At 38.9% G+C, this 72,089-nt stretch overlaps 1 pseudogene; it reads right to left on the bottom strand.

Annotated features, from left to right (window-relative positions):
• Positions 1–17,108: 17,108 nt before the first annotated feature.
• Positions 17,109–42,183, bottom strand: LOC111142415 (annotated as a pseudogene).
• Positions 42,184–72,089: the final 29,906 nt, after the last annotated feature.

Here is a 72,089-nt window from a genome sequence, read left to right as displayed (position 1 = left end):
CCTGCTCCGTGGGGAGCCTGCTTCTCCCTCTGCTTCTGTCTCTCTCTGCCTTTCATGAATAACTAAATAAATCTTTAAAAAATGGGCTACATATGCAATAATGGTAAAATGCATAAATGTATAAAGTGTATAAAAATAAAAGGAAGTAAAGCTCTGCAATAAATTCAAGCCAATGGGCTTCTTGACTGAGGGTCGAGGTTAAGGGGTTTAAGAAGTAGTAATGGTTCCTTTCACAGAGCCTGAGTTCTGCTGCCTCACTGCATGACTAAGGGAACCAAGCTCATACCTGTGTCTATATCAGAACTTAGGAAGCAGTTCAATGTAATTTCAGGAGTCCAGTATCTTTTGTCTAAGAACTGTTCTTAAAAAGTCATCTTCCAAAGCAAAGCAGACAGAAACAATAACCATCTGATAGCAACTCCTTGTTTCAACTTTAGGAATTTAAATAAAAATACAGAACACTACACTGATATTTTTTCCTCTATAAATAATTATACAAGTGGTTTATGAATTTTAATTCTTTTCAAAGAGAAAAATTAGAATGGTAAAATAAAGTTTCTTTGCCCACCCGGTCCTTTTCAATTTTCAGTTCTGGTCCTTTGTCCTCCTTATCATGTGGAACCACTATTGTGAATTTGATGTGTGCATCCTCAGCTCATTTTAAAAAGAATTTGTTTGTACGTCTTTAACATCCACATAAATAGCAAGCAGTATATATTGTTCTATGATTTTTTTTTTCATTTGCTGATACATTTTTGATTTCTAGTCAGTGGAAATAAAAATAGTTAGCTAATTTTCTTAAACTAGATAATAACCTAATAAAAATGTTTTTTAAAACTGTGTCTGATTTTTGACTCCCCCCCCCCCCCCCCCCCACAATGGGCTCATTGCATTTAAGAAAAGAACACTTTTAGCAGAGCTCCAGGACATATTGTATCCTATTTCCAATAGGACAGGCAGAGCCTGACCAAAAAGGTGAAGAACTACTAAGGATGATTCGTAATCAATATCACGAAACGGAATTCAAACAATGGCCTGCTTCTGAGAGCCACTGTTCAGTTGACCTGAAAATACTCTCTCTGCCACTCCAAGCCTGGCTCTGTTCTCTGCCCATCCATCCCCTCCCCAGAGACTTTGTGTGCTGAATCCAAATGAGCTGAGTTTGAGCTCTAACTGCCCTCTCAAGAGTATTATTATTTTTCCCCCTTTAAACTTAAGGGTGTTAATTAATGTTGGAGAAGTTATATGCCAAGTTTGCTTTGCCTGTGGTTTCCTTAGATTAAAGGCTACTGGCAACTCCAGCTCTGTCAGAAGGGCCGGTGCTGTATTCTTATCCCCTGAAGGAGGCTTCAGCTCTGCTGACTCAAGAAGACTTCAGCTTTTGATTTGGAGTTATTGGATATTGACCCATCACTCACAGCAGAGTTATGGGCCTACTGCCCTGGATCCAGGGAACTGGGCTCTGGCTTAGCCTACAGCATCCTCCACCCCTCGCTTTTCGGGTTCTGTTGAACCTAAGCCTGCAAATGTCAATTTCATTTTGTAAAGGCCAGGCAGTTGTCAGTTCTTCCAGGGGATTCAGGGAGAAGGAACTCAGGACGATGTCCTCAGCAACATTTTACAGCAGCTTCCAACTATTGCCTCTCTCTCCTTCCTTCCCTGCCATAGCCTCACCCAACCCACCATCATATTCCCTCACTTGGAGACCATCAGTGAACCAGCTTTTCATTTGACCTGACTGCGGGTATAACCAGTTTCAAACTACTCTAATGTCTGGCAGATCTATTGTCATACAATTTCAACACAAAGCAAGTTTTAATACAAAGAATGTGAAGCTTAGAAACAACTTGCTCTTTACAAGAGACTGCTCTTGATTTATTAAAAAAAAAAAAAAAAATCCTAGTTGACCAAACAATGAGATTCATCAAGGATGGTAATTCTAATCATCTCAAATAAAAGAAGATCCTTTTAAGTTAAATTTTAGCTTCACAACTAATCCACAGACATTTCTTTTTAATTATGATCCTGGTAAGATCCCAGTTCAAGATGAGATTTTTACATGTCTATGCCTATTAAACAACTGGATTTGAGGATATGCCAGCATGAATTTTGTGAAAGCTAAGCAGTCTCTTAGCAGAAAACTCATATTAAGGGATGAAGAAACTAGGCATATTGGCAAAGCCTTGTGTTTGGAATGATGCTGAAGGTCATAAATAAAGGAAAGAGTGGTTCCATCTAAATCTCAGTAACACAGGTAATATGAAACCCCACTAACAGACTTTGACACAAGAATGAAATAGAAGTCTAGAAGCCTTTCTTTTTCTAGTCCCCTTCTCTCTATCAACCTCCCACTGCCACCACCCCCCCCCCCACACACACAAGTGTTTTTGCTCTTTAAATAATCCCTGTACCAGTAAAGATACCTGGTGGGAAGTACAGGTAATAGAAGGGCAGCTGTAGGGACAATGGCCTCTGAACAATGGCCCAACCTTGTGGAAAGTACTTCTTAGACTTGTCCATAATGTACAACAAATGTGGGCACTATAGCTGGAGCAATGGAACCCAGCCAAAGCTGCCTCAGTGCCTACTGGATGTGGTGAGACCTTGCAGAAGGGCTATGCCTTCTAGTGGGGCTAGGGAGGCATAGCAGAAGTAGCAGCATTGCCCAGTGTAGGCAGATACCAGAGGGAACTCAGTATCAAACACCACATGCAACTGTCTTCTATGGCAAGCAAAGCCATGGGAAGAGGCCATACCACTGGCATGGGCGGGTGGTGGGGTTTAGGCTTTGGAGGGCTCAGTGGAAGGTATCACTTAATGGGGCTGGAATAGGAGTAGAGGCCAATGCTGAAGACCACCGTTCCATGTTTAAGTGGACACTTTTGGAGTATCCAGCTCACAGTGACCTGCTATTCCCTAAATTTTGATCAACAAATGACTCCCCCCTTTTTTATTGTTGTTTAAATCAGTGGTGAGCCCATGACCTAGGTCAGACTAATTAGTCTTCATTATCTCTCAATTTGCAGTTGGGCTCCAGGAGTGATTTATTCTTTCCTGGTAGCTTGATTTGTGTATTACACTCTCCAAGGCTGTCAGTTCTCACATGAACTGAGGAAACAAAGAGCCCACTGTGGAGAAACCAAGCAATGAGGAAGAGGCATGGGTGGAGAGGAGCCCAGCATGATTCAAGCCCTGGGTTCTGTGGTCCTTCTGTGTTCTTCTAGAGTATTCCACTAATGTTATTTCACAAGGTAGACTGAGATGGTTTATGTTATTTGCAAACAGAAGAGTCTTAAATCATGGAAGATCTGAGGTCAAGTAGGGAGTAATGAGGAGTCCTGAGAATGGAGAAGAAAGCTCTGTGGACACAAGTGAAAAAGGGCTAGGGAACCAAGAACAAAGCAGAATCTTCCAGAACCTTAGCCAGAAGCTGGGAACTTATGCCAGGGGAAGATTAGCAGCAAGGACTGAATGCTGAAGTGCTTGGTTAATTGCCTTTCTCAAGTCCAGATAGTCCTGGGAACGGAGGGGGAGGAGGGGCAGAATGTATGGGAAGGAAGGGTGGAGAGGGTCAAGACGCCAGCAGTAGGAGTGAGGAGAAAGTCCAACACTGACTGGCATACCATGAACTGCTGAAATCTGATAGTTAGTGAATGTCTGTTATGTGCTTCATGGGTTTACTTGCAAGGCTTTCACCTAATTATGAGACAATAAAATGTCCCAGTTCTTACTCATTTTATTTAGAGACCAAGCCACCAGGAATCTCTTGTCCCAGCTCTGAGAGCAAACCTATTCTCAAGACACAAGATTATGTCAGCTCTTCTACCATCAGAGCATTGTGGCTTGTATCTATATGTGATTAAAAGATATCATTCTATTTTTAGATGGGTCTAGTTAATTGTGGATGATATTTTAAAACATACAATTCCTAGAACTTAAAGATAATAAAAGTAAGCATGAGTATAATAATAACACCTTATTTCTTGGCCACATTTCTTTTTACATTGTAGAAATTTCTGTTTTAATGAATATTTCATTTAATTTCATTTATATTTCATTTCATTATTATTATTATTATAATCCTGCAGGGAAGGCAGTATAGAAGTTTTTCTCTTCCTCATTTTGAAGATGAACTCACAGAGAATTTGAATGACTTGCCAGAAGTTACTTAGCAAGTTAGTGTTAGAGGCAGACTAGATTGCAGTCCCCTGAGAGAAGGGAGACGTGATCCAACTTCTGTCCTCTGTGGACCACATATCTACATGTGACTTTACTTGGTCCCTGCAACAGTGCTGCAAGGCAAGATTTATTATTCCTTTTTACAGGTGAGGAAACTGACTGTCAATGAGATAAAGCAATTTATGATTACCCAGCTACTTAAGGTGCAGAGATGAGTTAAGCCTGGATTGATCTTTCTAGCTTAAAAACTGCCCTCTTTCTCCTGTCCTCTTGGTTTTCAGCTGTCCCCAAAGCTGAGGGAGGAAACACTCATGTATTATAGCTCTAACACTGTAGGGATTCCCTTCAAGGGTCTGGGATGCTGGTGAAGCAGAACTGGAATTCAGTGGAGCAGAGCTGTGTATAAAAAATACCAACAGGTTTAAGTTTGTAGGAGAAGCTGGCAGGAGCAGGGATGTAAAGCATTGTTTGTGAACAAATTTAGGAGCTGAGGGGATGTGGGGGCACCCCTGAGATGGTGACCTCAGACCATGCCTGGATGGGGACAGAAGGGTTGTTAGCACTAAGCACTTACCCAGTTGTACAATTCGGAGCCTGGAAAAGTTCCCTACTGATCCAGGATCGGCTTAAGCCCCGAAGCATGAAATGTGAATACCTTTTGCTCAGCATCCATTAAATAAATGTTATTCTTCTTCCTGGCAGAAAACACAAATTTCTCTGTTCAGAGCCACTGTGTAGCAGAAGGAACAGAATTTACAATATCCCTCTTTACGATAATGGCTCTCACCTTCCAAGGAAATGAGCTTGGAGGAAAGGAGAACTATTGAGTGGCCAGTGACAAGTTGGCTGGGCTCGCTGCTGCTGCTAATTATCTGGCAGGGAGGAAAGGCTGTGTCCCTGGAATACGGAGAAGGGTCTGTGAACTTTGGAGAATGGGCAAGGTACTTTGGTGTCTGTGTCATGCAAACTGGAGAATGGCCCCCACTGGGTTGTGTCTGACCTTTACCTCTGTTTCACTACCGAGCAGACATTTTTGCCAATTATGATCCCAAACAGACTGAAAAGTACCTTTGGCCACTGACAGTTTGCAAGGGAGAAGCAATGCCTCTAGAATAATACCATGCCCAGGACAAAGAGGAAGGGTAAACAAAGCATTACTTTGTGTTGCAAATAGATGGCTTTGTTAAATACTGGAGAAATCCCCTCGGTGTCCACCTTATACAGCTCTGATAAAAATGCATTTGCAATACGCTCAGTGTCAAGAAATCACATCTTACTGGGCCAGGGAGGTTAAGAGCATCTCCCCATCTACAGAATAAAACTCATTAAAAGAGTCTTTCCAGCAGGGGAAGACCCAGTTTGCTGCCTTCTCTACACCCTCCCCTTTTTTCTTTTCAACTAATGTATTGCAGAAATAGAGACATGGTCAAAACAGCACAAACCACATTTGTATTAAAAAAATAAGCTTGATAACAATGGGAAAAAATAATGGTAAACAGCATCAGAAAACAGAGGTGAGGCAGAAGTTAACTTAACAGAACATACTTGACCGGCAGGTAACACATTAAAATGCTATTTCAGCAGATGAATTGATAGCAGACTTGGTGAAAGAAAATCTGCTCGGAAAAGTCGACAAATACAATCCTAATCCCCCTTTTTCCTGCCACATGCTGCAGATGAGTGAAGCCCAGGGGGGAAATTCTTATTACAGCAAATAGGTGTGAGTCCAGAGGAAAAATTAAGTCAAGTTGACAATTTACAAATTTCCTTTCGAGCATGAAGGGGAACTGAAAAACAGGTTTTTATTTATTTATTTTTAAATCCCAACCCTGGAGTTTAGTACCTGTTAATATGGCTAACTGAGATTTAGGGATATAGGAAAAGGGTCATTACCAACTCAGGAGTCATCTCCCAGAAATAAAGCCAGAGTGAAATAACCTTTGTTAGACGAGCGATATTAGAAAATCTAATATTGGAAAGAGACATTTTTCCTGCTGCCTGGTGGGTATTGACAGATTGACTGCTTGGGTTCAGTTAAGGCACCGCTGATGGGAATCAGAGGGACAAAGCTCAAAGTCTCTGGGCAGTTAATACACAACTGTCAAAGTGATGCAACCGCCTCAAGAACATTTGTTTTCAGATGGGGATATTTCTCAGGATCTGGGTAGAGTCCCAATATTCACAGGTGCTTCTGCCGATCTTGCGTAGCAGGTATCTTTGCTTATCTAAAGGAGAGCACCTTCGACTCTTAGTGAATTCTCTGTCAATAGAATGTCACAGATGTGTTGGAGTCCAAGCCCCAAAATGGGCCAACTGGAATATAGAGATAGGAAAGACGTAGAAGAGAAAGGTATATATTCTTAGCTTTTTTCTGAGAAATAAGCGTGAACATGGACCCAAAGTGAAATAAATTTGAATCACATAGGTTGTGACATGGGTCAGTGAAGAAGTCTGGAGGCTGAAGTTCTAGTCCCATTTTTTGGTATTTGTAGTCTCTCTCTCTCAAATGTTATCTTCTTTGTTATGTAGACAATTCCTTTTAACTACAGGGAACATATATTTGTGTATGCCCTGGTTTATGTCTAATGTGACTATCAGTAATCCCCCTTTTACTCTCATTTTGGATGAAAATTATATGATCATTCTACTTATAAGCTCTCTGGGGCTCAGTTACCATATTTGAAAATAAAGATATTTAGAAAATTCTACCATCACATACATACCGGCATTTGTTGTGTTCCACTATGTTAAATATGCTCTTAATCAGTTAGTATAGTTGACAAGGGTCAACAAATAAACTGCACTGAATTAGGATATTGCCTCTAGCAAGAATATTTACCTTTTAATAAAGGTTTTGTAACTCAAAAAACAGAATCTTTAATGGTGAAATTATAGGCAACTTTAGCTCCCATCAGCTGGTTTTTTTTTTTTTTTTTAAGATCTATTTATTTGAGAGAGACAGAGATAGTGAGAGAGAACATGAGTGGGGAGGAGAGAGAGAAGCAGGTTCCCTGCTGAGCTGAGAGCCCTACACGGGGCTCAATCCCAGGACCCTAAGCTCAGGATCTGAGCCAAAGGCAGGTGGTTAACTGACTAAGCCAACCAGGTGCCCTTGTTTTGTCTTGAGAATCACAAAACACTGAGCTGGTGGCCTTCATTAGATAGTCCAGGAGATCCAAAAACCAGTTCTGGGCAGGTTGCATTCAAATAACTGGTGAATTAAAACAAAAACATGTTCTTGGGCTCTAATGCTCAAGATTTTAGTGAGGCCCCCAAATAAGATTTTTTTTTAAAAGCTCCCTAGGTATTTCAGATACGCAGCTGGCTTGGGGGGACATAGTTCTATCTTCATTTTACAGATTGAAGGATTGAGACCTGGAAGGCAGAGCAAAAGCAATGGCTATTGGTTTGGCTTCTTTTGTTTATCAATTTAATCAGTGAACAATATTTCATTTAATCCTCATGGGGTTTGAAATATTAGCCCCATTTTATAAGGACAAAATAAAAGAATGTGCTCAAATTTACATAGCTAGTTAGTTGGCAGAATCAGAATTAGTGTTCATGTCTCCCAATTCCTATTCTGGGTCTATTTCTGTTATCCCATAACAACTCAGGTTGTTTGGGAGAAGCTTGCCTTTCCTTAACTAAAGTGCTCTGTTCATTTTCTTTCCTTGTTTTCCAGAGAGATACACATTTAGGAGGTTGTTGTTTTCTTCCTGGTCTTTTTTTCCTCTTTTTTTTTGATGAACATTTAATTCTGCTCCCCTGTCCCTATGTGTGTACTGGGCTGGCTGGCAGAGATGGCAGGAGATGTTTTCATGGGCAATCAAGGGCGTAGATGCATTGGCTGCCAGCCTCAGGCAGGGACACAGACTTGTTTCCCACCAGCAGAGCGATGATGCGTTTCCCCAAAATGTTCCAAGAATGGCCTGGAATGTGACTAGACAAGGTCCATGCGGTCCCATGAATGGCTTCACACTGCACCAGCTAGAAAACAAACACAACAGTAATTCTTGGATTAGCATGAAAACACTTCCAAAGGGGGCTCAAAGACAGCCTTTTGTCCCTTTCATAAAAGAGAAGAGATGAGGTGTGACAAATGGCCTGTTGGATGGCTTTCTGTGCCAGGCAGAGGTCATCTTCGAAGGGCACCACAGACACAATCAGTTTAATAGGGAAGAAAGGGAAGCAAAGATAAAAGACAAAGAACATTTCAGAAGAGACAAAGTGGTGTCTGCAGAAGACAATTTAAATTAAAATAAGAAAAGGAGATAGCATGACTCATATATTTAAAAAACAACAACAACAACCCACTGTCTTTTGTGTTGAGACATGGTGCATGTAGTGTTAACAATGTGGGAGTTTGTAGTGAGGAGCCGTAGGTATTCCAACCTTAGTCTAGATAGCTAAAATAATCTGAAGTTCTGGGCTTTCATTTTGCATCTATATAATAAGGTTAATATTACCTACTTTGCCTGATTGCTGTGAGGATGAAATGAGATTAGAGGTAGGAAGTCAGGAGGATGTGGATTCCTGACAAGAACAGTGCTGGGACATGGATGACTTGGGCTGGGATCCTTATTTTGCCGGGACTATGTAATATGGGCCAAGTCATTTTGTCTGAATGGCTCTCAAATTCTTCAAAGCTTTTTTGGTGTGTCTTTGGAACCAGAGATTAGCATAATAATTCTTAAGCAAAATCCCAGCATATAAAACAGATGGGGAGCTGGCCCATTTGAAGCACTGGTGGGTTGGGAGGAGATGTCTAGTCCTCACACCCCCATCTCCTCCTATCTCTTCCCATGACCATGCGTAAAACAGCTCTTCCATTCCCCTGCTCTAGGAATTGGCTGCAGCTAGTCTCTGCTGCCTTTCTGGATCTTTCCAGCATGAATTGGGAAGTAATTCAAAACCTTTCACTAAGTCTTCTGAAACTTCAGTGGAGTGGCCAAATTTCCTCATCACTAATGATTGTAAAAATAAATGGAAAAAGCAGATCCAGGTAAATGAATATCTGGATGACAGAGTAAAACACCTCTGATCGACTCAGCGCTGCTTCTCAGATCATGGGATTTAATAAGCGTCTCCAGATTCACAGACAAAAGATCATTGTTATTGTTCAAAATGCTTATTCATTTTTAGCAGAAAGAGGAGTAAGAGGCAATGTAAATATCCTAGCTTAGAAATCACTTAGAACGTCAGCTGACCTAAGTGGCTATGTAAATGATGAATCCCAATCTGAAGTCAATAGTACCATTAAAAAATAAGTGCAATTTTCAGTCTTTCACTTTCATAGCATGGTCTATCACATGTTGCCTTTCTGTTATCTTACATTGATATGTGCATGTGCATACATGTGTTTGCATGCACGCACATGCACATACACACACGTTGCCGCAGCAAGCCCTCTAGCACAATCAGGAACACCAAGCCAGAGTTTCATGAAATTTGAATGAATCTGTCAGAAGTTCTCAATGACGTCATGCTACTTCAAAAGCATTTTCTTTGTGTCTGCTTTAGGATCTATCTATGCCTTTATGAAGATTTGATAAACTTTCAAAGCTTTGAAGATAGAGAAGGAGAATTACATATTTTGAGCCATTGCAAGAAAAATAAAGGACACTTACTCTTTGCATTGTATTCAGTAAATGCGTGTTTTTCTTTTTTAGAGAGTAACTTACTTATTGAAAGTCTAGTAACTTAAATGTTAACTTAATCCTATTTCATGAGTCCTGGTTCCACCATTCTTTTACTATTACTGGATAGTCACTTTGAGCCAGTGTGGATCAGTTATCCTCATCTATAAAATGCGAATAAATTATACCTGTGAGGATCAAATGAGATGACATATAAAAGGGTTTTTTTTTTTTTTAAACTGAAGTGTAGTAGGCATACAATATTAGTTTTAGGTGTACAGTGATTCAATATTTAGATACATTAGGAACTGATCACATTATAAATCTAGCTGCCATGTGCCACCATACAAACTTGTTATGATGTTATTGGCTATATTCCCCATGCTGTACATTGCATCCCTGTGCTTTATTTATTTTATAACTGGAAGTTTGTACCTTTTAATCCCTTTCCCCACTTTTACCCATTTCTTCATGCCCCACCCCCCCAACCCCCTTCTTGCAACCATCATATTGTTTTCTGTTATCTAGAAGTCTATTTGTTTTGTTTTGTTTGTTCATGTGTTTTGCTTTTCAGATTCCACATATACGTGAAATCATATGGTATTTATCTTTTTCAGTTATGTTAGGTTTTGGAAAGTATAAAAATGCTAGTCAAATATGATCCTTAGGTTAAAAAATATAAAATATAATTGTTCTTATTACTTGGATAATATTTTTTAAAAATAAAGATATAAAGGGAGGCCTGTTCCTCCTCCTGGTAATAACCTGAGCAGCATAAACTCATAACTAGTAATAAACGGAGTCATTGATTTTCAGCACATGTGGGATTTCATTTAAGATTAGAGTGTTTACCTGAAGTGGCTTGGAATATAAGCACAATGTTCTGTTGTTTGGTGGAGTAGTCTGAGACCTCTCTTGTTAATTCCTGGTTGGATCCAGGGGACTTTGACTTGGTCAGCTGGAGTTATATTCCACAGCAGTTGCCCGTGATATCTGGTGGAAAGTCTTGGGCTTTTCTAGTTGTAAGCTCTCATAAGCCTCTTGGGTGATATAATAGTAAAACTTCTTAGCATCAGCTTCAAACAAAAGAAAGGTGTATATTTGGGGCCCCCAGTTCCAATCCTACCTTCAATGTGCCTGCCTTCCTGATGGTCCTATTTCTCTTTACTGGAAGGAAAGCAATCTGATAAATTCATCTAGTGCGCAGGGTTTACAGCTAAATGTGAATCTAAAAGGAGGATGCATGGGGCTGAGAGTGAGGCCAAATCCACCCAAACCACATGGCTGAGAATAGGAGACACTCAGATGACTCAAAGGGAATTGGGGCGGTACTAGGAAGCAGAATGGCTGCTGGGCAGTTTCATAAAACCAAACACTATCTCTGATTTGTTGAGTTATGAGAACTCACAATTTTTTTTTTTTTCCTTCTGGTACCATTGTGAGCTGGGTTTTCAGAGCATTCCAGAGTCAGAAAACACAGCTCTGGTTCTCACAGGTCACTGATGAGCCGAATGGCCTTGGGCAGTGTCATTTTACCTCTCTAGCTCTGGCTTTCCCTTTCTGTTAAATGAGTTTGGAAATAGAGATGTTTCAAGGTGCCTTCCAGCTCTAAATACTGTAATTACTTCATTTTCTATCTATTGAGTTGCTTGAATGGTGTGCAGCTTAATTGTGATATGTAGGTTACTACTCAAAATAATGGGGAGAGGAGAAGCGCTGCAAGGGAAGTTGACCACTGTGTGAGTAAGTGTCCTTCCTCTGGTTTCTTTTCACCCCCAACATGGGAGGGCAGGAGTGATAGATTCTGTGTGTTGCACAGATGAGTATCTAATATCTGATTTTTGATCATTTTAAGTGATGTTCAGATCAGAAGCACTAAAGGGAGCACAGGATATCACTGGGAGAGGAATGTTATTGTTCTGGGATCTTTCTCCCCTCTTTTAATTACGTGAAATGTGAAAACAACTCCTCTCTGGAAATGTAAATTGAGGGAGTTGACTACTTTCCCTCTTAAATGTCTTAGGTGGCAGCCTCAACCAGAGGCTGGAAGGGTTGACATCTGGGAGTCCTGTTTTAGTCCCGCCATTCTCCAAAATGCTGGCCTTGAAGGAAAAGTGTCACATATCCTCTCACATGTCCTGTCTCACACTGAGTAATGTTGCCCCTCTGCCCCCAGCGGAGCATTTTAATGATAACGGCTGTCTTCAAGGACAGATTGTGACTTGTCTTTTAAAGGAAGATGAAATCTATTAAGACAGTGAGGACAGAAAGGAAAAGCGATGTCCCTGAGAGGGAGGGCTCTAAAGGAGAACATGGTTAGTTCCTTTCCCGCCCCCTCCCTCCATCTCTTTCTCTCTTTGTCAGAGTGTACCCTTCAACTGCTCTGTTTTGTGTCTGGATTATTGTGGTTGTTGGTGTATAAAATTGTTGCTGGTGTGTATAATTTATAAGCTCTAAAAAATGATAAATAGTCTCAAGTAAGAAGACTGATTTGTGTTAAAGTCCTCAGGGTACTTTTGTAAAGGAATTTAATTTCTTAGGGGAAATTGTCTATAACTTCGTGTGGAATGTTAGTTAACTGGTTCATAGCTGGGATTTATTTTCTGTCATTCTTTTTCTTTTTTTTTCCTTCTCATTATTGGTTTGGATAGGTTTACCTGGGCAAATGAGATTATATAGCAAAGTCTTGATGCACTGGGAAGCTTAGGGAAATAGAGAGGCTAGTTTATTTATTTTCTTAGTTTGTTTTTTTTTTTTTTCCCAAACCTATTGTTAAGATCCTTCTGGGATTCTGCATTGTGGTCCAGTTCTTCTCAATGAGGGGCGATTTTGCCATCCAGAGGATATTTTGCACTATTGGAGACATTTTGGGTTTCACAACTAGGGGGTTAACAGTGGCATCTAGTAGGTAGAGGCCATGGATGCTTTTCTACGTCCTCTATGCACAGAACAACCCCACCCCAGCCCTGACAAAGAATTATTAGGCCCACAGTGCTAATAGTGTCAACGTTGAGAAATTCTAATGTTGACAGTAGGTTCCAGGGAACATAATTCAGTGTTCTTTTTACCAAGAAATTTCTACAGAATCCCACTATTACTTTTCTCAACTGGACTTCTCATCACTAAGAATGGAGATAGGTAACAAGAAGATGTTGTATCTGGGCTAAATGTAATGAGTCCCATAGTACATAGAGTCCATCTGCTTTTTCTTTTTTTTTTTCTATTGTTTATCATGGGACTTGAACTCACGACCCTGACATCAAGACCTGAACTGAGATCAAGAGTTGGATGCCTAACTGTCTGAGCCACCCAGGCATCCCTATTTTTCTTTGTTTTAAAGACATATATGACCACATAAAGTATCCTATTATTGTTTTATTTTTCCTTAATATTTAAGTTCAATTGCTTGATTGTAATAAAAAAAATTATGGTTACTTGATGTAACTGGTAAAATGGATTTCAGTTATTTATTACCATGATAGACTTCTTACAAATACTTCTCAACACAGAATGGTCAAGCTTTGAGATTTGTGGCCTTACCCTTGCATTGTATGTATACAAATATGGTGATTCAGATCAAAGGTTGAGCAAGTGTTTAGTAGTGGGGGCAGGACCTCAGGTGGAAAGATCACAAGGCCAAATACCCTTTGTATTTGCCCAGCATTAAGCCTGGTGGTTACTGTTGAGATAATGGACTGACTCAAAAAGCAATATGCACCATCTATATGTCAGTATTCAAGTATGCAAATATGAACAATCTTACACTGCTTAGGCTGGTATTCCAGATTCTCTACCATCTGATATCCCCTCACTTCTAACTTCCTACTTAAGTCTCCTGCTCTAGTCATAGTTTTGTACCCAATGCCTCATAAACCCAACTTGTATATCCATAGATGGTCATATACCCAAACTGTTGTTTATACCAATTCCTTTTCCTACTGGTCATTAACATTTCAGCTATCCTTCAAGAGTGCGATAAAATTTTATCTCCTTTGTGAACCAGCCAGCCAGAAATACTATTCCCTCCTTCCAATCTCCTCCTTCCTTCCATGACAAAATGATAACATTTATTAAGTGTTGGTGGTTGGCGCAAATTTTGTTTTGTTCTGAGTTTTTCTATATTGAAAAAAAAAGTGTACAGCGAGTTAAGGAACTCCCAATTCCAAGCTCACACTGACAAAACTTGTTGTCTAACCCAGAACAAGTCACTTAACCTCTATGACACTGAAGGTTTTTTGTTTTTTTTTTTACTTATAAAATAGATAGAATAATATTTATTCTACTTCTCTTACAAGGTAGTTTTTGGATTAAATAAGGTAACACAAAAAAGCCCTTTGAAAAATATAAAGAACTACATGAATGTAAGACATATTATTGTCATCAGTATACAAAACCACAAAGAATCCCACAACGTGCTAATGCTGTATATATTCTGCAAAACACTTAGCTGTAGTCTGCACTTAATAAATGAGAACTCACACACGCGAATTGTTCCACAGTTGACAGACTGGCAGGAATAGCAGTTAGAGATGGGAGGCTGGTTAAGAGGTTACTACCTGTATTGACAGAGAAGCTATTAAAAGCAGAATATGATTTTTAACATCTCCAGGACCATGATAGAAATGAATAAAATGTTGTGCGCTTTATCATTTGTGACCCAGAAAAGAGAACCCTGAAGGCATGAAAAGTCTTAAAATAAATTATTTGTGCGCAAAAGGAGGCAACATATCCCACTGATTTGACAATTTCAGTTTCTCTATTAAGGGTACAAATACGAGATGAGGTCACTTAAGCAAAATGCTCCCTGATTTGTTAAAGCCCATCCTGTCTAGAAATTAATAAGTCTGAATTCATTTTTGTGACTCACAACTAGTTTAGGGTCTAAACTTTCCTTCTTGGTTGGTGGAGGAAGGTAGAATTTACCTGGATGGGTCTGGGAGTATGGTCTGGGAAGTGGCCAGAGCTGGCCTTTAGTCACTCATCATGGAGCCAAGGGAACAGTTTCAAAGCCAGTGGAAGCTGCAGGTGGCAGGAGTGGGGGAAACAAGACGAGGTGATGACTCATGGCTAGGTGGTAGTGAGCTACCTAGAGGTCTGGTAATTTAACTAGCAGACATTTCCTGAGGCAAAGTAGGGAGTAATTTTTTTTTTTTTTTTTTTTTTTTTGACAGACAGAGAGCACTAGTAGGCAGAGAGGCAGGCAGAGAGAGAGGAAGGGAAGCAGGCTCCCCGCCAAAGCAGAGAGCCCAATGCGGGACTCAATCCCAGGACCCTGGGATCACGACGGGAGCTGAAGGCAGCGGATTAACCCACTGAGCCACCCAGGCGCCCAGTAGGGAGTATTTTTATAAATTGCCTGTATCTCACCCTTTCCTAATGGTTGGGAAAGAGCTTTTAAGGATTTCTTGTTGTAAGGACATTGAATGAACAAGAGAATGATCTATTGCCTTAGAACCAAGTGTTGTTTTATTTTGGCTCAGTAAATACCATATGAAAGAGATAGGATAGTGAGTATGAAGAGTTTAGACCCTAAGCCAGACTGCTTGTGTTCAATTCCTGTCTCTGCCATGGATTAACTAATTGATGTGACCTTGAACAAGTTATTCAGCCTCTCTAGGCCTCAGTTTTCCCATCTGTAAAACAGCAATAACAATTCTGGGGTGCCTGGGGGGGCTCAGGCAGTTAAGCTTTTCACTCTTGGTTTCAGCTCAGGTCATGATCTCAGGATCCTGGGATGAAGCCCCTTCTGGGGCTCCCTGCTCAGTAGGAGTATAATTCTCCCTCTCCCTCTGCCCCTCCCTCTGCTTACATGCATGCACACACTCTCTCTCCAATCTCTCTCTCTAAAATAAATAAATCAATCTTTTAAAAAAAGAAATAATAATTCCTACTTCACAGGGTAAAGACTAAAGGAAATAATAAAAGCCATCACTGCACCTTGCACAATGCATGGTAGAAAGAGAGTCCTCAGGAATTGTTAACCATTATTATTGGATAGTTAATAGATTATAGTAGCAGAATAACAGAAGCAGGCAAAGTCTCTTCTTGTATTTCTTGTCTAGTTATGTTTAGCTGTTTAAAGAAATGCTTAGGACTGAAGCATCTTAAGGGTTTCTTTTCTAGTTTTATTGCATCTTAAGGGTTTCCCAGCTATGTCTAGCTGTTTAAAGAAATGCTAAGGGTTTTAAAGCATCTTAAGGGTTTCCCAGCTATGTCTAGCTGTTTAAAGAAATGCTAAGGACTGAAGCATCCTAAGGGTTTCTTTTCTAGTTTTATTGAGCTAAAACTGACATATAACATTGTATAAGTTTAACATGCACAATGTAATGACTTGATACATGTGTATATTGTGAAATGTTTACCAAAATAAGGTTAGTTAACATACCCTTTATCTTGCATAATTACCATTTTGTTGTTATAGTGAGAACATTAAAACTTTACTCTCACATCATTTTTCAAGTATACAATGTAGTATTTTTAACTATAGTCACAGTGCTGTAAGGGATTTTGAGAACTAGTGCCTTGCTACTCAAAGTATGCTCCACAGACCAGTAGCTTTGGCACCTCCTGTGAGTTCATTAGAAATGAAGAATTTTAGCCTCATCAGCCAGACCTGCATTTTAACAAGGGCCCTGGTGATTCTTGTCTTGATTGAACCTTGTAAAGTACCACCTAGAACAATGACACAAATGGGGCTTTTTGAAAGGAAGTCAGGGGGTGGGGGAAGGAGATAGAAAGGAAGAAAAGAAGAGGAAGGAAGGAAGGGAGGGAGGAAGGGAGGGATAGGGGGAAAGGAAAAGGAAAGGGAAAGAAAAGGAAAGGAAAGAGAAGTCATATGCTGATGAGCACTTTGAGACTCCTGATTGGTCCCAATATATTAGAACAAAACATCAGAGTAAAAGGCTAGGATAAGGATGAGATGTAAACAAGCACAGCCAAGACTGCAGTGAGGTTATGATAAGATTTGGTTAAGGTCGATATGAAACATTGAGACCTACAGAGGATATGGCTTGCTAGAAAATTTTTTTTGAAGTCTACTTTCTTTAATATATTAAAAAAATGTATAAATAGAACAAAAAGTAAATTAAACATTTTCATATTTGGTTACACCACTATCTACTTTTTAAAAATTAACTTTACTATTCAAACAGTGGACAGTAGCTGACATTTTAAGGATTGGGAAAAAGATAAAACCAAAAATAACCCCAAACTTTTCTTCTACCATATTTATTGTACACTGTGTATAGCTGTGCTCATAGGACAACTTCTTTTATTTCTCTACTGCTGAGGAATTCAGTTGTATATAAAATTGAACCTGCCCAAAAGCTGAGGGAGACTAGAAGTGATGAGTCCTTACCCTGGGGCATCATCATACAATTCACGCAATAGAGCAGCTACCAGCTTATAATCTTTAGGGTTTGCAAACAAGGTTTCTTCCTGAAGTTGAACTAAAAACAACTTATTATATTCTTTAGGTTGTGTAATATGTGCAGAAATGCATGGATATTGAGGAGGTTCAAAATTTGGGCTCTGCCAGTTACCAATGCAATCATCAATGATCTTGACAGCCTGGTGTCATGCCGTGAAGCCCTTTAGTTTTTCAACTTCTTTGCCTGGGTGAAGTTCACCACTTAACTTGGTAAAATAAAGTTGTTCTCATCTGTAGCAGTAATGCTTCATCCAGCAGTCCTCATGCACAATCAGAGCTCCTTCTATGACCCTCCTATTCCCAACTTTATAAAATTCCTCACTCGTGCAATGAAATCTAGCTGCAACAGCGCTATCCTTATAAAGGGAATTTTTTATACCAAAAGTATAATTAGTAAGAAAGTGCAAATTGATGATGCAACCCAGGGTGAGGGGTTTGGTCAGCTGGATATACTTGTTGCCAAAATTATTGACACCCTCACCTCCTCTGGCCCTTTCTCTCTGCCTGGGGCCAGGGTGTCTACAATTGCGAAGCACCATGAACATGCTGGTAATTGCAGGCATTGGTGGTGAGCTAAACGGGGTAGGCCCAGAAACTTTCCCTGTGCTGGGAGTGGTATTCTGCATTCTTCTCAGCAGTAGCCACCTTCATTAATATAAGGACATCAGTAATGTTTGATTATAGCGGATGCTTATCAAATATTTATTGATTTATTGATTTATTGATGGACTTTTGCTTGACCCAGTAACCGAGGTCAAAATGTTGAATCAAATAGCTACTAAATGGGCATGAGCAATACATTTTTTTCTGCTAATCTGAAAGTATTTTTTTTTTCCGGATAATCCTTCCTTTTTTTCAGAGAAACAGTGAAATCTCCATACTATAGTATATGCTGTTTACTCCCTTTGGCACTTAGTGACATTCGTTTGCATTTTTAAAAAATACTTTATTTTTGAATAAGAGAGAAAGTGAGCACAAGCAGGGGGATGGCGGGCAGAGGGAGAAGCAGGTGGCAGGCAGAAGGAGAAGCAGACTCCCTGCTAAGCAAGGAGCCCAACATGGGACTCCATCCCAGGACCCTACCATCATGACCTGAGCCAAAGGCAGCCACTTAACCAGCCAAGCCACCCAGGTGTCCCTTGTTTTCATTTTTTTAAAAAGATTTTATTTATTTATTTGAGAGAGAGAGAGAGACAGAATGAGAGAACATGAGAGGGGAGGTCAGAAGGAGAAGCAGACTCCCCATGGAGCTGGGAGACTGACGCAGGACTTGATCCCAGGACTCCGAGCCAAAGGCAGTTGCCCAAACAACTGAGCCACCCAGGTGCCCCTTGTTTTCATTTTTTTTAAAAATTATTTTTTGTGGTTGTGTTTATCTTGTGTCTCCAGGTGGATAGCAAACTCTTAGAAGGTGGGAAAGTTATATTTTTGGTAGTTCCTCAACATCTAGCAAAATACTATAAACATATATTAAGTTCAAATATTTGTAGAATTAAATAAATATACATCTAAAAGAAAATAATTTTACATTGGTGTGGCTTATGATAGGAGTTTGTATTGATAGGAATAAGGATTTCACTTTACTGAATATTTACTTTTAGGTATTCTGCTAAGTGCTTTACTTATGAGGTCTTTTAATTCTCTTAACATTATGAAGTAGCTGCCTTCATCCCTTACTTTACAGAGTGGAGCTCAGAAGAGTCAAATGACTTTCTCAGGGTCACACTGTTAGGCATGTTAAAAGTGAGATTCAAAGATACTGGGCACATACACTATTCCTTTTCTTAAATAAGAAGTAGGTGGGATTCTAAGTTTACATTCTCTATTTCCCATGTGGGGAACTCATAGGAAAGACACCACTAGCATTAGACCCTAGCTGAAAAGATCAAAGAAAACTAGAACTCTCTTGGGAAAGCCTGTGAAGACATTTTATTTTCCTCAGGTTATTTATTTATTTATTTATTTATTTTTAAAATCTGGGTTACATATGACCAGTTCCTATGGGCTTTGGGTGTTTACAAAGCCTTTGAAGCCAAGACACAGCTTCCAAATGACATTACATTAATGTTATAACAAAATGGCCATATTTCACATTAGCTAGTGAGATCAGGTTGAGGCTCATGCTTTGAACTCTACTTTTTAAAAAATCCTTTCCTGACTCTCTCCCTGCTTTGATCTCTTACTCTCTCTCTAGCATGTTCTGGCATTTATTACATATATATTTTTTAAGATTTTATTTATTTATTTGACAGACAGCGATCACAAGTAGGCAGAGAGGCAGGCAGAGAGAGAGGGAGGGAGAAGCAGGCTCCCTGCCGAGCAGAGAGCCCGACGCGGGGCTCCATCCCAGGACCCTGGGATCATTACCCGAGCCGAAGGCAGACTTCAACCCACTGAGCCACCCAGGCGCCCTTACATATTTGATATAGACATATACTAGACTTATATCACTAGATACATGGAGAACCCAGAAGTCAGCTTTGGTCTAGGTTGGCCTATATTCCTGTTCCATGCCCTACATAAAATACATTGCCCTCCACCAAGATTTTCAAGAGTTCAAGGGTAGGTTATGTTATTAAGGTCAGTGTCTAGCTCTAGCTTCTTGTCTTCTCTGAATTCCAGATTTTCCATCTTATGTTTTCTCCTGGTTTATTTCCACTACGGCTTTTATCCAAGCCTGGATCTTAGTCTATTTTTCTCATTTCCACAAAAATAGCAGTTTTTTTGTTTGTCTTCTGCGTTTCGCAGACTTTACGGAAAGTTTAGGGAGAAGAAGGGAGTTCTATATCCTAGCAAATCAAAATCTTAGAATCAAATATTAGGCTGTTTCTCATCAAAAGTCCTTCTCACACTTCTGTAAGTTGCTGAGCCATTCTCTCTCTTCTTCCTTCTAACTTCTCTCTGCCCCTATCCCAACAAAATCTGGTATCCACCCCTCCCTGCACTTTCTTATGTAAAAAAAAAAAAAAAAAAAAAAAAAAAAAAAAAATCCGCTCTTGTCTGTCCATATTTCCAAATTCAGGTCTTGGCCCTTCTTTGCAAAGCCGAACACTCACTACAGAGCTTTTTAATTACTAGATTCTTTTGGAGAAAGCAGGTACTTATATTTTCAGTTATTTATTTATTTTTAGTTACTTATTAATACAAATACAAATTTTCACTCCTTATTTACAGGCAAATTTCCTTAAGTGTAAGGACAGAATTTTCCTTCTTTGCTACTCCTAAAGAAAATTTAGTTCGTTTGTTCATACTTGTTTGGCTGAATAGACAGATAAGAAAGAGAAGTAGGATTAGATGTGAAGTGGGGAAGGAAACAGAAAGAGAAACAGGATGGACTCATCCCTTCACTTGTTACATGGCTGAGCCTGGAGGCCCTATCTAAAAGTGTCCTTCATGTTTGGGTGAGGGTAACTGTAGCTTAACTCCTTTTCTGCTCAAAATGCTTCCTGCTACCTCTCTTGTTGGATTCCTATCTTTTCAGGTTAGTTTCTGTCATCCTTCCTGTTAAATGTTTCGCATTTTAGATATGAATTTCTCTTTTTCTATGAGAAAGTGGAAATCTGAAGATCCAGAATGAGAGGCCAGAGAGTCATCTGAATCAAAGTGAACTAGAAATTAAGTTTTGAAGTCAGGGTATGTAGCTGAGAATTTAAAAATGAAATAAACCAGGAAATACAAAGTGATAACCTGGGTGGAAGGAAGAGGTCAACATTATGGGCTCCAAGCAATTTTTAGATCTATTGTTTTTCATAGGTTTGTTTTGCTTTGTTTTTGGTTATGAGCTGGACAAAAGGTATTTATGTTCCAGCTGAAAGAGTACAGGGTAGGATAAGTATTGGTCACCCTTTATTTTGAAGAATATAGATGAAAAAATGTTTAGTAAAAGCAAACTATGGGGGTGCCTGGATGGCTTAGTCACTTAAGCCACTGCCTTCGGCTCCGGTCATGATCTCAGGGTCCTGGGATTGAGCCCCGAATCGGGCTCTCTGCTCAGTGGGAAGCCTGCTCTCTGCCTGCCTCTCTGCCTACTTGTGTTCTCTCTCTCTGTCAAATAAATAAATAAAATCTTAAAAAAAAAAAAAAGAAAACCATGTCCTAGAAGTTATGTGAGATTTTTACTCTTTTTAACACAAAAAATATGCATACTTATTTAAAAAGTTTAAACAGATCATATAGATTATATGTGCATGCACGTGCACACACATACACAACAGAAATATGAAGCAAAAAGTTCTTCAACTAAGTACCCTTCTTCTATCCCAATCAGTTTCCCTTATGTAGAGCCTCCACTGTGAATAACAATGTTACTATTTCTAAGACTCAGGATATTCCATTTGTTTGATGCTAGAAGGGATACATTTTTCTTTTCTGATCACTGGAGGGACTTGTCTTGTTCTTTCATGAAATAATCTTCTCAAAGTTTCCTTTACTCATGACCTGTGTTTTCAGACAACAAATGTACTCAAATTCACATCTTTGGGCAGTCCTTAATATATGAAAATTGTGCATGGTCTTCTGTGCTATTTTGTTTGTTGTGACATTGCAGGTTCTATATGGGTGGGATCAGGCTATTTCATGCCATGCTGTTTACAAAGGGAAATACTGGGATCATGGGAGGCTGTTTTACAGGTCAACCAAGCCATAGCATATAAGCGCTACTCTACTGATGTCTTATTATGAGCTACTGACATAGAATAAAAGAAGTGATTCTTTTAATGAAGATGAAATGCATGGTTCATTGAAGGAAGCAGAAATTTCACTTGCTACTTTCAAAACTGGACCATTTGGTTGAACATTTGTGTTGCTTTATTTGCTGCTTATAAAAAGATTTAGATAGGTCTTGCAAAGTCCTTACTGAATTTGGGAGTGACACTGTAGAAGAAGAAAGTTAAACAAGCAAACAAAAAACAAAATAAAACTTAAGAGACAAATTTATATCTAGAAGTCTTTGTGATTTCAAGAATGGTCAAGCAGATAACATAGTTGGTGGGGGAAGCAAGTAAACCTGAACTAAGAGACAAAGAAGAGCTAATTGTGCAGAACCCCAAGCCATAAAGCTGTTATTCAATCTCTACAGTCTTCATGTACTACTCCCTGCTTCCCTCCAAGTGGTTTGTTAATGTCTGATTGGAAGCTTTGGATATCAGTATTTCTTATATGCAATCAAGAAACTATGGATAACATAATTGCACTTTACCTCCATCCTTCCTAGAGACCAAAGAAATTGATTTATATCATATGAGTGAATTAAGTTTACTAGATGCTAAGCTTCTTCTTTTTTTTTTTTTTTAAGATTTTATTTTATTTATCTGACAGGGAGAGATAGATCACAAGTAGGCAGAGCAGCAGGCAGAGAGAGAGGGGGAAACAGTCTCCCCACTGAGCAAAGAGCCCAATGTGGAGCTCAGTCCCAGGACCCAGAGTTCATGACCTGAGCCGAAGGCAGAGGCTTTAACCCACTGAGCCACGCAGGCACCCTAGATGCTGAGCTTCTTGAGTAAGGACTTGGGCTTTATTTATTCATTTTTTTTTTAATTCACCTCACACTTAGCACAGTGATGGGCCCCAGATAGACAATAACATAAAGAAGACTGACTGACCATTTGATTAACATGGATTGAGAACTACTCAAAAGCAAGCAAATTCACATTAATCTGAGATTGTTGAGGTGGGTGCTATATGAAGTCTGTGGAAAGAGCCAAATGACCATTCAAACTCTTCTCTCATCTAAAGAGTCTACTAGTCAATCTAAATATTATGAGAAACTGTGTAATAGGAGGAAACAATCATAAAATGACCCTTTTCCAATTGCTTCAGAGACAAGCAAATTAACACTTTGTCACAGAGCCATTTATTTTAATTGTTCTCTCCTAGGTAATATCAAAAAGTCAACATGGGTAGAGGAAACAGAAAAAAACAAAACAAAACAATTTGTTCCTCATTAAATGTTAGAAAAGTCCAAGATAAACCTATTTAAAATTGATCTGATAAGCCCTGAGAACCGTGATGCACTGATGTGTTTTCCTCGGCTAATGGTCTTCAGCTAATATTTATCCATTGCTTTGAGTAACCATTAATCTCTTGTGTTGAGAAACTCCACAAATGCAATTTCTAGGGCATTTAACCTTTCCATGTCTGCTGTCTCTTGAGTTTGGGTGACTCGGTTGTGGTGTATACTCAATTTCATTTAGTTTTCTTGGGTCCCAATTGCCAAGATAATAGCACCAATTTCACTTAAAATTAGTCTTTCTTCTTCTACAACACAGCGATATGTTCCTGAGGTGTAATGAAGTTAAATTTATTTTGCCTTCCCATACTTACATTCTTATCCATTACTACCTTTTCTTCCTTGCAATGCATTCCCTGCTATTTTCTCCTCTGTAATTTGACATCAGGAATGACCACACAGGAAACAGCTGAGCAGTGTAAATGCCTTTCTAATGATCTCAAAGCTTCACCACAAGCTTAATAATATTAATATCCTTGGTTCAATCTTTAGTTGTTATATTTTTACTTTTTATTTTTTTAGTTTATTGCTGTTGAAAAATTCTCATCAGCTTAAATATGCAGCCAACTTAAGTTCACTTTTTAACCTAAGGATGTCTGTACCACCCTTTCCCTCCTCCCTCTCCTCTTTCCTTTCTCCAGTTACCCTAGGCTGGGTCTGACAAGAAAAGCTCCTGAAAAAATGACCACGGCTCTGAACAAAGCCTGTTGTTGCAGGTAATTGTTGAAATATCAAGGGTATTGCGTCCTCCATTACTTAAGCTCTCATTTGTGGTTTTCATGGTTTTGAGGAATGTTTATGGCTGACAGTCCCTTCTTTACAGCTCTATCCTTCAAGGTCCGGCTGATACTGCTGAGAATGACCGCTTGAGTGACTGATAAAATGTCAAGATGCCATTATTTCCAAGAGAGTGTTTGGGAGCAATAAGATCTGTTTCAATTTATCTCATCCACCTGAATTTAAGTCTTCAGATTTAACTTTGTTGGCTGCTACAACCAAATTGTCTCTGGGTTTTTGAGAGAACAGCCATCATGGAATGCAGAGAGGGTTATAATGATGGTCACGCCATGACATTTGTGTTGTATTTCACTGTGCACATTGGTGCAATATTTTGGACTTAATTAATACTCTCCAGGAACCTCAGTTTATGGATAGCAATAACCATATTTTAGATCATGTGAAATACTGCAACAAAAATTCAATTCATAAGGCAGATGGCAAAGCCTGGTTTGAAGAACAACAAAACAGGAAGATTTACAGTGAGTTTCAGAACTCTTCAACTGGAATCCAGCCGCTGCCAAAGCTCTGTTATTTCACTAGAGGGTAACAATCTGTGAGGGTCATTAGTGTCCTCATAAAAACCGAGATTAAAAAGTAGTCAAATGAAATGAACAGGCTTTTTCTGTGCAATAGAAGTGGAGTTGTTTAAAAAGCAAGGTTTACAAATGTTTAAAAAAAATCATTCTGTAGTCATTCGTTTTCAACCTGGAATTTACTGAAGTAATAATTTTTAATGGAATGAGAAGGATCTTGTTATAGTCTTAAGTATGCAGCATATAAGAAAACATTTCAGAAGCAGGCATCTTTTCTCTCTGTCTCTTTCCTTCAGACCTAAGAACTCAATGTGGAAGCTGTTATGATGGAGAAGAAATGCTAATGAACAGAATGCCAATAACCCCACTGCCTAGTTGCCTTGGTGTTTCTGATTTTGGCACTGCCACAAGCACCATAAAAAATAAAGTATGGTTCATATGGTTTTAATCAGATGAATCACAAAGTTCATAAATAGTTTAGATTCCTTTTAAGTTTTCTGAGACAAGCTAAGGAAGGCTACTGAGGTGGAGATTTGACCACCCACAGACTCAGCAAGCACTCTGCCTCTGCCTAAGGGCTAAAGAACATGGTACAGTGAAATACATTTTTAAAAATTATTACAGTAAGTGAAAGCCAGGCAACATCATAGGATTTTCATTATTTCAGTATGGACTTCTATGATTGCTTTTGTGTGTGTATGTGTGTGCACGCATGGAATTTGGAGCAGTTATTCACGTTGCTATTTTTTCTATTTTAAAAATCACAATTCTGTTTAGTTATAATAAAATTTAGTAGAAGGGGAGGTGAAAGTGGGATAGAACAATGATTTAAATTTCTACTTTTGGAGGCCAGAGATTTTGGATGAATCTGAAAAGTATAGACATTAAGTAGTTATACATAAGACAGCCAGAAATTTCTTAGGCAAGCACCTGTTGCATCTCATCAACTCTATTGCGGACCATTATACTTTTAACCACTACCCCTGACCAACTGGCCAAGGCAATACAAGTACCTTTTGGAGAGTCAGATATTCAGATGTTATTCCTATAAAACTGCTATTTGATGTGTGTACCCTAGACCAGAGCGCCCCCTTGATGTATACCTTGCCAACACTGAAATACTGTGAATGTGATATAGGTGTGCCAAGATATTGATCCCACCTTCTTGGTGGTCAACCAGCCTGAGGTGCCCCCAGATGATTGCTTTTAGCTATGATCGGCCTTTACAGATAATCCCATTGTTTCATAAAAATGTGTTCACTTTCGATGTTGTCATCACATATACATAGTTGGCAAGTGCTACTCTAGACCTCAGTTTCTTGTGAAATGAGGGGGATTGGACAAATTGATTCCCATGGTCCATTCCATCCCTATAATTCTGTGAGCATATATCAGCCTGCAGTTAAAATACCCAGAACTCCCTGTTCCTTTAGTCATAGTTCCCTCAGCCACAGAGGCTCATAAAAATTGAATTAAAAAACATGGAAAAATGTAGTAGAATATATTTCATGTACTGGAAATCTGCTACCTGATTTTTATTAGACTCTGTGCACAAGAGGCAATCCTTGTTTTTGTGGTTGCAAAGGAGCCCAAGGAACTATAACATGAGCTATTATTTAAAAGTACTGTTATATTAAAAGACCTGTGACATATCTCTGTGATCCATCCAGTCCTCTGCCTCTTCTATCTGATTTGTTGTTTTTGGCCTCAGTGGTTAGCTAGATGAGTTCCCAAATTCTATGCAGAGAAGGGCCTGGAAGGAGAAAAAAATAAGTATTTGCCCATTTCATTTGTCACTCTGGTGAGCACATAAGGAAAAAGAGGAAGACAATGGAACTGGCTGACCCCTACATGGTCAATAGTGGTCTCTTTCTAAGATATCAAATTTAATTATTTGTTGAAACAATGTAATAATTTTCTTCTAGATTCAGTCCAATGGAGAAAATCTTTTTGGTCTTTATTTTACTTTTAGTTGCATTTCAGAATTCCATGTCAGGTTTGCAATCATCTTCTGACATCTTCAAGATCCTGCTTATTCCCTTGGAGAGACATCATTCTTTATAGATATCATAGACAAAGACGAAATAAGATAGTATCATTTTCACTCAACAAAACTTCACTTTAGCACACAATTACTCCTGAAGTCTTTCTTGACTGATTAGAATAAAGTTGGTAATTCATTCCTTAATATATAACTCCAGCATTTTTCAATTACTGTGTTCCTTAGTGTATCTTTTTCTAAGGTAAATGACATAATACTTATGAAAGGCCTTTGCAAACCATATAACACATTACAAACATAAGATTTCATTATTATTATCATTTAGTTAATTAGAACATAAATATAATAAAATACTATATTAATTTGTTCAATATTTTTCCTCATTTGCCATCATACCAAATTCCTTTACACGTTATTTTGTAATTATGTTTTTAAGCTTTTTAAAAAAGATTTTGTTTATCTATTTGTGAGAGAGAAAGGGAGAGAGAGAGGGCTCGCACACACAAGCAGCAGGAGGGGCAAGGGGTCAAGCAGACTCCCTGCTGAGCATGGAGCCTGACTGCCTTAGGGATTGATTCCAGGACCCTGAGATCATGACCTAAGTGGAAATCAAGAGTGGGCTGCTTAACCTGAGCCACCCAGGTGCCCCACTGTTTTTTAATTATTTCATGTGTCTTTGTTTATAAATATAGTAAAGGCAAGGGCAAATTCAAGACTCTTACAAACTGCCTGGTCAAGTATTTCTGACTATGTTCTTATTGCATGCACAAGAGAAGGAAGTGTGTTCACTGCCCTTCTAACCCACAATGATACATTTAACTGAGAAGAAAGATCAACGTATATGAAACCATCTTAGAAAACATGAGAAATAATTGATAAAGTTCTAAAGTATCCTGAACATTTCATGTCATGGAAACCTGAGAAGACGTGATGACTTAGAGAGAGCTGTGAACTTGGGGGATGGATCAAGGGAGATCCCTCTTAAGTTGGTGCTGAGCTAGTCTTTAGTGGAAGAATAGGATACATATTTACAGATGGGGGAAGAGGAAATGCTTTTCTTGAAAATACCATGATATACTGTTGTTACACAAACTTCCATTCATTACATAAGAACCATGTCTTCCCAAATTGCTACATATTCATAAATTTTTTGGAAAGATTAGTAACAGTAGTGCCACCAGAATGTGAATTAAGAATCTGTTAAAGTCAACAAATACTTTCAAGCACTCACTATACATAAGGGACAGCATGTTAGGAGAAATATAAAGTTACAAATATAACAATAGAGTACCTAATCATTTTATTAATGAGCTAATAATCTAGGAGTTTAGAAATATTATTTTAATATAATGGAGAAAGTGAGGAATCAGGTAACCTGAATTTTATCTCAAAAACTTCCTTCATGTGTTGTTAGAACATGGGGAAAAGCTCTTATCTTTCTGAGGTTTTAGTTTTCCCTCTTGCAAATGCAGGAGTTGGGTTAATTAATTTTCCTTCCTATCATCACGGCCACTGCTCTTAGGCAGTTTCTTGCCATCTCTGGGATGGACTATTACCACAGACACCTCAGATGTTCTCCAGACATGCTCTCCTTTTCTCTACATTCTATATATATGCCATGAGAATAAATTATAGCTCTAATATGACCATGGCATTCTCCTCATCACTCTTAAGGCTCTCTTTAGGGTCTCTGTGGGGCATAATCCCAGTACTTTAGCATGGCACAGGAGGCTCCCTATAATCTATGCCCTTCTTCAGTTTTCTAGTCTTCTAAAATTTCTGGTTTACATCTGGTAATACTGAAATACCCATAGTTTCCCAGAAGGGCCATTTTGTCTTTCACTTCTGGGAAATTTGTTTATGCATGTGATCCCTTTTACAGGGGACATCCTTCCTTTTCTCTCCATGCTGAGCTCACTTATTTCCTGACTCCTTCCCCTCCTGCCACCCTTTCTTACTGTTTCCATGAAGTTCCACAACTACTGAGCCTCATCTTGTCTATATCTGTCCCCCACTTCAGTCAGTAATTTCTTTCAGGTTGGGCACTGTATTGTATTCATTTTTTCTTGGTACATAGAAAGCACTCAATAAATATTTTGGAATGAATGAATCCGCGAATGAAGAATATGTATTCTATATGCTATAATAGTGGAAACTCACAAAACATAGGTATGGAAAAATTATTATGAGACTAGAATGAAGATAGTGGTTCCTGTTGGCTAGAGGACTTGAGTCAGTTAAGTTCTGATGAATGAGTGAGATTTTAAAAGGCAAAAATAGGGCGGAATAGAAATCTAAGCAGTTGAAACAGAAATGAGAGCAAGCATATTTAGGGAATTTGATTTATTCTGAATCATCCCCAAACTCAGTGGTTTAAAAAATAGTTTATTGTTTTCTATCATGGTTCTGTGGGTTAACCAGGCTCTCCCAAGGAGTTTTGGTGGAGTATCTAAGGCAGTTGTCTTTAGAGAATAGCTGGGGCCAGATCATCTGAAGGCTCAACTGAACTGGCGATTCAAATGGGTGGCATTTCATTCACATGTCTGGAGCCTCAATACCTTTCAAGTGCCTATCAGAGTATCATAGACTTCTTATACAGGCTGCGAAAGGCAAGAGTTGGAAGATGCCATTTCAGTTAAGGATTATGCCAGGAGGGGTCACATCACTTTGTCCTATTCAATTAATCTAAATTGCCATAGGGTCCCTCCAGATTCAAGGAGGTGGAGAAATAGACTCCCCCTCTCATTGGGGAGGGGCAAGATCATGCTGCAGGAGAAAACAGGGATAGGAGATATTGCTGCACCCTCTTAGAAAATATTCAACCAGAGGCATTTTTTTCTGAGAATAGTAAGGGGTACGTGTAGGTCACAGAAAGGGGAATATAAGCTCTTACATAGGAAGGAAAGTTAGCCGGAGCCCAGAGAGCTTTGCATGCATAATCTCATTAAAGTTTTAATAAAAGGTGTGCCATTCTACAGTAGGCAGTTCATGCGGTTTTTCATTCTGCTGGAGTAGTTGCTCTCTTTCAACCCTCTTGAAACTTTTTGTTTTAATATGGGTTTGTTCTACATTGACCTATTTTGCTGAAATTGTTTACCTTATAATAGGATATCAAGATGTCTCTTTATTTTTTATTTTTAACACAGTCATTCATCTTGAGACAAAATGGAAGCTGAGCAAACTTATCAAATAGTAATATCTTCTGTATATTTGATATTTTTCAGTGAAATTTAGTACACATATAGGGGTTGTAGAAATAACAGATTGCATTGGGGGATGGCTACAGTTCATGGAACTGCTAGGGTAGCTGTCTCTGAAAACCTTCCAAAAAATTGTTTGCAGGAATTGATGCCCTGGGAGAAGCTAATGTACTGGCAGAGGGAATAAAATTTTAAGAAAACTATGTAGTGATTTGGTTGATGACATAGCCAGACTATATAAATTTAGACACAACTGCCATTTTAGTGAAAACAGGTTTTGGGTTTGTTCCCCCCCACCCCCCACCCCCCCCACCCCCCGCTGCCAAAGTTTCTAAATAATTTTATCTCTACTTCAGGGTACGTAGATAGGTATAGCTTCTGGGTCCAAGAAATCTTAGGAAGAGTTTCAAAAAGCCTGAGCACTGTAAGTAACAGCCCATCTGTCCCCTAATTTTAGAGTATTTTTTTAAAAAAAGAAACATCTCTTTCATTTTTATGCCCACCTCTAAACTGTAATACCAATGATTCAGCAGGCTATCCTGGTAGATGATAAACAAATGTTACCTGCCAATTTCCTGTTCTATTGTCTCATGTACCCACACAAGTAATGGTAGAACCACAGAAAATGCTATCCCTATGCTGAACTTTAGTGCTGTGTCAATAAGCACACTGACTTTCTAGGAAATAGTCCTATGAAAATCATTAATGCTTCCATAATGTGAAAAAATTTTTTTAAAGATGTTCACTGCATGAGAGTGTTTTTCTGTGAGGACTCTGCTCTTAGAAGAATCAATTTCTCCTGTGCACATGGCTTGGGTTTTATCTTCCAAACATTAAGTGATGTGACTGCTAGCTTCCCTTTTTCATTGTAGTTCTCTTGGAAGCTTGGAGACAAATTTGTGTTCTATTTCCAGTAAGTGCATTGTATTAAACTATGTATACTTTTTGAATTCTACTTTAAATCCATCTAGGGACAACCAGGTACAAAACAAATAATCAATCACATTGTGAATTTATCTCAAGTCGACTGAACCAGGATTCATTTGCCATAACAGTTTTTAACCCTACATGTGGACGTCAAACTCACAGTCTTGGAAATTAGGAAGTGGCAATCCCCCTCCTTGATTCATGTAAGTTCATTCAACTTTCAAGTGAAACAAAATAGAAATGTTTGGTTAGCCTTCACCCTAATAATGTGTGGTGATGGTGATGGTTTAGGAAAATAGCCATTGTTTGAAAAATTGTATGGGAATGTAATTCGAGTTTCTGGCTTTTCCACATGGGTACTTTACTGCCAAACTGACTTCAGTTGGTAAATATTATAGAAAGCTGAATCTAGCAGGGGCTCTGAATTACTTTTCTGTTCATTGACAGAATGTCTACACTAACCCCATGTTTTTTATGGATTGTCTCACATATCTCCCCTGCTGAGGCTGTCAGGGAAATCTGTGAGATGCAAGACCAAGAATGGTATCTTCTGCTAAATATGTGCCAAAGGAAGCAGGGGGAGTTTTGAAGCACATTTATTTAATTTTTGCTCCATTAACAGAGGTAAGTGAGGAAAAAGTCCAGATTAAAGAGAACAGACCCTCTAAATAAAATAGCCAAACTTGGATACCAAAATATAGTACTCATTCCCAAGTTGTTTAACCTATGGTTTTATGCACGTTGTAAAAACAACAAATAACAATTTATGATGGAAATAAAGCACAAGATCTGTGGTTCACTACCACCCAAACAGTGATGACACTGACTCTCAATCTCTCTGACTTTGGATTCAGAATATAGTGACAAATGCTACCCCACTGTCTGTCAGAAATAAATTTCTGGATTAAATCAACTGGGCTTCAACTCAATCTAGATAAAATTGTGGCAATGTTGACAGCATAAGGGCATGACTCTGAGGAACTCATCTGAAATGCATCCTTATCAAAGACGCAGGCAGTAACATCTCAGAGAACCAAGAAAATCCAAGAGAGTCTGGGTTAGTTTTCTGGATGAGCAAGTGAATACATCCCCCTCTCCACCTTAATCCTGTGTTCCATAATAGGGAACATGCACTGTTTCTCTGTGGAAATCCCTTGTGTGTGGGACATGAGTAGACCTCAATTAACTACTTAATGACTAAGCTGTAAGTGTCTATCAGGACATAACAGACATCTCAGTGGCTGATACAAACACATATAAGACACTATTCTTCCCTTTGATCTGTTTAACATCTACTTGGGAAGATGAGCTATGGACATAAGATAGAAGCAAATTAAAATAGTATTGGGAGGAAGTCTCATGGAAGTTTAAAAACAGGAGAGGAAAAACCTGGCAAGGCAATTTGAGTTATGCCTCACAGAAGAGAAAGTGGGTTTTTCTACACCCCTGCCATCTTGCCTTTGGTTCACTGATGCTGAGGGATTACTTACCTCCAAACTTCTTGTGAAATAAGCACTAAATTGTACCCTTAAAATCTGAGCCACTGGGACGCCTGGGTGGCTCAGTTGGTTGGATGACTGCCTTCAGCTCAGGTCATGATCCTGGAGTCCCGGGATCAAGTCCTGCATCGGGTTCCCAGCTCCATGGGGAGTCTGCTTCTCCCTCTGACCTTCTCCTCACTCATGCTCTCTCTCACTGCCTCTCTCTCAATAAATAAATAAAAAAATCTTTGAAAAAAAAATCTGAGCCACTTTTAGTTGGGCATTCTGTTATTTGCAGATGAAAGTGTCCTCCCTTGAATACCAGCTATTCTAGATTTAATCTCATAAGACTTTTGATGTATTCTGGCTTGTGTAGAGTCATCTTAAACATTCCCTTGGGATGTTGCCATTTTTTAAATACTTTGTTCTTTGACTCAGAGTGAAGTCTAATTCATAAAATACACTTTTACTAATTCATAAAATTCATACTAATTCATAAAATACTAATTCATAAAATACACTTTTATTGAATTATCTTCTGTGAGATAAGCCCTGTGCTGGGCACTGGAAATTTAAAGATTAATGAGATGTCCTTCCCTTCACAGAGCTCACAAGCTACTGGGTGTGGGGTGAGGTGAGAGGAGACACAGAAGAAACTTATTTTAAAGAATTGTGCTAAGTCCTGACATAAATATGAGGAATAAAAGAGAAAGAAATGGAATGGAAGGGAAATAGTGAGAATGGTTTCCCAAGAGAAAGTTTCTCCAGGGTATATTAGGAAGTCTTTTTAATGATGGGAATTGTAGACATCATGGCAGAATGGAGCCATGATTTGACAGCATCCTTTCCTCTGTTCTACAAATAATGCTTTGTGCAGGGCATATGGAAATATTTTCCTTCAACAAAGAGAGAAAGAACCTTTGGAGATGAGGAGAACCTTGAATACAAAGTTATGAGGTATAGGATTTGGTTCCATCTCTTCCATTCACTTACTCTGTGATGGTGGTGGTTACTTCTGTTCTTAGGCTCTTCTTCTCTCACTTTTTTTTTTTAAGATTTTATTTATTTATGTGAAAGAGAGAGAGAGAGAAAGAGAGAGCGTGAGCAGGGGGAGTGGTAGAGGAAGAAGCAGATTCCCTGTTGAGCAGGGAGCCAGATGTGGGGCTCAATCCCAGAACCCTGGGATCATGACCTGAGCTGAAGGCAGATGCTTAACCCACTGAGCCACCCAGGTGCCCCTTCTTCCCTCACTTCTAAAGACAAAACCATTAAGACAGCACTCAGGTGCAGGTGCAAAGCTGGCCTGAAGGAAAAGAGGGGATGCCAAAAAGGTGTTCCTAGTGACAGAAAGAGGTTCAACTGGGTATGAGTATGAGCATGAAAACTGCAAGGAGAAGAAATAAGCCAATTAAAATAATAAGAGAAAAGGCCAACAGAGTTTGCCACATGCCATGTATTTACCTAGACTCTTGACTTATATTAACAAATTTTGGCTTCACAATTATCTTTTGTGGTAGACGCCATTCATATCTCAGATGGGAAACTGAGACCCAGGGATATTAAATATCTTACCCCAAGTCACACAGTAAGTATTTTAACCTAAGCATATGGGCTGCATTGTAACCTAAGTATTTGTAACACTTTTATGCACCATGAGCCCTGGTTCACTAATACCATGAATGAAGTAAGACTGTGAATGAGACAAAAGATAAATCTCCATTACAAAATTAAGGATAGCAGAGTGAGGCAGACACTGTTTTGATGTTCTTGAACATCTAGCTTCATTTGTAATCTGTAAGCAATCTGAAGATCAAGGTAAAGTAACCACATAGAACTGTAACATGTTTAGGCTGATGAAAATAATTTGGTTACATGAAGAAAGCAATGAGTTCATTTTGGATCTCATTCTACTCTATCTTCTAAGGGTAAGGAAGTAGTCCAGGTGATGAAGGAAGATGGTAACCTGAATTAAGGTATCAGCAGGGGGATAGAGAGAAGTGGATGGGTTTGAGTTACAAAGGAAGGAAAAGCAACACAGTTACAGAGGAAGGATTTGGTGACTGGTGAGGTGGGAGGAGGGTAAAAGGAGAAAAAGAAGAAAAATTATGGATCACTGTCAGGTTTCTGATTCAGGTAAGTGGACACATGGTCTTATGTTTCATAGAGATAAAGAATACAAAAGAGGTATGTGTCTGGGGAAGTGGAATAATGAGTTCATTTTCATACTGGATTTGAGGTACCTCTAAGATGTTCAAATGGAGGTGTTCACTATTTGATTCTGGAGCTCAGGACAGCTGAGCTAAGCTGGAGATTGCAAAAATCATCAGCACACAGGAACTTCTGGAATCATGGAAATAGATTAATTTTCTCAGGTAGACAAAGTAAAATGAGAAGGGAAATGAAAACAGAACCCAAATATTGAAGTAAAATAATTTAAGCCCTTGAGGAAATGGCCAGAGAGGTAGAAGAAAAGCCAAAGAATGAGATTTCCAAGAAGCCAAGAAAAGTGAGCACAGTGTTTCAGTGGAGGAGTGAGAACAATATTTGTCGCTGCAGAGAGGACATGTACCATCACTGAGTAAAATGTCCACTGAATTTAGCCACAGAGACCACTGCTGACCTTTGGGCTAATAGATTCACTGGAGCACTGGTGTAAGGAGAGGCTGGAAGTTGAAAGGAAGTGAAGACGATGGTTGTGGACAACATTCAAGGTACTGTGTGGTGAAGTAAGAGACAGGGAGGTATCTTGATGGAACAGACTTGGGCATATTTAATGCTGATTAGAAGAGTCAGTAGCAAGGGAATTTTTAAGGATAGAAAACACAGAGGAGTATTCTGAATAATGAGAAAACAGCTGTGAAATAAATAATACTGACAAGTAAAAAAACAACTTATTTTTATATATGCCTCTGTATCTAGACATAACAAAAAAGGGAGACTTCTGTCCTGGGACTGCTTCCCTGAGTGCCCCAGAAGGACTTGTAGGAATAGTACATTACCATGCTTTAGGGAACACAGTTTCTCTCTCTGAAGAATATCAGAAAACTCTTCCCCTGGGGGAAAAGAAAACTCTTCCCCATCCCCCACCCCCCATATTCATGGTCTTCTCTATGGGAGTTAAGGAGGTTGAGAGAAACCTTCCAGAATCTAAGATGAGTGCAGGTAAGAAAAAAATCAATATGAGCAGGGGTGCCTGGGTGATTCAGTCAGTTAAGCATCTGACTTTGGCTCAGGCTGTGATCTAGGGGTCCTGGGATCCAGCCCCATGTTGGTCTCCCTGCTCAGTGGGGAGTCTGCTTCTCCCTCTCCTTCTGCCCCTCCCCACAGCTTGTGCTTTCTCTCTCTCTCTCTCTCTCTCAAATGAATAAATAAAAATCTTAAAAAAATCAATATGAGCAAAGCTAGTTTATTAGCAGAGCTGACTAAAACAATAAACAAGGAAAGGGGATGTGTAAAACTATCAAGTTTAATGAGTCTGGTCAGGCAAACCTTGGGTCTGTGAGGTAAAGCGTAAATTGTGTTTCTTTGGCAACCAGAAGATATTCCAGTGGGCTGTGTATGTAAAGATGGCTTGGGGGGAAAACAAATAAAAGAAAAACAAACAAAAACAATCCCACAGGCCCTGGGATGGAACACTAACTCCTGAGCAGCTGTAATATCTCTATTTTTAAGAGAAGAGTGCTAATCTCCTCCTTTTCCCTCACTTACTCATTCAAACCAACATTTAATCTGGCCCCCTACTGCACTGTGTTGGGTTCTGAGGACTCAAAAATTAATAAAGCCCCATCCTTATTTTTATGGGGTCACAGTTTCTGGGGAAAGTCAGACATAAAGATAGTCCCTTTGCAATTTGGTAACTGCTGTATGTAAAAAATATATGCAGAAGGATAGGAAGGGTGCCTAATTAGGAAGGGTGCCTAATTGTTCCTGGGCTAAGGAAAAAATTCAATGGGAGGCAAAAGATCTTCCCCTTATTCCCCTTCCCCCTATTTTGAAACTATAGAAACAAATGAGTCTATTTGAGACATGCTTTTTCATAAAGGCGCTTTTTCCATACTTAAAAATACCTATATATTTTTTATCTCCATGAGGAACTTCTTACCCCATTTATACTTGCTAAGCATGTTGGCATGAACGTGTTTATTAAAGGACCACAGAAATCCATTGCTGGATGAGACCTGAGCAGTCATTCTAACCTCTGTACTATTAACTGAAAAGAGTCTGTCATTATTCAAACTGTTATCATCCATATAAATGAGCCATTATGAAACTACTCCGAAATGGTTACTTCAATTATTGTATAGTGTTTTCTTACAGACACATGTATTTGTATGGTTACTGAAGTAAAAATACAATAAAATATTTTTCTATGTCTGTTTAACATTGATTTAGATTTTTTCCATATTATTATGGTTTGTATAATTTCCACTAGAATGGCTGCATGGTAGTCTATTGTCTTGATCTACCTTAAGTTACTAAAAAATTCCTGTAATTTTGGATTTGTACAACCACTTCACTTTATAGATAGAGAAACTGAGGCTGGTTAAGGTGCTTCATGCTTTAGGTCTCTATGAGTACTTTCTTTATACCATGTTGTCACTTTCATATACAAGATGAAAGTTTTAGCTGGTTCAAAATTATTGGCAAAAAGTCCTGTGAGGTTGGTTTCCTTAATGCTGGGGTGTCATTTGGTATTTGTAAAAGATCAAGTCATAATGCAACACAGGTATCTGCTGAAAATTGAGGAGACTGGTCAACAGACCAGGGAATATGGGTCACTTTTTCCTCTGATCCAACAGTAGCTTCTTTTGCCATATTGGACAGATTCCATAGAGATCCTGTATTCTCATATATGCATGTTAATGGACAACATGAGCTTGCCTCATGCCTCAAGTACTTAAAGCAGTAGCAGATTTCTAAAAAGCTGGGATAAATAGGGATAAGACTGAAAAGCTGTTTTAGGAGGGCATGTCATGGAGGAAGAGAACACTACTATGGGGGGAATGGAGGGTGCTGGAAACTTAGATATGGAGTTACTTAAGGGAGGCCCCAATCAGACCCCAGCTAGTAGAATGTTGGTATTGGAAGGGACATTAGAGACAATTTTCATTTCATCAAATGCCTAATTTGATGACAGGGGTTGAGCTAAAACTCAGATACCATAATGTCAAGTTGAGCGCAGTGTTACCTCAAAGGATGAATAATACCAGTGACAAACTTTTCCTCCTTTAATTACTAAGGACTTTCATATACAATTTTAATTTCTTTAAATTTAAGTTGCTGTACTTCTAATTCCAGATGCTGGAAGAATGCTTACGGTCTTCTTCCATTTATTGGAGACAGAGAATCCAAACTGAAGAGTCCATGATTATTGTCTTCAGCTTTGCTTCAATATGTTTCAAAATACATGTTTTGAAGTGTTGATCAGTTAAATAGTCTAGTGGTACTCTCATTCAGTAACACCTTTCTAAATCCTACTTCTGAAAATGCTGAGCTAATTGGGTCAGGTTTGAAGGAATGTGCAGATAAAAGTTAGAAGCAGGAGGAAAAGGAGTAGGAAAAGTTCCCCTTCTACCATCCCAAAGGATGTGTGCAAGTAAACAAGAGAATCATAAAATTGTACTTTTAGAATTACTATCAGAAAGCATTTTATAGATTGAAAAACTGAATCTTAGACTTGTTTGGGTTTCAAGAGCTTATCAACAGCAACATAAATCCATGCTTTCTTTTTGACTCCAATCTAGTGCTTTTTGTCAACTAATGAAATAATTATTGTTACTATTATTGCCATGTGAAGTAGGATGAATATCACTGTGTCCAAAAGCAGGAAACATTACTATCCTTATGACTTCACCAATTTGGATTGCATTGGGAGAAATACAAAACAGGGCTTGATTCTGCATTCAGCTGGTGAGTCTGAGAGAAGCTAATAGAAGGCTGATTTGGAAGAAGTGGACCTTGAGGAGGTAGGACCTGCGTTAATCCCTAAAGGACAGGATTTGAACTGGCAGGTGGTAGTTGAGGGAGTGCATTTCAGGCAATATATATTAGCATTGCCACAGGAAGAACGGGTGACTACAGAGAACATTCACTGCATTCTTTACAATAGTTTTAATATTCTCATTTTAATCCATGTGAATAACTTTGGGCAAGTTACTTAGCCACTCTTGTCCTCTTTTTCTTTAGCAGCAAGGAGGGAATAACAAAGCAGGGCTGCATTACAGGGAAACCAGGAGGCATCGTGAATATGAAGCATTATAAAAGGTTTTATTCACATAAAGGGGAAGGAGAATATGCTCCACAAAATCCTACAGCCAGAATTTCAAAGCATCATTGTTGCCTAATGATGGTTTTAGCTTTGCCCTCAGTGAATATATAGTTGGAGTTTCGCAACTAAAAAATATCTTTGTTATGTTTTGCCTGGATCAAAGCACACATAAAGCCTGATCAAATGGAAAAAAAGGCACAAGATACAGGCGAGCGCCTCAGCATGACAAAGAGCGGCCCTCAGGTTTTTGCTAATGCCCTACCCAGTTGAAATGTTCCGAAACCTTTGTAAGCAAAGACTGAAAATCCAACAAAATTACCATATATGTATTTTATCCAAAACAGTTGCTCACGTATTACTGGAGATCAGTTACCACAGATAGAAGGACCTGAACTGTTCTCTCCAACAGGGTGTGAGGCTATGCCCCCAAAGAAGAAATATCTGTTAGAAGAAAAGTCAAACTAGAAAAACTCAGAAGACTGTACGAGAGGGTGAAGATAAGGAAATTGGTTTAAATAAAAATGAATCAGTGTAACAAAATCCAGATTTTTCAGTCTTAGGTACACAGTGGACTCCTTAAGATAAGAAAGTTTTATAAAGAGAAGTATTTTATGAGTAATTTATCAATTGTTTGCCTATAAATGAGATTTTAAAATGAGAACCAGAGAAACTTTTCTTAGAATGAGTGAAGTTGGTGTTTCTGTTAACACTGGGTCCAGGGACAGCTTGTTTTCCTAAGCTATAGTTTCTAATGGCACCCATACACACTGAAGTTATTTTTTATCATGATTTGAGACAGAAGTGAAAGGAGTTGTTACCATTCGCTCTGTAAATTCCAACTAAACCTGGCAGAATCATACTGTGATGCATACTTCTAGCAGTATTTAGCATCTTATCTTCTTTAAAAAACTAATAAATGTCTGGTTCTTATCTTTGTCTTCCTGAAGCTTCTCTTTACCTTTCTCAACAATTCTATTAAGATCTTCTGGTGTCATCACATTTCTTTTTTCCTGCTCAAAGGACAATGCTTTGGGGTCCTGAGGTCTCTTTGCTACTTATGGGTTGCGTATAATAGGACAGATGGAAAAGTAGGAAATTCAGTTTAGAAAAGATACATGGTTCTTGAGCTTAACACAAAAAACAAAATGAAACCCACCTAATTTGTCTATTTCTTTTCTCACTGCAATGACTATTTATATAATAAAATTCAACTGTACTATAAGCTTTTGAGGAAAATTTTCTTATGCTTTCATTTTACTTCTATCCCACACCTCAATATTTAGGATAAAGTCTTATGCTTAGGAAAAGCTCAATAAATATAGATTGAATGATTACTTACTAATTGACTGTTTTGTCAATATGCCATTGATATTGTTTGACTTCTCAGAATATTTAAGGGTTTTCAATGGAGACACTGGGAGGGAGACTTTCACAGACCATGCAGTATCCGTCTTCATCTCTCTTATACTGATTAACTTCATTTCTGCTCAGTGCTTCCTGTAGGTAGATGCTTCCTTTATGTTTATTGAATAAAAAATAGTTTCTGTTGTTGAACTATAGCTCCTCAATTAAGTTCTGAGAACTTGTACCACCAGATTAAATTTAAAAACAACACCAAATTGTTGCTATATGACCTGGCCTTTCAGTATTGAGAATCTAATATAATAATAGAAGGTTATTTCCTTCAGGGTGTATTATCTCTCTAACCAGATGCTCATTGTTACATGCGTGACAAGCTCCTTAGAGCAAAAAGGTTCTCCCTTATGTGGATGGAGGAAAAAAATGAAAACCACTTACCTGGTCAACATTATTTCATAGGGTGCTGAGGAATAAATCAGCTTGGCATGACCTTCATTGAAATTTCAGATTTATTTACAGAGGTTTGTGCTGATCGCTTTATCTACTGGAGGCTCGGTTTCCCCTTGGTGACTCATAAGTAATGTGGTCCACGCAAACCCGTGTAAATAGAGCTAATATTTCAAGGGAGATCATGCTATATACTCTTCCCCTGAGAATAGATGACGGCTGACTGCTGGGCTGATGTGAAATTTATCTTTGTGAAGAAGAGGGAATGTGTGGCCTAGAGGGCAGTATCCAGGGTTTATGAATCCTAAGAGGGGCTGAGATATACTGGGTCCAAGTGTTTGTGTTGTGTGCTTCTACTTATGGACAAAGATTAACAAAGGAATACAAAATAACTCACTCAACTCAAGTCTTCAAGAATCTACAAAGTCACCATTGATTTTTCTCACTTTATTTGTATACATTTTTCCCTTTGAACCACTAAATCCAGTGGCCTCCAAAGAAGAGTCTGGACCCACTAGTAAAGAGATCTGTGAGCTGGTTGCCTCTATCAATTGCATTTCTTTTACTTCATTTTACTTTCAGTCTCTCACCACATCTCTTTCTCTGCCTTCTAATGTATTTTGCTGGGATTTGTTGAACACAGTAGCTCATTTTCCCCACTTGTACTTAGGTCTCTACAATCTCCAGCCCTCCTAATTTACCACTCAGACACTTCCCCAAACATATGGAGATTCACTACAAGGTGAATGTAAGGCTTTTGGAAAATGAAGGCAAGCTTCTCTTCATAAAAGGTTTATGTAAAATATAAAATTCCGTGCTCTAGGATTTCTTGCTTTATGTGATTGTATTAAGCTTTATAAATGTTATCGATTAAGATGTCTAGGAGAAAGTCAGATAATTGTATTAGAATTAATCAAGAAATATATATTAAGGGCATTCTATGACCTGAGTATGTTGCTGCTTGCTATGAGAGATAAGGATCTCATGTAGCTTACAATGTGTTTGGGTAAACAAGACTAACACTCAGCAAAGAAAAATACTGAAAAACACAAGACTGTATAGAATTTCCTGTGTGGTATGGACTTAAGTGACATTCTAAATACATATGTGGTCATGCCACTCTCTTTAAAATAATCTCGAGGGATAAAGTCCAGACCCCTTTACAGTTCTTGGATCCCTAAGAGCTTTGCAACCTGGCCCCAACTCACCCAGCCATGTCTCCATGCCAAGAAACTCTGTGTTCCAGTTTCACTAAACACACCTAAACCACGATTATGTTTATTCAGGGATGAAGAAGCTAAAGGTAAATAACTTATATAAGATCACAAGGCATATTAATTACAGTTACTTGACACATATGGTCCTTTCCAAATGTATTACCTTATTGCCTTTATCTTCCTTCGGTTTGGAATATCTTCCACCATTATCTCCAACTAGCAAATATCAGTGTCTCAAATCATCCCAGAGCTGAATGAGTTATTTCTTCTCCTTAGCTCATATAGCAGTTGCTTCTACTTCACTGCATTTTAAGTTACCTCTTTAACATTCTCCCCCACTAGACCATGAGCTTTTTGAGGGCAAATACTGTGTTTGATTCACTCTGGATTCCCCAGTGCCTAGCACCAGAATGTTTTATGGGTGTTTTAAGGGTGAGTATATTCTCAGAAAGTGGCAGCATGTTCTCCTAAATGAGTAGGGAGTGCAGCCACCTCATGAGGTCTGAGAGCTACTAAATAGAACCTTCACATTAAAATATTAAAATATCCCCCTTCATCCTGTCTCTGTAACAAGAGAATCCATGTTAACCCTTGGGGTTAAGGTTGCTGTGGTCCTGATCCAGTGACCTAGGGCACATTACTTACCCTTACTTTTATCATAGTATCTTGTATTGCCATTATCTGCATCATTTTCGGCAACTGCAGCAACAAGGCACATGTCTATGGGTCCCTGTGCCAGGTATATATAAGGATATTGTAGGTGCCAAATGAGTGAGTGATTCATACAGTGGTTGCTATAAGAATTGAGATGAAAACTCATTTAGGGTTTGTATGAATTGGGACAGCCTCCCAGTGGTTAAGAGCCAAACTTCAGCAGGACCTTCCCTATGACAGGATGGGCAAAAACTTAACAATGGCCATGTATGTATTTGTATCAGAAGAGCCACAAGGAGAATAAAGCTCTGGGAATAATGCTGCAATTCACACACCCCAGATCCTGCTCCCCAGCCCTGAGGGTGCTCTGTGACCTGGAGAGGGAAGCACTGTCGCTGGACCTGGGTAAGTCTGGCTCCCTGCAGGGTCTTACCAGAGGGGTTTCCTTAGCAGGACTGATGTTACCCTAACCTCCTCTTAGGGACTGAGCTCTCACCTTGGATTTGAGTTCTGTTTTTCTTCTCACGCTCAGGGACAATATACAGCTATTGCTGCAAGAGCCTGTGAAAGAATGGGACAGCCGACTTACACCGGAGCTGGACCCGGCAGGTAAGGAGGCTCCTCACCAGCTAGGGGACCTCAGAGGGCACAGTCGGCCCGCGTGCCCTCCGTGGGAGCCATCTTCCAATGCGCAGCCACCCTGAAAGCGCACGGAGGGCTGAGACCCTCTGGGCGCATGCGCCTTGGTGCCCACTTCCGGTCTCCTGGGCGCCCTCCAGTTGTCGCGAGAAGTGGATATGTTTTTCCGCGGGTCCTCCACAAGCAAGCGTCCTGGGTGAGTTCCCCGCTCCTGAAACCACTATCTCCAGGTCTGCCTCTATCCAGTCCCTCTTCGACCTCCGTGTACTCCAGTTTGGAACTGCACCCTGTAATCGCAGAGGTGGTGCACCAACGGATGTCAACAAATTTTCCTCATGTCCGTTGCCCTTTCAGCTAATTTTATATAGGGACAGAAGCTGTTCCCAGCCTGTGCTTAAATTTATCATAGGGGAAATGTTTGTAGAGATTTCTTGTTTCTTGGAAATCTCAGGAGTACTGATTTTCCCAGGGCGGTTTCTTTTCAGACCACTGAGTTCACTAGTCACAGGGCTGCCCTCCCAGGGGTGTGCTTATCTCCCAGCCTTAGGCTGCCCCTTGCACAGACCTTAGTCCTTCAGAGGAGGGAGATGTCAGGTGGGGTAAAGAACTGTGGACTGAGAAAATGCACATCTCCACTGATAGCTTTCTTGGCCCATAAGGCCTGCTTCCAAGGGAATTCCTCTCCAGACCGGTAGGTGGGATTTTTGGTCAGTAATTTATTCTGCAGGATCACATCATATGTGCTGAATCACTGACTCTAACAATTTTTGGACAGGGCCTTATATTTGTTTTCTGTTATTAAAACTAGTAGTGAGAAAAACAGAAGAGAAACATAGGGACACTATAATGTGGTCAACATTGCATGAAAGAGGTGCTGTGTTAAATAACAGGAAAGAGGAAAATGGATACAATGTCGAGTTAGTTTTTGATAGAATAAAAATTAGTTGCATTTTAGGCAATTTTCTGCCTTCCACACACTGCCCCATCCACCTGAGCCTTCGAGCCTTTTTATTACCTTCCAAAGTAGTCTCCATCCACACTGCCCCATCCTGTGGTGAGAGCAGCGAGAGAAGACTGAGGAGATAGGATGGGTGGTCCTTTTAGATGAGGTTCATGTTCCATCCTTTATTCATCTATTTATCATAGACATAAAAAATATACATGAAATCATAGAATATTAGAAACTTTCCTTATTATATATCCTTTTCTTTAAAAAGATTTTATTTATTTATTTGACAGAGAGACAGCGAGACAGGGAACACAAGCAGGGGGAGTGGGAGAAGAAGAAGCAGGCTTCCTGCTGAACAGGGAGCCTGATGCGGCCTGGATCCCAGGACCCTGGGATCATGACCTGAGCCGAAGACAGATGCTTAATTACTGAGCCACCCATTAAATATCCTTTTTAAAAAGATGTTTTATTTATTAGTGAGAGAGAGACATCATGTGTGAGTGGGGGGAATGTGTGGGGAGAAGGGCAGAGAGACAGAGAAGCAGACTTCCGCTGAGCAGGGAAACCCATGCAGGCTCGATCCCAGGACCCCAGGATCATGACCTGAGCCAAAGGCAGACGCTTAATGGACTGAACCACCCAGGTGGCCCCATATTATGTATCCTTCTACCTTCATTTCACAGACAAGGAACCAGGCATTTTAAAAAACGAAATGCCTTTTTAAGTTCATAGTGAGTTAGCTGTAGGACCAGAGCTAGCATTCAGCTTCCTGGATTCTTTTTAGCCCGTTACCCTGTACCCTGGTGACTCATGAGATAGAGAGGCAGTGGCCTGTATGCATGGTCTTCTCCCAGGAGAACAGATTATTCTCTCCCTGTGGAATGCCATCCCCCCAACTTCTACCTAGCAGAATGTCTTCCTCATTTCCTGTGTTTAAGGTAAAATATGACTTCTTTGTAGAAAGTACTCCTTTAGCTCCAGGTTGCCTTCACACTTCTTTTAGAGGACCTTGGCTTTCTTTGCCACATGTTATACTTTTGATTACCTGTTATCTGTCCGCCCTCCCTGCTCTACTGTGAGCTGCATATGGGTACAGTGCCTGACGTATAGTTTATTTTCAGTGGTTGAATGAATAGATATGGATCAAGCCCTTAGGTAGGCCTATATGTTTCAGACATTTTCACAAAAACACACTGCATATAGCTTATGGGCATATTATTGTTGTTCTTCTTCTTTTTTCTTTTTTTTTAATTTTTTTTTTTTTTTTTTTTTTTTGCTCAGGCAACTCGGCTAACTAAAGCAAGAATGAAATTTAATGGAAGGATACAGCTAAGTCACAGAGAAGACCAAGAACCAGTCTTGGAAGAAGACAGGAACTAAGCCAGTTCTGGAGGAGCAGAAACAGTAATGACTGATACAGTCTCCTAGCAGGGAGAGCTGGGTCAGGGACTGTGGCTATAATCAGTGAATTCCTACTATTTAAAATCTCTTCCGTCATCATGAACAAGTTTCTGTCTCAGGGAAGGAGCACCCAATTAGCATAAGGTTGAGTCTGCTTCTTGGCCCGTTGTGGAAAGAGTAGATTTTTTAAAAGAAGATCCTATTGGGAAAAAGGAATGAATGCGGAGCGAGTTGGGATGGAAAAACAAAATAAGACATGTGTCTACTCCATATATACATAGAAGAGCTGCCTCAAGTCTTTCTGTGCTTTCAGAGACTGGAAGAGGTGTTTCCCAGCATGTTGGGCACCCCTCACACAGGGGTACAATTCTGCCAAGATCTCTGCCTTCTCCTTGAGTGTGTGAGCTCTTGAGGCCTGGCATATAGTTGGCATATCATAAATGTATGCTGAATGAATGAAAGGATAAATTTTAAATAGGTGAGATGGTGATCATCAGAGACACCCCTCAGAAAGGATGCCAGAGACAGCGATATAAGGTAGATATGGGCAATAATAAATATTCAGCTTCAGATGTATATTCAGTTCTTAGTTATTTCCCATAACAGTCTTGTAAAATAGGAAGGACAGTTATATTCCTTATGTCACTGATAAAGAAATTAGACTTAGTGAGAGTAAATGATTTATTCAGGGTCACAAAACTAATTACTTGCAAAGCTGGGATCAGAATATGGGTCACCTATCTCCCGCCCCAGTGCTTGATATAATGGTTGAGTAATTTTTTTCATGTTTTTATTCAAATGTTTGGTGATGGATGATAAGTTAGAGATGAATATGGGGTTTTGTAAGGGAACAAAAGAAGCCTGAGGACATTTGAAAATAATGAGCAATCTTTGGAAGTGAAGCTAATGAGAAGTACCATGTTTATGTGTACATAAGGTATGAGAGCAGAGAGGGTATTGTGTGTGTTTGTGTGTAAGGAAGAAGATACAGGTAGAGATTCTCTTGGAAATAGGACTCTGCGAAAGGGAGTAAAGATATAAAAATGTGGAGTCTTTTTTTTTTTTTAATGTTGTGGAGTTTTTAAAAGTTCCATGTCATTGTTTCTATTTCTGAACATTAAGGGTTTTTTTGTTGTTGCTATTGTCATTGGTGTTAAATTATTATATCTCAAGGAATTATTATTGAAATGGATGTCTTTGGTTTTAGTTTATATAACCCCAGCAACAACAGAAAATGAGCAGCAATTATTGAAAAGAGAAACTTGTGTTCTTGGAGAAATTTTTTTGTAAGGATTTTATTTATATGAGAGAGAGAGTGCAAGAGCTGGGGGAGGAGCAAAGGGAAAGGGACAAACAGACTCCATTCTGAGTGCAGAGTCTGATGTGGGGCTTGATCTCATCCCCTGAGATCATGACCTGAACCGAAATCAAGAATTGGACTCTCAACCAGCTGAGCCACCCAGCACCCCTCGGAGAAACACATTATGAAAAGAGTGGACTCATAAAACACACATTCAAGATATTTTAGATTGAATATTCCTGTGATACACAGGCATTGCCATCTAATGAAAAGCCCCTTACAGAATACTTGTGAATAGCCTGAATATGGACAGAAGACTTGCAGGGGCACCAGGAAAGTTTCTAATATGCCCACAGCACAGTTTGGGATCCTACAACTCTCCTGGATTGGGGCAAAGTGGATTTTTGCCTTAGAAGCTCATGTGGGTGGGTTATCTCCCCTCCTTTTGTTGTTAACTGCTGTTGTGAAGCTATCATGTTATGTGGAACTCTCACATCTGCCAGCTTTGGCAGGAAAAACAGAAAGCATTTCAGTTTAAAAGTTTATTTTCTAGCCAACTCATTCTCAACTCCTTGTTCTAGGTTAGACTTGTCATCTTCAAACATTATTCAAAAATCTAAATTCTTAGGCTACCTGTGATGATTAATGGAAAATGAAGAAGCAACAGTTGACACTTGCTTTTTCCTAGTCTTTTTCAGTAACTCCAACATGCATATCCATTTTGGTGAATTGACTTCTGTATGTAAAAGAGAAAGGGGGAATACTAGAGGAAAACAAGGATAGTGAGTAAGGTTAGCCCTAATTCTCCAAGATCATAGGACAAGAGTATGGAGGTTTTTCAAAAAATTAAAAATGCAGCTACAAAAAAAAAAAAAAAAGATTTACTAATTTACTGTATGATCCCATAGTCCCACTTCTTGGTATATAAATGAAGGAGATGAAGGTAGTATCTTGAAGAGACAGCTGTATTCCCATGTTCATTGCAGCATTATTCACAATGGCTATGATACACAAACAACCTAAGTGTCTATTGAGGATGAATGGATAAAGGAAATGTGATAAACACACACACACACACACAAATATTCAATCTTAAAAAAAAGAAGGAAATCCTGCTATTTATGAAAATATTGATGAGCATGGAGGACATTATGCTCAGTGAATTAAACTGGCACAGAAAGGCAGCTATTGCGTGGTCTTGCTTATTGTGGAATCTAAAAAAAGTCAAGACATAAAAACAGGGAGTCGAATGGGCTGGGAGATGGGGGAGTTGGGGAGATGTAGGTCAAAGGATATAAAGGTTCAGTTATGTAAGATGGTTAAGTTCTGGATATCTAATGTATAGCATGATGACTGTAGTTAATACTGCATTATATATTTGAAATTTGCTAAGACAGTTGATATGAAATACTCTCACCAGGCACTTTCAAAAATCATAACTGTCAGGTGATGGGTATGTTAATTAGCTTGATCATGATGCTTACCTTACAATGTATGCATATATTAAAACATCATATTGTATACCTGTATAATATATATAACTTTTATTTATCAAGTATACTTCAATAAAGCTAGGAAGAAAAAAAATTGGAGCAAACCAATTCTCAGTTAAGATATTCCTAGACGCAAAAAGGTCAAGGAAAAGGCAAGAAAGAAAACCAGAGGCATATGGGGACCTCAGCATGAGGTGAACATGACCCGTAGGCAATAACCCTTGTTGAAGGGACCCCAAAGAAATCTATTGCCAGAACAGGAAAAGAAAATCACCATGTTCCATTGGATCCCTGAGAAATTCACCTTCTGATGACTCTGCTAGTTAAGGAAGGGGGTGTGGGAAGGAAAAAGAGGAGGAGAGAAAACGTTAGAATTCATTGCTGGCAGCATTTTGATAATGAGAGCAAAGATTCTATTCAGAGGTTCAACTTAAAAAAAAGGGGGGGGGGTTTCTGTCACTGGCGGTACGGAAGTTTGGTAACTAGTATAAAGAAGGAAAAATCAACACCTGAAAGTGGTGTTTTACCTTCTCCCCTTGGTTCTTTTAGCCCTAGTTTTTCTGAGGCAGAAGAGGAAACTCCCATTTCCCCTAAAATTCTTGTAGACTGTAAATGTAAAGAGGAAAGGATTCCTGAAATGTATGTTTTGCCTTTCTATAGGGAGCAAAAATTAGCATTCAGCCTCCTTGTTACAAGTCCCATTTTGATCTTTTTTTAATTGCCAGGGAAAAAAGTAATGAATAGCAATTTTAATTTAGCCACAAAAATCGTACAAATGATAAAAAAAAAAAAAAGGCCGAGCTGACAGGTGCACTGAAAATGGTCATGTCATTCCTCTCACTTTGAGGCTAACTATAGCTAATATGGTCTGGAGTCATCCTTTGAACTGCTCATGGTGTCTTTCATCTGGAGAGTTCAAAGCCCTTTACAAACAGTAAATAATTAGATCTCACAAAAGTCCTCAAAGTAGGAACACGGGAATTACACTGTACCCATTTTACAGTTGAACAGTATGGATCACCCCAGGCCCAGAGCTGGCCACGAAACCCAATAGTCTCTGAGTCCTTTGCCCTGACTTCTCTTTCACATTGAGGGCCTCTCAGCCCCCCAAGAAAAGCCCATCTCAACATTCATATCTTTACCCTGTGCCAAGCCCACTAATGTAAGCACCTTACCTCCATCTCCTGTTTCTGATCTTCCCTCTCTTGTTTGCTTCTCAAATATTCATTGTCTCTGCTGCTTTGTGAGAAATATTATATCTCTGATGTACCCTGTACTTATGAATTAGAATAGGGCTTCTACTCCTTTTTAGGAAACAGTTAATGAGTAAGTGTTTCTTGGTTATCTCCTATGTCTGCAGCATTGGCCTGAGCACTGCAGGTGCTACCAAAGGAGCATAAAACATAGATCTGACCTTGTGGCTACTTCAGGCAGGTGAAGAGACAGGCCTGAGATTCAGGGTGCAGCAAGGAGCCAGGCCCTCCATCAAAGGCTTTACTGTGTGTTACTGAATCCTAGGGATCTAGGAATTCAGAAGGAAGGTCTGGGGAGTCAGATAGGCTTCTTGGAGGAGCTTAGGTTTGGTGGAAATTTTGAAGACTGGGTAAGTAGATTTAGGAGAGCTTTCCAGGTCCAGGGCCAAAAGGTGCCCTGATCAGCCTGGGAGATGGGTTGTTAGGGTATGATAACAGAAAAAATTAAGTTTTTCCGTAGAATGCAGCATAGGCCCTTGAACATGTTAGCTACTCAAGGAAATGGGGTGCATGACTGATAAGTGTAATAGTGACTATAGAGCTCAGCACAGCCCTGTTCACAGTGATTGGAAACTTAATCTAGTAACCTGCAAAGAGGAGATTTGCTTCCTATCAGACAAACTAAAGTAACCTTGTTTTAATGAAATTGTTGATTCTCATTTTATTTTAATTTCATTCTGATGCTTGGGATCTTGAATCTTGCTTCATGTATGTCAAAACAGAGGGAGGGCTCTGCTATATAGCAGCATCTGTAAATATAAAGCAGTCTAGGCTAGGGTTCATATATAAATGAAGTATCTAATATATATACTCATATATAAATGAGTATCTAAGCAAGAGAATGTTTCTTTTCAAGGGGGCTTTGTTCAGTGGGGCTTCTGGGAGGAGATAAAGTACAGGCTGAGCTTGGGTAGGGACTGATAGCAGCAGGGCGTGGGTCCTGGGAAGAATGTAATAAGGATGTGCACTGGGGCAATAGGGGGTAGTTATCTGTAGGAATATGCAGCATTTGTAGTTTTCAGAAGCTTTTTTTTTTTCCTTTGATCCTTTTGACATCTTTGAGAAGTAGGCATGAGAAGTTTGATTATCCCATTTTATAGATGAAGAATGTGAGAATGGCAAGTTTAGGTTTTCCTTAAAGATGATATAACAGTCTAACAACAGTGTAGGTCTGAAATCTGACTTTTGTCTCTTAATCCAGGGTTCTTCCTGCTAGTGACCTGTGGCAGGCTTGGAGCAGAGTGGGGCAGTGCAAGGAGCTTGCACTAGGCAGGTGTCAGAGGTAGCAGATGATGTTTCTCTTCCTGTCTCTGGAAAAGGAGCGATAACCAGAGAATCCAGGAGGCAAAGCTGGCCCAGGATCTGTTGGCTGAGACCTCGGCCTGAACTAGTATTTTAACAATATTTCCCTGTTAGACAGCGAACTTAGTGCAGGGCCACGCACACAGTAGGTGTTCCACAAATATTTGTTGATGCTGTGGACTCAGTACACCTGGCTCACCGCAGGCCCACCATACCTAATCGCCTCAGAAAGAACTGGAAGAGATTGAAAATAAAAATCTCATCAATAATAGAATCTGTTGTTTTCCCTTCTCTGCCCAGGGAGACTTTTGTTCCTCAGTTGCATTTCCAGTATTTTAAGATGGGAATAATTTTCACAGTGGCAGGTTCAGCTGGTGAGACGCTGTTTTAATACGAAGGAAAATGCTAGAATAGAATTTAAGAATATTAAGAGGGGATTTGGTTTCTGACAGAAATATTAGCTGTAAAGGCCGGTATGAAGATTTTAGAGAAATTTAATTAAAATTTAATCTTCTTTCTAATTAAAGTTTCCTTTAATTAAACTTAAAATTAAATTTGCTTTAATTGGAGGAATTTAAAGGGTATTACCTTTTGAGTGTCAATCATTTTGAAAGAAAAAAATTATGCTGCTTTGTCTAGTTTAAAATGAGGATTGGTGTCAAACTTCTAGAAAAAGTAATAAAAATATTGTGTTTAAATATAAATCAACCTTCCTTGGTGTTGGTTCCCCATTTGCCTAGTTCAGAAAAATTTGGCCTTATGTTGTGGCTTCCCTCTATGTGGGGTATCTCTGGAGAAGGTCAGGTTTGGACTCTCAGGTGCCCCAACATGACAGTTCTACATTTCTTTCTCCATTATTCAGGCTCCCTGAGGAGCTACCTCCCTTCTGGCTGCATTGTTGTAAGCCTCCTTCATGACTTTTTTGGCAAAGCTGGTCAGTTGATAAGTCTGGGGGATGGTTACCTCCTGTTTTTCTCTGGGGCTCCAAACCCCTTTCATCCTCATTCCTTTCTCAAAGCGTTTTCTATGTAATATTGTGATTAATATTAGAGTATTTTCAAGCCCCAAATGTCATCCCTTCAAAACCTGAAGCTAAAATGAGTTAATTTCTTCTTCTAGGATGGCTCCCATTTATGACTTCACCATTTTCAACGATAGCATTATCATCATTTGCTAAGTCTTTCATGGTAGCCAATGGCCATAGCTTCAGTAGACTCTTTTCTCATTTCTGGATGGGTGAGAGCCATAGCTTCTAATAGATTTTCTCTGTTCTCTAGTCTCTCTCCCATCTATCCTGCATGCTTTTGTCATATCATTAGTCTAAAAATATCTCTCCTTGTCTCCTAAGTAAACTCCAAACTTCTAACCCTGGCATTCAAGGACTCGAACAGCTTGGCTTCAGTTTACCTTTTCCACATTCATCTCCCTCAACTTTGCTAATACATTTCTTTTTTTTAGAGAGAGGCGGAGGGGCAGAGGGAGAGGGAGATAGAGAATCCCAAACAGACTCCATTCCCAGCATGGAACTCAACTGGACTCAGGGCTCCATCTCACAACCCTGAGATCATGACCTGAGCCAAAATCAAGAGTTGGACACTCAACCAATCAACCAATTGAGCTGCCCAGGTGCCCCTTTTACTTTTTTTTTTTTTTTTTTTTTTTTGAGAGAATGAAAGAGAGAGGACTTTGCTAACATACTTAGTCTGCTCCAGCCATGCTCGTTATTCACTGTTCCTTAAACATACCTCAGGCATTTTGGCTTCTGTGCTTTTTTCCACTCTTCCAGCCTGAAATGTTTTCTCTTTCTTTAAGATCCTGATGAAATTATAAATCATTCACAAAGCAACCCCTTACTAATTTGGCCTTGCATGATGGCTTATTGTTCTGTAGCTCTATAATGTTTATTCTGCATACTAATGTTTATATTCTTTATTAATATGTATCCTATATTTGACAATTTCTGAAGCTTGAAATGTGTTATCTTCCCATTTGATCTCTTGAGCCAGCTGTGACATATGTCTCAGAAGTATTATTATTTATATTTCATATCTGACCAATATGAGGCTCCAAAGGGTTTTGGTTTTCTTAAGATCTCCTAGCTAGTGAGTGATAGAGTGAAGATTAGAACTCAGGTTTTCTCCATCCATACAGTTTCTCAGCAAAATGGTTTTGGCTATTCTGTTCAAATAGTTTAAATGCTTCAGAAGAGAGGACAAAAGCCTTTTGAGAACTCAGATTTGAAAACTGTTAGGATTTGCTGAGCTAGTTATACAGATAATCTTTTGCTATTTTATTCAAACTAACTATGACACAAAGATCTTTAAAAGAGGATAAATGACTGACTTGTCATCACTAACGGAGAGAGAATACTATTAAGGGCATTTCTCTCTCAGTTTCCTTTCCTCCTTCCCTCCCTTCCTCCCTCCTTCACTTCCTCCACTTTCCTCCCTCTCCCCCCACTTCTTCCTTCCTTCCTTCTTTCCAAAAAGAACAAATGCAATTGCAGTAAAAGACACAGAATGCTACAGGAAAGATAAATGGTTAAAGCAGTAGATAAAATGAACTAGGCTTTTAGGACAGTTGTGTAGTTGTTGGAGTTTCTGCTTTGAGTGTTGAGCAGCTCAGAAACTGCTTTCCTGCTTTTGTCTGGGTCAAGGAATAGTCTCAGTCAAGGGCAGCCATGGAAAGGCGAAACGTACAGGAAGCTAGCCACTGCACCTTGTAGAATAAGGCATCAGTCCAACCAGATAGTTTCTCTTGGGGGAATGAATGCTGTGAGTGCACAGGGCTGGTGGCTTGTCTGAGGTCATGGAAAGTCCAGGAGTAGATGAACTGTTTTCTTTGGAAGTTGGAAGCCCTAGGACCCAGAATGACTATACTGCTCCTGAGGCAATTGCCTTGCTGTCCTGCTTCCCTTTGTGACCTTATAATAAATGATCATCACAGAAGACATCTGAAAATGTCTTAAATCTTAAGCACCTGGGATCCTGATTATGTCACTTTATGTCTCAAAATCCTTTAGAGTTCTGGATCCAGGACCTTTCAAATTATGATTGATCAGCCATTTTGAAAACTGCCTGTCACTTACATACATTCCTCTATTACTTCTCTAGATCAGGAGTCAGTAAGCCTTTTCTATAAAAGACAAATCAGTAAACAGTTTAGGCTTTTCATAGTCTGTATTGTAGCTACTCAGTTCTGAAAGTATCTACAGACAATACAAAATGAACGAGCATGACTGTGTTCTAATTAAACCTTATTAATGAACACTGAAATTTTATTCAAAGTTTGTGCATTTCATATCATTTTCACTTATCCTGAAATACTCTTTTAGAAGTATTTTTCAATCACAAATGTAAAAACCATTCTTCAGTCACTGGCTGTACAAAATATGTGGTAGGTCAGATTTGGTCCCCCTCTTCACCTCCCCCCGGGGAACTTTACCATCCCCACTGTCTCCATAGATACTGTGCTCTTATCTCCCTGGGTCCCCTGGGGATACCTCTTATTTTCTCACTTCTGCATCTTTGTTGATGTTGGACTCTCAAACTGAAGAATCTTACCCTTATCCTGGGTTTGTTGAAATTCTGGCTATGTTCCAAATCTAGCTCAGATACAGAATTCAGATTATATTCTGGATTTCCTATTCTCAAGCTATACTAGGAATAGGAAGTGGTTAAGACTTTGAAATCACACTTCCCTGGGTCTGAATCCTGGTCTCACTGCTTACTAACTCCATCATCTTGGGCAGCCTAATCTTATTAAACCTCATCTGAAAAATGGAGATAATAACAGCACTCAATTCACAGTTCAAAGGGCTATTGTAAGGATAAAATATTATAAGCTAGTAAAGAGCTTAGCACAGTACCTGACCAGGATGAAGTAATCTGTTCATGTTAGCAGTTGTCAGCTCTTTGTCCTGGGTCCTGTGCTTAATGGTATATTGTCCTTCTGCAGTTTCTAGAAGAAACAGTTTTGCCATGAGAACAAACTCTATGTAATATTCTCTGTTTTAGCAAATGTCTTCATTCTTACACGTACATTCTAATTTCTTCAACTTGGTTTAGAAATAACTTAAAGAAACAAATGTATTTTTTTCTTCCCTTGTCTGTACTCACTTCTACAAAGGAAATGTAATTTTCTCCTTTCTATTTTTTTTTTTTAATTTTAGGTTTGTTATATGTGGTGATAGAATTAATGTAGTTTCTCCCTTTAACAAAAATTTATGCTCTCACAGTCTTATCCTACCACCACATCTTGGTTTGGGTACTAGAACCATCAATTTATATCAACCCAGTTCCAGGAATAATGTTGGTTTATTAATTCTTTCTGTAGAGTATAGAAGCAGGAGGGCCAGGAAACTGTGGAAAGAATTTATTTCCTTTCACTTGCCTTTTGATAAAGTGTAAAGAACATCAGGTAATCAGGAGTAGGAGGGTAAGATTTTTCAAAAATTTAAACTTATGTTAAACTACGTCAGATACGAGTTGGAAACCAGTTTAAACTTTTTGAATTCAAGTGTAGTTTTTCATAATCAAGGATATTTACCTTCTGTGGTTACTTCATCTATCATTTCATTCATTCAGGGCATTTAATGAGCACTTAGAGATCACCTTAGCTAGGCTGTCTAGGGGCAAGAAGATAAATGAGGAATAATCATGATTAACTCAAGTAGCTTCCAGGCCACGAGAGTGCAGAGCCATACAAACAATGAACTATAACATCAGGCAGAGTAAAATGCCTGGGATAGGCACACAGCCACTGTATGGTAGGAAGGAGTAGCTAATAGTGATGGTCCAAGATGAAAACGATCCAGAGAAATTGGATATGTCTGAGGACTGGTTAAAGGTCTCCCCAGCTAATGGAACAGCATAATGTGAAGGTGTGTTGCAAGTTCAGGAAACAACAACAGTGGTTTGTATGTGAAGAGCAAATAAGGTGTACAGGGATATAAGGAGGGATGGAACTGAGAAATTGACACCCACCATTGAAAACCTCATTGCATCCTTCTTAGAAGAAGACAAGGATACCCAACTGAAAGAGGATAATTATCTTTTCAATTCAGAAAATGTTCAGAAAACATTATAAAACCAGATATGGAAATACTAAATTCCTAACTTTTCATTGGTGAACTGGGAATTGTGATCACCAAACGCAGTGACAAGCACACACATTTTGAAAAGCATTGCCTAGTTCTCTGTCTCTGCTTCAAGCCAAAGAATCATAAAAGCTTGGAATAGGGGGTCACCTGGCTGGCGCAGGTCAGTAGAATGTGATTCTTGATCTTGGGGTCGTGGCTCAAGCCCCATGTTGGGTGTAGAGGCTTACAAAAAAAAAAAGTTTGGAATAGAAAGGAGCCGTAAATGGCTTCTGATCCAGTATATCCAGACATTTTCTATGTGAGGATCTCTTAAAAATACCATAAAATTTCCTAGATTCTCCACATAATACCATACTCTATGATAAAAAAATTCATAATTACAAAAAGTAACTGTGAATTTAGTTGAATCTTATTCACCTTTGCATATATATTATGTTGAAGAAAAATTATCATGAAAGTGTATATATAAGCTATATTATTTATTCAGACTATAGCCATTGCTCGGGCCCAGTAGATTTGCGATGTTCTTGCATAACTTGAAGAAGTGTCTTCCCATATCCCAGGCCTCTAGGCCTGTCACCTCTGCTGAGTCTCCTAAAGCGACTTGTTGCCTGGTTAGCCAGTGGTACAGTTCAGGTTAGGACTTCAGAAAGATTCGGTTAAATTCAGCTTTTACTGATCAAACACTTCCCATGTGTTTAGTATTGTACCAAGGCTCTAATGCACACGGAAGAGAGAGAAGGTGGGATGCTTGCCCTCAAGGAGTGTGTGGCTTGAGTGTTGATGCTCAGTGGTATCCTTTCTACAGTATATTACCTTTAAAATTTCTGTATGAGGATTAAATACTAATTAATGATGTAGATCAGTAACTGGCAAAAAAAAAAATTGGAAAATAGTTAGGGGTTTTTTTTGTTTTGTTTTTTGTTTTTTTTTCTTTTGGAACCACAGCTTTAGCTTGTGAACCAGAATCTTCATACACAACACTTCAGTTTGCACATTCTCAGGGGTATAGCTCAGTGGTAGAGCATTTGACTGCAGTTTGCATTTTCTCTGGTCTGCCTCCTGTGCAACTGCCCTGCCCCAGACATCAGGGATACCTTCACTCTGGCTCACCACCAATATCTATAAGGGGTGTTTGGGCAGTAGTGTTACTTATTTTCCTCACCAAAGATCACTTTTAATGTTGGTATGTTGGAATTTAAACAGAGTACATGAGCAGTGTTGAATTATCTTGACGAGGTTGGGTCAAGTTTTTAAGGACTCAGCAACAGATGTTAAACAAGACTCAGTGGAAAATCACTTCTAAGTAATTACTGAATCAACAAATTATGCTGTGGTAGAAATGGCATGGGGCTAGGTGTTTGATAACCTAGATTTTCTTCTTGAATTTTAAGTTCTTTTATCTGAATGGTATTTCAAAGTGATAAAGAACATAGTGCCCATGAATGAGACAAGTGGGATGCAAATCCCAGCTTTGCTCCTTACTAGCTCTACATTCTTGTTCTTTGATTGTCTCTTTGTGTTGGTTTCCTCATCTGTAAATGGCTGTAGTTCATGTAGTAATAGTGCTTGCATCGTAAGCTAGCTAATGTATCTTAAGCACGTAACCCAATGACTATTGCCTGATTTCCAAAAAAGTTAGCTATTACTATGTGCTACAACATAATAAAGGTGTTGGATTCTCTGACTTTTGGAGCTAGAACAGTGACATTAGGTGGGTTTTAGTTCTAGCTCTGTGACTTGTTAACTGTTAAGTTTTTTAACCTTATTTCTCTAAACCTCAGTCTCTTCTATAAAATGGGGGAAATAATAAGTATTACAATGCTCTGAAGATTAGGCCAATTTCTTATCACATTCTCTGATACATAAACAATGATTTGTACTCATTTCCATTTATACTAACATTTAATGATAGTGATTTTTGGACATGTTCATGATTGGCTACAATGTCAAAGGTCCAGTGCTAATAGTTTTGAGGAACAAAGTATCCTCTGACCTCAAAGAACTGACTAGCTAGCTAGGGAGGTAAGAAATACAAATCATCAGGGGCACCTGGGTGGCTCAGTCAATTAAGGGTCTGCCTTCAGCTCAGATAGTGATCTCACGGTCCTGGGATGAAGTCCCATGGGGAGCTACCTTCCCCATGGGGAGTCTGCTTCTCCCTCTGCTCCTCCCCCTGCTCATGCTGTCTTTCTCTCTCTCTCCCTCTCTCTTTTTCTCTCTCAAACAAATGAAATCTTAAAAGAAATAAGTATAAATCATTAACAATAAAAATGGTATATATGCCATGCAAAAGATGGGACAAAACATAATATGATTAACTTCAGTTGTCTTAGGAGTTCAAATAAAGCGATGAGGAGCAGAGACCTGTGATTATGTAATAAATGAAGACTCTCTCGTAGAAATCCGTATCTGGGAGATGGCAGCAAGCAAGCCAGATTTTACCCCTTACGAGTCTTAGGGATTCTTCATCTTGTACATTCTTTGTAAGCACCGTATTGTAAGTGGAAAATGCAATGTCTTAAATAAAACTGTATTTAAAATAGGCATAAAAAATGTACAAGAAAATGAAAAGCAGTTTTCCCCCTGCTCAAAATCTGAGACTGACAGATGTCCACATTGGGAAATCTGCTGTTACCATGTGCTAACCCAATTGGGCCCTGACCAAACTGAGCTCTTAGGATAGAATGTTACTTCCAGTTTATTTCAGGCACTTTGTGAGTTCGACTTTAATGACCCTGCTGCTGCCTCTCTTGCCATTCCCCACAGAAGCCATCTCCACTCTTATTTAGGAGTTCTTCCCTTACAGTGGAGCATATATTTACTTTCTTTCAATCTCATTTTGTTGTTCTGACTCTTGGGTGACATAGAACTTTTTTTCACCTCTTTTGGTACTTGTAATCTTTCAATTCTCTCCCTAACACTATCCCATCTAGATAACTTAGCTTTGATATTAGTAAAATGTTCTCAATTTAAATGCTCAATCACTAGGTTATTTTTAAAGACTGTATGCCAGGAAAACTGAGGAGGGAACAAGAAAAGGCTGTTGATTTAGAGGAGAGGAATGCAAGCCTGTAGAGGTGAATGACTCTGTGTGTCTTGGTGAACTACCTGCCATGTTCCTCGGCTGGTGAAGAGGGGAGAAGTGGCAGTAGTCAACAAGAGACCAATTAAAGTCTGACCTCTTCACTGGCACAGGTCCTAGCTGTGGGTGTCTGGGCCAGGGGGTGGCCTCTAACTACCTCTCAACCTATGCAACTGGTTTAGAAGCTTCTATTCTGAGATTAGATGAAGGTTGGGGTGGAGGGGCATGCTGGAAAGACACCGTGGCTTGAGAATGGTTTTCAATAACATGGTCCCCTTTGGAAGCAGACAGTGAAGATGAGTAAAACCTTCAGGGAAAAAAGCAAGCAGAAGGTACTAGGAGGAAAAAGTGCAAAGAAGCAGAGTAGGCATTGCCGGTTTGTTTTAGAGAACAAGAGGCAAGAATTTTCAAGGACAAAGGGTGAAGAGCAAAAGGGGAAACAAATACACACACCACACATACACACACACACACATACACACACACACACACATATTCCAGGGGGGTTCTCTGATGTTCTGTGCAGCAGGATTGACAGGTCCTTGTCTGCAGGCTGTCTTTGTCATCCAGAATCTATCAAACAGGCAGTTGCGAGAAGGCACTTTTCTGGGATGACAGTGTTAATGATTAAGGACTTTCTTGTTGAGTTTAGCTTTCCTGACAAACTGGTGTTATCATAATTAAATTCACAAACTTCCCTCCTACCTTTCAAATTACCATTGCATGAGGTTATTTTTTTATTTTTTAATTTTTTTCTGTTTGCTTCAGTTGCTCTTGGCACCTCTCCCCTTGAACTCCTAACTCTAAAAAAAATTTCTACAGGCTTCGGGACTTTTTTTTTCCCTGAGAAACTACCTTGCTTTCTTAATCTGGCTGAATAGAAGTTGGTTTGTTAAATATTTCCAACACTATTGTGCTAGAAATTTCTCAGGCTGGCCAAGCGACCTGGTGTCAAAGGTGAACATCATGCAAGGCCACTACCAAATTTTCTGAAATCATATGCCTTGACTCTAAGAGCTTCAACCTTAATCATTAATTAGTTCTGCATTTTGACCCTATTGAGTAGGCATGTTATAGCATAAATTAGTAAGAATGATTGATGTTTTAATTTTAAAACAAGGACCTTACCTTCTAGATTTATTTCTAAAGACTTCAGATTTATATCCGAGTACCTTCCAACATGTTCCTTTTGATAGAATGAGGATGGTTTCTGTGAAGTCCAAACATCTGGGCTCCTGGCCTCTGCTCATTGTAGTTCTCTGCTTTCACTAAGTTTGTCCCAATTCCACCCTCTCTCAAGTACCAAATCAAGGTCTACCTCTTCTTCCTTTTTTTTTTTTCCTTTCCAAGATTTATTTATTTATTTGAGAGAAAGGGTGTGAGTGAGCGTAAGGGGCAGAGGGGGAGAATCTTTAAGCATACTTCCTGCAGAGCAGGGAGCCCTTCTTGGGGGATCTAATTCATGACCCATGGGATCATAACCTGAGTCAAAACCAAGAGTCTGACACTTAACTGAGCCAGGTGCCCCAAAGTCTACCTCTTCTAAGACATTTTCTGTGAATTTGCCTAATTTTGACAAATTTTAGATGAATTCCTATCTATTTATCTATCATGGTCTCTTTACCAAGTAAATAGAGTTTTTTTTTTTTTTTAATAGCACTTTTAGATTCACAGCAAAATTGATCGGAAGGTACAGAGAATTCCCATATACACCTTGTCTTCACACATGCACCCCATTAATTTTTCATTTATTCAGAACATTCTTATATTTTTATAGTCTTTTTGTATATATGTAACTTTCATCTTCCTGTTAGGGAGGGTAGGAGTCCTGTCTTCTCTCAGAGTGTCCTGGGTATTTCTAGTGCTCAAAAATGGCATATTGGTTAGTAATGCTATTATTTTTTCTTAGTCGTAGAAAATGTAGAAATTTATGGTGTTTCTTTTGTTATATCTTGCTTTTCAATGTTTATATTGTTTTCATAATACACTAGAAATATAAACACATGGCTAAATGTTCATAATGTACCATATTTCTATCCAGATTTAGTGTTGGGGAGACACCAACCTGGTCTCAGCTAATCATTTGAAATAAAGAGCTGTTTGTCACAAAAGCACCTATTGCCCAAAAAACTGTGTAGTTGGTTCTCTTCAGATCCATCCGTCCTTTCCCATCTTCTGGAAAAGGAACATCAACTGATGTTCCACTCATGTTAGATGATGCCTTTGTATACCAATGATTATGACAAATGAAATGAAAAGTTTCAGAAAGTCTTCTTGATCTCTGCTTCCTCACCTGAACAGGTCTCTTTAATCTATTTATGCCCAGAGTAGAGGAAAACTCACTCATCTAAGAACCTATGACTAAGGGTATTGAAAGGAAACTTCAATAATATGATGCCCTCACAAGGGTAGGATCAGAAATGAACTAATTTTTGAATCTTATGCTCCTAATGGGGTAAAAAAAGAAATTCTCTATGCAGACAGCTCTGTTTTTTTTTCAGAGCAGGAGTTCGTGAAGTAAGTCCTTAAAATCACATCTGTTCACCTTATGTGACGGGAAGGAGAGGCGACTTCTGAAGCAGGGTGATTGAAATGGAAATACATTCAAATAAATGGACTCTGGAGCTCCACTTTGTTCTAAATAACCTCTACTGTAAGTGATCAGCTTATTTGAAAGTATGATGGGTGGGCTATCGGGGCAAGGCTGTATCTGATTTTTTTTTTTTTTTAATCATTAGTCTATCTTCCCTTTTTATTCAACCTTTTGGAATAAGGTCTTACACTCAGGGCAGAATAGGGGGTGGGGAGCTGAGCCTTCAAAGGACACTCTGCACATGTTTCTAATGGGTTTTCAAGTGCATTCTTCTCCCCTTGGACTATGTCTCTTTCACAACACCTAGATTTGAAATTTGCTGTATTATCTCTAGGTGGTCAGAAACCAAGGAATGCCTCTAAGTACTGATTTGTATATAAGAGGAGAAGAAATTAGATTTTTTTTTAATCAAGAAAGCCATGTGCTCAACACCCTGCAGCACTAACAATTGCACCTTGCATAGCACAACTGGGTACCATGGTTGAGTGTATCTGAGCTGCATGGGAACAAAGGATCAGTTACAATAATATGTACATATTTGCATATGATCAGCTCAGATTTTTCCTTTATAACCTCTGACTACACCTTAAATTAGCCTCAAGTTTTATTTAGCTAGTTCTGTATGTTGTCTCTGTCACCTGAATTGCCTCTTCTATATTTTTGCTCACTTGAATGTTCTTTTTTCCATTTTATCAAGCAGAAAGGTAAAGAAAACTTTCCCCTTTATTGAAAACATTGTATATTTTAAGCATTATATTTAGGACTACAATATGCATCTTATTTTATCCTTTCAGCAACCCTAAAAAATACAGTATTATCCTCATTTTATAGTCAGGAAATTTGAATGAATTGTCCAAGTTTATATAGCTTATAAGTGGTAGTATTTAGATTCCAATTCTTTATTAAGGATCAGTCTTTTTTCCTAAATCTGACCTATGCTTTTTTTTTTTTTAAATCTATGTTTTATATATTCATAGATTTAGCTAGATTTTCAGTTCCTAGACAAAGCTGTTTGTCTACCCTTCCTCCTTTTGTGCTTTCTTCCCTTCCTCTTCCCTTGCCCTTTAAATCAGGTGCTTGTGGCATAAAATGCAAACAATCTAGATATACAGAGAGTGAATTTCAAGTCTCTTTCTCTCCTTGTCCTGTTCTTTTTCCCATCTCTTGAGGCAGCATTTGCAACATACTGTGTGTCTCTCTAGACAATTGTTCTTACGCTTAGGCATATACAAAAACATATACGTACGTATTTATAGTAACATGCATATATTTTTCTATATTTGCACATACATTTACAGTTTGGATTGATATTTTTCTGTAAATGGAATTATACTGCCTATATTGTCATGAGACCTGATATCTTTCATGTAAGATATCTGTTCCAGTATTTGGTGCCATAATAAATTACCCTAGAACTTCGTGGCATGAAACAACTATTTATTATGATCATGGATTCTGTGGGTCAGAAATTTAGAAAGAACATAGTGTGGAAGATGTGTCTCTACTTCCCAATGTCTGGGGCTTAGAGGACTTGAAAGTTGGAAGCTGTAGTTATCTGAAGGTTTATTTAGTCATGTGTCTGAAGGTTGATATGGCTGTTGGTTGGCGGCCTTAGTTCCCCTCTACATGGGCTTCTCCGTCTGATCTCTCTGTGCGGTGCAGTTTAGGCTCCCCCACAGAATGGTGTTGGCTTCCTCCAGAATAGGTGTACCCCAAAGTAGTGAGAGCCAGGAGGATGCTGTATCTTCTTATATGACCTTGTCTGGGAGGTCACACAGCATCACTTCCACTCAACACTGTAGTCGTAATTCTACCCAAAGAGAGGGAACATAACCCCATTTCTAGGTAGGAAGAAAAGTCAGTGTCATTGTGAGAAAAGTATGTGGGATGGTAGATGTCCTTAACTTCCTGTAGGAAAGAAATAACAAAACAAACCATCTGCTACAATAGCTTAGATGTATTTCCATTTCAGTCTGGAGTCCTGTATAGTGTTTTTAAATGGCTGCATAGTATTCTGTGTTATACAGGTACTAAAATTTCTGGAGTCCTGTATAGTGTTTTTAAATGGCTGCATAGTATTCTGTGTTATACAGGTACTAAAATTTATTTGACCTTCTGCCTATTAGTGAACATTCAGATGGCCTCCTTTTTTTTTTTTTTTAAAGATTTTATTTATTTATTTGATACAGAGAGAGAGAGCTCAAGTAGGGGAAGCAGTAGGCAGAGGGAGAGGGAGAAGCAGGCTCCCCGTGAAGCAGGGAGCTCAACATAGGGCTCGATCTCAGGACCCTGGGATCATGATCTGAGCCAAAGGCAGTCACTTAATTACTGAGCCATCCAGGTGCCCCGGCCTCCTTTTTTTCTTAACATAAAAAAATGCTGTAGTAAATATCTTTGTTAATGTAATTTTGGGCATCTGTGTATTTCTGTAGATATGTATCTTAGAGATAGAAATTTGGGGCCGAAATGTGTACACATCAGATAGTGCAAAATTGCCCTCTTTTGAAAGCTGTTCTAAGCTTTGTCTCAACAGGGTATAGATGGCCTATTTCCCTGTATCCTTATGAGGAAAAATAGTGATTTTTGCATATATATATATATAGTACAAAACAGATTCTATGTTTTTAATTTTTAATTTGCATTTTTAGAGAGATTAAATATTTTCTTCTAACTTTGTGATTATTTTGTGAATTGTCTATTAATATATTTTGGCCATTTTTTTAATTGTAGATAGAAATAATTTTTATGTATTACAGATATTAATCCCTTCTTTGTTATATGTGTTGTACTTGACTCTAAGTCTCTTACTTTTCTTCCCCTAATATCTTAAGGGAGTTTATGAGTTGTGCAGTCATGTAAGTTGTGATGTTCTCCTCTATGCTTTCTGAGTTTACTCTTACAAAGGAAAATCTTTCCTACCCCAGTATTCTTCTGTATATTCTTCCAGTGTTATATATGGCTTTGTTTTTATATTTTTATATATATATTTAAAGATTTTATTTATTTATTTGACAGACAGAGATCACAAGTAGGCAGAGAGGCAGGCAGAGAGAGAGAGGAGGAAGCAGGCTCTCTGCTGAGCAGAGATGCGGGGCTCGATCCCAGGACCCCGGGATCATAACCTGAGCCGAAGGCAGAGGCTTTAACCCACTGAGCCACCCAGGCACCCCATATATTTTTATATTTGATTCTTAACCCATTTGCATCATATATAAGTGGGGAAAGTAAGTAATCAGAAAAGACCTCAAGCTTGTACCTACTGGTACATGTTTTCTTTCGAGTCATAAATGCTTAAAAGCTTCACACCTAAGTTCTTGCTCATTTAATACTTATTTTTCTTTTCTTCTCAGAAAATAAATTTAGTGGTTAGAATGGGAAACACTTTTGGTGATGTTTTTAAAGGTTAGGGATGTTGGCATTTTTATTTTGAACATGCATATTGTTATTTTTTTAATTTTTTAAATTTTTATTTAAGTTCCATTTAGTTAACATACAGTGTAATATTAGTTTCAGGTGTTCAGTGTTGTGATTCAACACTTCCATACATCATGTAGGGCTCATCACAAGTGCACTCTTTAATCCCCATCACTTATTTCACTCATCCCCCCACCCACCTCCCCTCTGGTGACCAGCAGTTTGTAGAACATGCAGATCTTTATAAGAAGCTGGCTGAAGAGGGTGTGGTATTTGAATAAGGAAGACACTTACTAGCACAACAGTAATACCTCTGCCCATCAACCATATGCTTTAGGTCTGAATTATCTTTTACTAGTTTGTGCTAGGAATAGAATGTCCTAATTTCTATTCTGGAGTCCCATTTCACTGTTCTGAGTTATCCTTTCAGTTTTTTTGTTGACATCAATAGGCCCTTGAGAGAATCACAAAAAATCTCTAATAAGGGCTAAAATCTCTTTATAATCAGGACCTTTAACATTGTTTTCCATCAGGGAAATAAGAACTCTGTTTTGTTGAATGTGAATGTCATTTTAACAAACATCTTCTGAGCAATTTTGTTGTCCTTGCATCATCATGGGAAAGGTAGTTTCTCCTTCATAAGCCATACTCATTCCCTAGTGAGGCTCAGACTGCTTCTCCTGAGGGAAGTTAGAAGGCTAAGTGGTAATCATAGCTATGGATCTCTTAGTACATGCCTGATGTTTCACATATACCTCTACCACCTTTCTAAAGTTGCCATTAATATCCTTATTTTCAGTCATGGGTAAATAAGCCTTTCATGAGTAAGGCTCTGAAGCTTAAATAGTGTGACCTAAGACATGTAGTGAGAAAATATCAGAGGTAAAACTCCAAGTTAGCTCACTGTATTACATATTGCCTCTCCTACTCATGGACTTGGAAATTGTTATCTCATGCCTATAAAAATGAAAATGATATGGAATAGCTATGAACACACTATTTTAAACTTTTTACATACAATAACTCAGTCAATTTTTGTAAGATAACCACATGAGGTTGTCATTATCTTCATTTGCAGATGTGGAGCCAGAAATTAAGCAGCTAGCCTAAATTTTCTTAGCTATTAAGTAGTAGAGTGGGATTGCAAGATAATATGGTTCAAAAATATAAATGTATTTAATGGAGTGGGTTAATTCATGAATTATAGCTCTGTAAACTATTATTACAGGGATGTTGATCTTGAGGTTATGCTGTTACACTGTGTAATTGTTATAGTGCCCCTCCACATGCCCCACAGTGCTGCTCTTGGAGGCAGAGTTCTGGCCTGGATGGATCCAGTATGTCAAATGTGCATTATTCAGTTCTGAAGTTAATCATAAATCTGAACAGAGGAGTCTGCTTAACTCACCCACAAATCTGCTTCAACTCGAGCAGCAGGATTCTCACCCCTTCTGAAGCATCTAATTAATCTGCCTAGTCTTCTCACTGTGGCCAGATGAACACAGCCTTGGCAGAGCAGAGAACCACCTCTAGCCTCTTGGAATGTGGGAAGGAGACAGGGCACCCTGGAAAGGACTGTTTTGGAGGTCAGCAGAATTATTGGCAAGCAATTTCTCTAACAGAGGGAGGGAATTTGGAATTCAAAAGTTTCTCCATTCTAAGACTGCACACATTACAAGGAGGTAATGTCCAGTCAGGGCTGATGGTTCAGATACCCCATTTATAGCCTCAGCATGGGAAAGGCCCTGAGGCAACACTACTGCTGTCAACTCAACTTGTGAAAGAAGCTGTGGAGGAGCAGTTACAGGATGTTGCTTCTGGGGAAATATCTCCAACTGCAGACATCTGGTTCCAGAATGAGTGCCCATAGAAGAAGAACAGTGAGTCAAGGCAGTGACAGGAGCCATTATTCTGTGGCTTCAGCCCCACATTCTTAGAATCATAGCCTTTCAAAGCCAGAGTGGCTGTTGTCCAGAAATCTCCACCTGGTGAGGAGGAGAAGTTCTGAAAAAGCAGAAGTTCAAAAAAACCCGAACAGGTTGCATAAGTTTGTATAGGAATTAAGTGTAAAAGTAGACAAGGGACCCACCAGGTGCTCAATAAGTACTTGATTAAACCACCAGTTTTAACAAAAGCTTCCTGAAGGACCAACTCTGTTCTGCATCAGTCTTCCATTGTTTAAAAAAATTTGAACCCTGCTAATTATAGCATAACACGTATTGGTATTTAAAATCATGGCCCTGGGGCGCCTGGGTGGCTCAGTGGGTTAAGCCGCTGCCTTCAGCTCAGGTCATGATCTCAGGGTCCTGGGATTGAGTCCCGCATTGGGCTTTCCGCTCAGCCGGGAGCCTGCTTCCCTCTCTCTCTCTCTGCCTGCCTGCCTCTCTGCCTACTTGTGATCTCTCTCTGTCAAATAAATACATAAAATCTTTTAAAAAAATAAATAAAATCATGGCCCTGTGTTATAACAAGGCTGTTAAATATGATCAGATTTGTTAAAGATTAAATTATATCCAGCAGAATCTCTGGGTCAAAATACTTTTTTTTTTCTAAAGATTTGTAATCCCTATAGAGCACAAAATAATTCAGTTAATCAAAGTCTGATGACTAAAACAGTCCATTCCAAGCAAATTGTGCAGACAGTGAAGTTTGTTAAATTTAACCTGCATTTGGGATCCTCTGCTAGATGACATATGCACAAGATGGAATAAATCTGGACACCTTGTACCATATTCTTTCTTACAAAGAGACCTTCTTCAGGTATAACCATTGATATTAAAAAAGTAATACATATGGCTTAATTGGTTTTGATATAAATTTAGTTCTAATAATGGCCTAAAATAAAATTGAGTAAAAGTATATAGAAATCAGTTTCTCCTGTGCATGAAGGGCCAAGCTGGTCTAAAGGTTTTAAATGCCCATAAAATTATAAGGTGCCTAGAAAGGTTGAGAAAAGTCCTTATGATAGAGCTATATTATTGGGAAAGATTCTTTGCTTCTCTCACCTATAACATGTATCCTTCATCCACATATTTCAAGCCAGCTTTCTATATTTTCATTACTTCCACAGGAAGAGACTTTACCCTTTTCTTGAGGGCACAACCCAGAAGTTGCCAACATCAGTTGCATTAGTATTCCATTGATGAGAACCTTGCCATGTGGTTGGGAAAGGTAGTCCTAGTTAGATGGCCAGTTGCCCTGCTGAAAATTCAACTGTCATGTAAGAAGGAGAGAATAGATAATGAGAGATGATTGGCAGTCTTCCCCATGAGACTCTATTAAATAAAAGTTATGGGTATTATTTCTTTCTTCGTGTCACTGACAGCTTCTGAGTATAGGCCATAGAGCTGTCTGTTAGCATAATAGAGATATCTGTGCAACTGGCCCTTGTTCTGATTCCATGGCATTTAATTCAAAGTGTACTTGGAATAGACTATACTATCCTAGAGGCTGAGAGAAATACATGAAAAACTGTGCTTGAGGGTCTGTATAGTCCTGCATTGAACCCTGTAGTCATGGTGTATAGGCATGATCCATGATTGCTGCATGTATCTGATCCAGATGATGTGATCTGTTTGTATCTATCTGCTCCTACTGAGAGTCTGGTGGGACTCTTTTACTGACTCAGATGTCACTATTCATGGTTGTGTACCCTGTTAGTTGAAGTTCTGAAACCTTATACTTCATGTATGTTGCTGAACTTTCTGCTCTGGGTCTTGAAAATGGTTACTTCCTCCTGTGTCCTTTGGTTAAGTGTATTACTCCGGATTCTCCAGAGAAACAGAACCAATGGGATATCTATATAGATATATAGAAAGAGATTAGGTATACAGATAGATGAAGATATATAGAGAGAAGACAAGTCCCATGAACGGCCATCTGCAAGCTGGAAGCTCGAGAAAGTGGGTCGTCTTGTTAGGTCCTAACCTAAAGTCCTTAGAACCAGGGGAGCCAATGGTGTATGTCCTGGTCTGAGTCTAGAGGCCCCAAGAGCCATGAGTAGAGATGTCCAAAGGCAGGAAAAGATGGATAGCCAGCTCAAGCCAAGAAAATTTTGCCCTTATTCTGCCTTTTTGTTTTATTTAGGCCTTCAAACAATTGGATGATACCCACTTACATTTGTTGAGGGTATCTTCTTTAGTAAGCGTATCCACTGAAGTGCTAATTTCTCCTGGAAACACTCTCACAAACACACCCAGAAATACTTTTTTACCAGTTATCTGGGCATCCCTTAGCTCAGGCAAATTGACACATAAAATTAACCATCACATTAAGTAAATCTGTTCTGACCCAAGTGGTGTCTGTCAAATGTCAGTCTCATTTGTCAAGACTTTTTATGGTCATTTGCACAGGTTTTTGTTCTTACAAAAGAGTTGATGGGAGGGAGCTCACAGTGTGACTTTCTAAGTACAACTCTGAGTCAGGTGATCCTAGGGTTCTCTCTTTTAGTTTCTCTGTGGAGCAGACTTCTGTATAAACTCTAAGGACAGGAGCAAGTCTGCCTGTCTCAGCCTGCATTTAATACAGGATCTGCCATAAAGTAGAAGCACAGGAAATATTTGTTTATTGAATTTGTAGTACTCAAATATAAGAACATTAGAGAAGTTACCCTGGAGCAGTATTAATGCCCCTTTAATACAGCTTTTTGTTTCTGAACAAGAATTTGACTTCATAGACCCTAACATTCCTTTAACATGGATGTTGGATTTATCCCTTATCTGTCTAAACTTTGCCAGAAGCCTATTTATACAGGTAAGGATTTTTAGTGTGTTTTGTTTGAAAAACAATGCTGATTAACCGAGTGCTCTTCTTACCCCAGCATTTTGACAGTGATGATATTTGAACTCTGTGTAAATAAGTCAGAATTCTACCAACTGATACATTCTAATCAATGAATTTTTACTGAGAAAGATTTTTGAGAGTGACCTCAGAACAATTTAATACCTTGGTCAGTTTTCTATGGAGTACAGCTAAGCCATCTACTTTTTCCTTATTTTTCTAGTTCTGTTTTATTAAAATTATTTTCTTCAGGAACAATTTTCTATGCATAAAGTTTATAATAATGATTTGCTTCATCAGTCATCTATTAAAAAAAATCTTGCAATAATGCTTTTGCCAGTCTGAATTTTCTTTATGGCAGTTATTTCTACCATGTCCAATTTTCCTGGATCAGATTCTTCAGATCAAAATTTGGGAAAGAAAATTAGATTCTTCTGTCAATTTTTAGTCAATAACACACTTTTCTGTAATGTAGTTATGGCCTTGTCAGTTTTATTTTGCAATGATTTTTTCTACTAAGTCCAATTTTTCTTGGTCAATTTAGCAGTTTGGAACTTATTAACATGGTGGGATTTTAGAAGATTACAAAATAAGGATTCATGTGGGCAAGTGTTAATTTTCTTTTAATTTTGTTGTGTGCAGTGTTAGCCTTTTTCAATTTTAACTTTGATGTTGTTGTTGCTTTTTTAGTATTTATTTTTGGAACAAAAATCCATGATAGGTGAAAGGTATTATATGGTGTAGTCAAATGATGGGGTTAAAATGGTAGCATTCTACCTCACCTAGAAGCACCTCCAGCTCTGATGGAGAAATAGGGGTGGTCTTTCTTACACAAGGCTCATGGTAATTATTACTTTATGAGTTTCTGTGTAGCTATCCCTGAAGACAGAACGGAAATGTTCAGACTAAGAAGGTGATTTTATTTCAAAATAAGAAAAAAAATGTCTGTCAACTAAAATGGTGCACGTTGAAATGCAGTTGGTGAGCTTTCCCCTAGTACTCAAAAATTTGGGTAACAGTCTTTCAGAGATGCCATTTCTGTATTTTCTTAAAAAGCTCACATGAAATAATATCTTATCAATTTATACTGCATGTAGTTTAAGGGCAGATTTGAGTTTTCTCACCTTTTAGCCTCCATCTTTTTAAATTGTAGACAAGTATTTGGTTTAATCTAGGTCTTTTATGATAGGTTCTTGTTTTCTCTTCTGCTCCACTTCATCTCGCCCCAACCCAAATCCAGATCCTGTCCCTGGATCTTTGAGAATGTCGCAACTTCTACTTCTACTTCTCTGTCTGCTTCTACCCAGCCTTCCCTTGGCCCTTCTGTCCTTGGCCTTCAGAATTCTGTTCACCTCTCAGTAGCTCTGAGCAGCCTGTCCACTCCAGCCTTCTGAAGGCAGGCTAGGTACTCTTTCAGTGTTACTCAGATGTTTAGCAACAAATGACATTGGATCATCTGGATGACTGATTGATTTTCCTCAGTTTTATTATGAATGTATTGATGAGATCCAAGCAGACAGGTATGACATACTATGCCAGAATTACACAAAGAATTTTGTGTGGCTTAAGTGAGGCCTGGTATGCAGTCCTTCTCTAAGGGCTCCCATGCTTGTTGAGGAATCAAATAAATCTTTGTAAACATTTAGAAAAATTATAGGACACTGATTATCCAAGTACTCCATGGGTGTTATAATAAAATTGCTATAGAAGTTTACAAAATAAGGATTCATGTGGGCAAGTGTTATAAAAGAAGGTTTAGTGGAAGAGGTAGAATTATTAATTATTTATAGGCAGCTTTGATATTTGTGCTGTATTTACCACAAAGAGAATTATTGTTCAGGAAGTCTTGCCAGTGTTTTGCTTTAAAATTTATTTTAGTTATAACAGAGTAAGCTGTTAAGTTTTCTGATGGCCTTTGGAGTGTGTGACAATCACACACACATACAAATCCTCTTTTTGTAAAAGAGATATTAGAAAGTCTGTATTATAAAGAAGGAAATTGAGAAACTGTGGCTAGAACTCTGGTCCAGAGCAATGGTGGTCAAATCCTAAATTTCCTAGGGGAGCTCAAAAAACAATAATGAAGAGAAATCCCAGCATAGGATTCATTCATTCATTCCTGTCACAAAGATTCGCTGAGTATCTGTGATGTGTCAGGTGCTGTCCTAATTATTGGGGAGGAAGAAATGGACTAGACAGAATGTAGTAGGGACTTTTCATGATTCTAAGTGGAAGAAACATCCACATTTCCCCCTGCTCCCATCGCCTAGGTATAATACTCATTCTGCCTCCAGCTCTGCCTTGCATGTAAAATGTTATTTTGTCGTGAAAGAGCAAGTGAAGTGGCCTAGGGGAAGGGTAATGGGCCTTATAACCTCTCAATGTCCCATCTAGCTTGAGCAATCCATGATGCTCTCCAGCTCTTCATGAGCAATAAATCTGGAGGGCTGGTCATCTTTCCCTGGTCTTCTCCATGTTATACTGGAGCTGCAGCTGTTCCCCTGCAAGGCTTGCAGTTGACCATCATTTAATAATGCCCCTTCGCTCTGAACCTATGATTGCTCACTTTAAAAAAAAAAAAAAATGGATCTGAAAACCCATATGGGGGATTATTCTCACTTTATATGTATATATTTTCCCTCGAAGGTGGTAACATATGGA

Source organism: Enhydra lutris, unplaced genomic scaffold, assembly GCF_002288905.1.
Source record: "Enhydra lutris kenyoni isolate GAN:26980312 unplaced genomic scaffold, ASM228890v2 scaffoldscaffold8, whole genome shotgun sequence".
In the NCBI taxonomy this organism is placed as follows: domain Eukaryota; kingdom Metazoa; phylum Chordata; class Mammalia; order Carnivora; family Mustelidae; genus Enhydra; species Enhydra lutris.
Note: the sequence above shows the minus strand (reverse complement) of the source record. Positions and strands in the feature narration are given on the sequence as shown.